The 72089-nt window shown below is 40.2% G+C and overlaps 2 protein-coding genes and 1 long non-coding RNA gene across 3 annotated transcripts; all 3 read left to right on the plus strand.

The window, feature by feature from the left end:
* Nucleotides 1-5039: 5039 nt before the first annotated feature.
* Nucleotides 5040-24822, plus strand: LOC113428369 (E3 ubiquitin-protein ligase TRIM39-like). The gene is given in 8 exon segments (XM_087953979.1): nt 5040-5295; nt 5297-5471; nt 6704-6799; nt 7355-7585; nt 9991-10013; nt 21973-22091; nt 23377-23487; nt 24344-24822. Coding segments are annotated over 8 exon segments (1473 nt in total). The 5' UTR covers nt 5040-5056.
* A 23989-nt stretch (nt 24823-48811) lies between these two features.
* On the plus strand, nt 48812-49474 carry LOC113431895 (zinc finger protein RFP-like). The gene is given in 6 exon segments (XM_026694151.2): nt 48812-49135; nt 49138-49161; nt 49164-49346; nt 49349-49393; nt 49396-49431; nt 49434-49474. Coding segments are annotated over 6 exon segments (465 nt in total). The 5' UTR covers nt 48812-48999.
* A 991-nt stretch (nt 49475-50465) lies between these two features.
* LOC148131630 (uncharacterized) lies at nt 50466-52548 on the plus strand. Its single transcript, XR_015747120.1, has 3 exons — nt 50466-50500; nt 51054-51281; nt 52356-52548. It is a non-coding gene; the product is annotated as an uncharacterized LOC148131630 (long non-coding RNA).
* Nucleotides 52549-72089: the final 19541 nt, after the last annotated feature.

A 72089-nucleotide genomic window follows, 5' to 3' on the forward strand; every position in this document is an offset into this window, starting at 1 on the left:
GTATTTTTTTTAACAAAAAGGACTTTAACCATACCTTTCTAATAATTTTTGATACTTGACTTTTTACATTTTTTTTTACATTGATATTAAAAAAAGGGGGGAGAAAGGAAGAAAAGGAATCTAGCAATGGAAACATGAAATGCAATATATACTATGTATTATTATCTGTAACAATCGTAACACTTGTAACACAAGCAACTGCGTTCCTGGAACCAAAGCTTATCCCAGAGAAAGGAAACATATGGTAATATTTAGCAAAGGAAATACTCAACACCACTAACTTTTGCTTAGCAGGAGGGAAATCAGTCAAGGACATCTTAACCACATGCCTAATGGGAGTGGCAACTAGGCCACATAACATCATTAACTACACCACATTTAGAAACCTTCCTGACTCCTACAAAAGCATTTTTAGCTGGGGCCACTCTACAAAAAACCAAGAACCACACCATGTACACCCTACACATCACTGCAGTAACCACCTCTGAGAAATGCTTTAATGTCACTGGGTGCAGCACACCTAGTGTCGCAGAATGCACCAGTTAGCAACACAGAACTAAAATGCAACTACACAGAGACCATATCATTCTCATATAGTTACCTCCTACCAGGGTTTTTCCTTTGTGGCTTAAAAGCCTACTCAAACCTTCCTGCAAATGCCACCAATGGCCCCTGCACCTTGGAAAGGTTAACCATGCTTATGCCATCCTTACAGAAACGACAGAGGAGAGCCCTCCAAACCTTAGACTCAGACTGTGACTCCAAAGTCTCCCTTCCCACCAAAACAGAATATGTCTCATTGGCAATATCCCTGGTAGGGGTACCTGGATTGGCAGTGCGAAATTCTAAAAATTTGAATAGACTAGCATGTACCCTGGCAAAAAAAAGAAGCTTGAATTCGACCTCCCATGCCCTGGATGCCCTTAACAGAGAACTGAGGGAGGTCAGAGAAGCCACCTTGGAGAATAGGGCAGCAATAGACTTCCTCCTCTTGAAGCATAATTATGGCTGCGAAACATTCCAAGGGATGTGTTGCTTTAATCTGGACTAAACCTCAGAACTCGTAGGGAGGGACATCCACCACCTGAAAGAGCTATCTCAGAATATTAGTCAGGAGCAATCATGCCTGGACTTTTCATGGCTCTTTTCGTGGATGCCAGATTTCCATTGGCTCAAAATCCTTATAACAACCACAGTCACCATTTGTGTCTTTGGAGCCCTCATGTGTTGCCTCTGTCGATGCATACCGCCCTGCCTTAGCTGCCTAAAGGCCTGTATTCCCTCTCAGAAGAGAAAATTAAAGGGGAGACAGGCGGCAATGATGATGATCCAGATTGATCACGAATACCAAGTATACCCAGACACTCAATCAGAGACCACCCTCTAGAAATAAAAATAAAAATGAAGGATTGTGGAAAGGGAACTTCACGAGGACAGTGGTGTCACCCAAGCAGGAAAACCCAAAGGGAACATCAAGCCAACCATAAAACAAACTTGCATAGGAAAAGGAATGAAATAAAAGGTATTAAAGAAACCCCTTAGACAAAAGCCCAAATAATTAAGAAAACTAGGGAAACAAGAAAAGAAACCCCTTACAAACACAAGACATGCCAAATCAGCAAAACAGACAAAAGTCACAAAATATATTGCAAAGGAGACAGACAGGAGATTGCCACAAAACAAATATAAGAAACCATTAAGCTAAAAGAGATTAGGACGAAACCGATAATCCAATCAAACCACCCCGCAAAGTTTGCCTTCCGCACCCCGTGGAGTTTACCCTCCGGCGGAAATGAAGACAACCCCTGACAGGATTTAAAACGTTAAGAAATACAAACACAAGCACTCACACACAAAAGGAGGAAAAAAGGGTATAAAAATCAGGGACTTACCATACAAAGGTAGCTAGCCCAGGAACGCAGACTTCTTGCTATCTCTCGCCTTCCTGAAAAATAAAAGATCCAGCTTTCAAGCAGTTGTCCGTATCCTTGCGCCGGAGCTCTCCCAGCAGGAAAATTGAATCCTCAGAAGAAAGGCATTTTGACAACATTTCAACACTTCCTTCCTTCCTTCCTTCCTTCCTTCCTTCCTTCCTTCCTTCCCTTCCTTCCTTCCTTCCTTCCTTCCTTCCTTCCTTCCTTCCTTCCTTCCTTCCTTCTTCAGAGAAGCCTTCACCTGGTGACAAAATAATGCCATTGTGGGTGCCAATTGAGGGACTCTGGGGAGGGCATTGTATAAAAGAGGGGCCACCACCCAAAAAATAGAAATAGAAATTACTGAATGGGTTGTAGAAGTAAAAAAAAAAAAAACTACCTCGCTGAGTTGAGTTTGAATCCTGGTGATATCCATTTAAAATCTCTTTTATTGATATCTACAGGTCCAAGAATGCTAGTCAAATATTTTTGTGAGCTAAATGGAAACAAAGAGGAGGAGATAAAAATAAACCACCAGGCTAAATTCAAACACAGTTTTGAATGGTGATCACAACTGAACAGAATTTAATTCCTTTTATGTAGATTGTGATGAATTGATCTGCTAATTTTTAAAAAAATCATCTTCATTTCAGCCCAGCTTGGACACTTAGTTGGGAAAAGAATCATTCATTCAGAGTGTCAATGAGTGTAAAAAAGGATGCTACAGCCAGTTATAGAGAAATGGGTTCAGTTATTTCACTAGCTAGAATACAGGCTTTAAAAAATTAGGTGATGGAATTTACTATACTGTATTTCCCTTTAATACACTAGATGATAAAATGTTAAATGTTCCCAGATTGAAGGTTTCCCTGCAACAGAAATATGGAATATTAAAAAGAGATTTAGATGTGAATGTTCTGTAAATTAGGTCTCTAAAGTATAACCCAAAGATGTTTACTAGTAGTAGTACAGTAACCACAGTCATATTAGTGGTGCTTTCTTCCTTTCCTAAGCCCCCACCCCACAAAATGAAATATTTTGGGGAACTAATAGAGGGAGAATATTATGTTTCCCAAAGGAGAAATGGAGAAACATGTCCTTGGAGGCAGAAAGCAGCCCCCAGTCTTTCTTAATAGACCACAGCAGTTGCTGGCACTTAAGATAACGAACTTAGTTAAAGAGGAAGCCAGCTATCTAGATGGCTCCATTCATAAGCAAAGCAAATACTGCCAGCAGAAGTCCATTCAAGACATGATATTTTGAAACCCCTTACAGCAATTTCGACAGCTAACAAAATCAGAGTGATAGGATTAGAGCAAGCAGCCCATCACCCAAAAATCTTAACAGGAAAAAGCCATCAGCCACAATAAGAATCACCCAACACCCTTTCAGAATACAAATCCCATATTGCACAAATCCCAAACTTCAGAGTTACAGATACTATAAAGATCCACCCACTAATTCAGCCATTTGGTCAGCTGTCCCAGAACCTCATGCTGTTTGTGGTTCTGCATCAATAGATGGACCCTCTTTCCAATCAGCCTCCATGTTATTTCCAGCATCTTTTTACCAGCTTGGAATGATCCAGAAGGATTTTTCTTCCAACCCTTCCTTCCTTCCTTCCTTCCTTCCTTCCTTCCTTCCTTCCTTCCTTCCTTCCTTCCTTCCTTCCTTCCTTCCTTCCTTCCTTCCTTCCTTCCTTCCAGAAAAACCTTCACCTGGTGCCAAAATAATGCCACTGTGGGTGCCAATTGAGGGACTCTGGGGAGGGCATTGTATAAAAGAGGGGCCACCACCCAAAAGGCAAAATAAAGTGGGGGGCTTGGGGCTGTCTATGTCCCCTCAGAGACCCTGTTCTGATTAAAGAAGCCCCTCAAAAAGCCCTTGAAGAAAGGGCAAAGGTGTATGAGATGTTCTCCACCCACCAGATTTCCCTCCTCCCCTCCTGTCCTAAGTTGGCCTGAGACTCCGAATGACTCTTTCTATCCCTCTTTTGCCTTCAGGCACCTCGAACTGGAAGATTTCTATTCACCAAATGATCTTATTGCACATTTCGTATATTCCATATTCTACATCTACAAGATAGCCTTCTGCGTCTCCCTTGTACGGACTGACCCAGGCTGCCTCTTCTCCGTGACTTTTGGCCAGTTTTAGAGCTTTTCCTGATCCAGTTCCTGATTGGCTGGCTGGGAAGGGGGCAGTCCAGGCAGTTCTTCCTCTGCCGGATATTCGTATTAAAAGTGACCGAAAAGAGTTTAATTTCTCCCCCTTGTTCCCCTTTATCTCTGAGACATCCCATCCGTTGCAGCATTAGATTTGGGCTTTTATCAAGGGCTTCTTACTGTCTCTCTCATTCCAAGTTTGCTCTCTCTGGTCCCATAACATCTTTCCTTCTTCCTAGTTATTTAAAAGCATTTCCCCCTTTAATAAGCTGGTTGGATCAAGAATAATTGATCGGGAATCCGTCCCATGGATGTTTCTTTCTCCCCCGGATTTTTCAATATCTTTTCCTTTAACGGGGAGGGGAGGGGAACGGTGGCCCTTTTATCATTTGCAGAGTTCAACTTCCAATATTTCTGAACCACCTGGCTCACGAAATCTGGGAGTTGAAGACAATCAATCAATCAATCAGTCAATCAATCAGACTAGAGCTGGAAGGGGCCTTGGAGGTCTTCTAGTCTAGCCCCCTGCTCAAACAGGAGACCCCACTTGAAATCCACAAGTCATATAAAGGGGCCACACTTCCCCACCTCTCCTTTTGCAGAATGTTTGGATCAATAATTGATGGGGTGGGGCATCTCTCCATTTTTTTTTTTTTCTCTTTAACAGGATGCTGGGGTCAATTGTAATAGATCGGGATTCGTCTGAAGGATTTGCTTCTCTCCAGTTTTTAAAACAATTTTCCCTTTAACGAGCTGGTTGGGCCAATAATAATGGATCGGGGTCCGTCCCGCGAATTTTTCCTCCTCTCCAATTTGTTCTTTTTAAAATACTGCAGTTCTTCTTTAAGAAGCCAGCGAAGACGACCGCAAGAGCAACAACCATTCACTTCGGTTTCCAGCCTGGGCGGAGTCCAAAGGGCGTCACCTGATTTGGAGGAAAAGAAGCGAAACTAAACTTTCTCTTCCCTTTTGGAGGCGGCGATGGCGGCCGGAGCCTCCTTGCAGGATTTGCTGGAAGAAGCCACCTGCTCCATTTGCCTGGACCTTTTCCAGGACCCCGTGCTCATCCCGGAGTGCGGCCACAACTTCTGCCGGGGCTGCCTGACCCGCAGTTGGGGGACGTCGGAATCGGAGGCTTCCTGTCCCCAGTGCAGACAGACCTTCGCGCCCCGCAGCGTCCTCCCCAACCGGCAGCTGGCGCGGGTGGCTGAAGTGGCCAGGGGATGCAGCCGCCATCCGGGCGAGGAAGGGGGGGAGCTTCTGCCCGAAGCACCGGGAGCCCCTCAAGCTCTTTTGTAAGGACCACGAGACCCTCATCTGCGTGGTCTGCGACCGATCCAAAGAGCACGAGGGCCACTCGGTGATCCCTGCGGAGGAGGCTTTCCAGGAATACCAGGTAGGAATCAGCCAGGAGGAATCGTTGCGGGGAGGCATCCAGATCCTTGGCTTTCCTGGCAATCCTTAGATCACTTTACTTGCTTCCTCTGTTGTCCGCAAAATGGGTTTAGCCTTGAGCAGATCCCAATCAGAACCAGACAGGAGGTTCAAAGAACTTTAATTGAACTACTTCAGCAAAAGGATCCCAGCAGCTAAAAAAAGCCGAGACCCCTAACCATTTACAAATACAAATTTTACACATTTAAGATTGGTTCCCTGACATGAGTTTCTTTTCTCCTCCTCCTTCATAAATTGCATATTTTATACTAATAAGCTTTCTTATCAAAAAGGGTGTGTGTTTTATTATAGTAAGTTGCAAAGTGTATGTCTATGTGCCTTAGCTAGCATCCTTCCCTAACTGGAGTCCTTCCTAACTACCTTGTTATTTTCTTGTTGCTAGGCAGCAGTGTCCCCCCATTCGTTCCTGGTCTTCTTACACTCACCTGCAGCTTTCTGCCTGGGCCAGATTCCTTTAACAAACTTCCCCTGATTCCAGCCTGAGACCTTCCCTCCTGCTTCGTCCTCTCATACTCTATTTGTTGAAGACAGATTTCCCATATTCCTTAATTTAGGACCATTCAATTTCTGACTGTTCAAAGTTGGAACACCATTGAAAAAGTGACTTACAACTGTTTTCACACTTATGACCATTGTAGCCTCTCTGTGGTCACTCATCAAAATTGGGGTGATTGGCAAATGGCAAGTATTAATGATGGTTGCAGTGTCCCTGTCTTGCTTAGCAAAGGAAATTGCCTGTAGGGAGAAATAGGCTCCCTTTGCCAGCTCCCTTTCCACATTTGCTCTTGAGCCAAATTGTCATGGAGTCCCCCAAAATCTTGAGTGCAGACCCTGAAAAACACTCCTGCTGGATCAGCCCAAACTTTCATTTCTCAGTGATGCTTCTGGGATGACTGCAAACAGGAGACTCGGGCAGCTCCATTTAATGTCATTGCAGGTAGTCCTTGGACTTAGAACCATTCGTTTAGTGATGATTTGAAGTTACAACAGCAATGGAAAAAGTGTCATAAGATTTTTCACCCTTGTGATCATTGCAAGCATCCCTGTGGTCACATGATCAAAATTCGGACGCTTGGCAACTGCCATGTATTTATGAGGATTGCATCTATCATCTAACTGGGTCTTCCTCCAATGTAATTCTTACGGAACTCAAAAGTTGTATTTTCTCTTCAGATCAAGGTGGAGGATTGTCTGAAGGCTCAGAAGGAGCAGAAAGAAAAAATAGATACTTACAAAAGAGACACAGAGCAAAGAGTGCAGGAGATGCTTGTAAGTATTGATCCAATGCTGAGGAGCTTCTGAGCTAATAGGAAGGAGAACCCCATCCGCCATCTTGGATAATAGGCAGCCTGTTTGCAAGTACAAGTTCTGACTTAAAGGAAATTCAAGCTAAAGACAGTATTAGGACACAGAACTTGTTCTTAACCTGGGGACTGAGATGTCACCATTGCCTGAATGAGTCACAGTTGGGTTAAATGCAGCTATCCCATGAGCCGTCTTTTCTACAACGGGTTTGGTTGGCATAGTAAATGCAAACTGTATTTCATCTTATTGAAAAAAATTGTGAACTCAAACATTTTTCTGTCTCCTTTTTTGGAATCTCTGATTGCCAAGAAAATTTTCATGAGAGATCATTTAAATCAAAACCTTTTTCTTTTTAGAAACCTTCCCCTCTGCCCTTTTTTATATCAAAAGGGTTATTTTTCTCCTTAGGAAAGTCTCCCACCTCAGTTCTGGAAGGGAATCCTTTTAATTGTTATAGCAGTTAAAATAAAAATAATTAAGTAAAATAGTTAAAATAAAAGTATGCCTTTCTTGTTCCAGGATCACATTGAAAAAGTAAAAAAAAATATAGTGGCTGAATTCAGAGAACTACAACTCTGGTTGGAAGGACAGAAGAAGCTTCTGCTGGCTAGAATGGAAGAGACGGAGGAGGATATTATGGCAAGAAAGGAGAAGGGTTTGGCCAAGCACATGGAGGAAGTGCGCTCTCTTGACCATCTCATCCAGGAGATAGAGGAGAAGCTTCAGCAGCCAGCCAGCCAACTCTTACAGGTCAGGACAGGAAGTGGAGATCATAGAATTCTTGGGCTGGAAGGGACCTTGGAGGTCGGCTAGTCCAATCCTCTGCCCAAGGCAGGAGTCCTTATTCCATCCTGAAAAAATGGTTGTCCAAACTGTTATTGAAAGCCTCCAGTGATGTATAACCCAGAACTCAGGGAGGCTTGCTTCTTGTTATTCCCTCCGGTGCTATGGAGAGTAAATCCATGCCCTTTTCCCTAGGAGAGCCCTTCAAGTATTGGAAGATGGCTGTCGTGTCTCCCCTAACCCTTCCCTTGGTTAGGCTAAGCATACCAAATTCATTGAACGGTTTGGCCTCCAGAGCCCTTATCGTCTTCATTGCTCCGCTCTGCATACTTTAGCTCCTCCACAGAATACTCTTTTTGACTCTTTCCTTTTTTTTCCATAAATTTAATCAAAAATATAATAGTGAAAAGTACAAATGAAGATAAAGAAATAAGTGAAATGGAGAAGGATAAGAATGGGATAGAAGTATAGGATAAAGGGATAGAAAACATCTCTTTTTCTGCACAGTAAAATGCAAAATAAAATTACAGCCTCAACTTTTTATTTTTGCATATCTAGTCATTATTAGCCATGTCTATAAAAACAAATTAGCCTAAGAAGCAAAATCAAGCATCGAGAGTTCATTTTTTCCTATCTCGAGCACAAAGTTTAGAAGCAGCTTCCAAGTACAAATAATGGGTCATATCTAATTAAAGCAGTCTTTTTTTTTTTCATTTTTCTAGCGCCATCACTTTTTCCATTCTTTCTTCTCTTGTGGAGATTGAGATATCTTTCCTTGTCTGCATTCTAGCTGCACTTGACAAGGTTCAAAATCTTTTTTTAACTCCTCATTTAGTAATCTTTTGGACTCTTTCTATGGAAAGGAACAGTCACTAAATGAACTACAGTATTTCATCAAGGACTAAATGGCTTAAATTAAGGATACATCATGTAATACAGAAAAAGCAGGCCATGCGAAATGTATGTATGTATGTATGTATGGATGGATGGATGTATGGTATTCAGCTTTGTTCAGGTATTTTCCCACGTCATTATAGTTGTGCAAAATCACCGGCTTGATCCACAAAAACACACTGAGACATAATGGAGACCTAGAAGATGAACAGACCTATGGAACAGCTGTCCTGCCCTACATAAGAGGTACTACAGACAAAATCAGTAAGATACTACACAGGCATCACATCAAGACTGCCTTCAAAAACAGACAGAAAAATAGCAGCCATCCTTAGAAACCCCAAAGATAAAATTGACCTGGAAAACCAAGGCATATACGAAGTCCCCTGTGCATCATGCCCGGCCACATACATTGGACAGACCAATAGAAGAATAAGCACCCGCCTGGATGAACACAAAAATGCAGTAAAAAAGCTGGAACACACTTCCTCACTAGTCCAACACATGAAAGGCACAGGTCATAGCATCAACCTCAATGGCACCAAAACCCTAGCCACAGAATCATCAGAGAAGCCATAGAGATTGAAAAAAGACCAGAAAGCATGAATACAAGAGATGATTCCACCAGACTGTCAATCATTTGGAAGCCTGCACTCACAAACAAAAAAACCTCCACACCACTAGCCAGGCAAACACCTGGGCACAAACAGATCCCCCCTGATACCTCCAGCTCAAGCACACCCCAACCAGGCACCCAGATGAAACCTAGCTTCCTAACAAATGATAACCGCCCATTTACTCGGAGCCAAGCTGCACTAAAAGCCTCGAATACAGGAACACAATGTTGCCAGCCAATCAAGACACAAAAAAGCCACAGAATAGACAGAAGATATTAGAAATACCAATCAAGCAGAACACAGCAAACTCCAAGACCAATAAACACAGACCAAGACTCCCAACCAATCAGGGTGAAGAAAAATCCATTCTGGCACAGCAATAGGCTAGCTCCAAATTTAAATCTGAACCACTGTAAAAGTCTGACTCACAGACGAACACAATACAGAAGCCTGATGATGGCAGATGAGATTCTGCCGAAACGTTGCTACAACTTTAAAAGCACAACTATACTGACGTGGGAAAATACCTGAACAAAGCTGAATTGTTTAACATATAATGATATATATATATATATATATATATATATATATATATATATATATATAACACACACACACATATATACATACATACATACATACATACATACATATATATGTAATTGTGTTGGATTCAACTGGGTTATAATTTTTCTTAGGCAAAAAGTAAAAACAATACCTCTAAAAGGTTGAACAGCTGGAGAAAAAGAGCAATGGGAGTTTTTTCATTAAAAAAATGGAAGTACTTTATATGTCTGTTAGTGTCTGCAGTTTTCAGCCTAGCAGAGGCTCCTTTCAATGCTTCGTCTCTTTGTTTTTTAGGACATTGGAAGCATCTTGAAGAAGTAAGTGAATCCACCCTTTTCTTTACAGTCTCAGAGATTTGCAGATCCTCCAGCAGTTTTCCAATTTTAGAAAGTTCTGGTTGTATTTAGCAGTATTGTAATATAAAGAGAATGTATTGTACTTCAGGGCTTTTTAGACATTTCCTCAGATAACTTCAACACAATATAATTAGAAATGTTTGATATGATCCAGTATTATGGTTGGTTTCAAAGTCAGCCTGATTTTTAGACTGAATTTGGCATTTTTATCCACCTACTGAGTCCTTCCCAAGAAGAGACAGATGTTTGATGGTTTTAAAGGTATCATTGTAGGATGTAAGCTGTTCAAAGTAATGCAACTATCATAAATACATGCTGGTTGGCAAGCACCCGAATTGGGATTACAGGGACACTGTGACAGATGTTAACTGTGATTTCATTGCATTACCTTTAAGTTTAAGTTTATTGTCATTGAACCTCGTACAATGAAATTAAATGCCATCTTCAGTGTACATCATACATAAGAAAACTATAAATAATAATAATAAAACAAATAGAAATAGAACAACTATGGCAAAGGCAAGCCAGGGTAGTCCCAAAAGAACTGGAGCACCACTTGAACACCATTGGCATTGACAAATTTGCCATCAGTCAATTGCAGAAGGCAGCTTTACTTGGAACAGCTTCGATCCTGCGGCGATATCTGTAGCACCATCAGACATCCAGATTTGCCCATCCCAGGTCATTGATAAGTGTTAGTGTTTGGGGATAAACCCCTAGCAGAGTATGCAGCAGCAGTCAAGCCAGGCAGCCAAATGAGAGAGGAAGGGTTTTAGAGTATACACACACTGAACACAAACACTGTTTGTAGTTTAAATAGTTTTTAATCCAGTTAGAGTTTAAGCATTGTCAATCAGTCCGTATGTCATTCACAATATATCCATTCAGTAAGACTCACTAACTCAGTCCAGATAATAGTCCTTACTATATCTTTATCAGCCGATAAAGATATCTTCTCCTCCTCCGATGCCTTTCTCCAGAGGATAACGCTGGATATTCAGTAGAACGATCAAACAGTAGACAGTCGCAGTAAAACAGTAGTAAACAGTTGTATCCAGCAGTAAACAGCAAACGGTAAACAGTAAAACAGTAGGCAGTAGGCAATAGGCAGCAGGCAATAAGCTTTCTCCTGCTTCCTCTTATTGCAGTTTCTAACCGCACCCTTAATTGGCTAATTACATGCAGTGTGGTGCTTAAAGTTACAAACACTTAAACTATGATACTTTTAGTTTATATATTTATCCACCCAAACCTTGTTGGGTATCAATGTTATACCTAACATTCTCCCCTTTTGGGTGATATAAATATATAATACCTTTACAATCTAACCCCATAGTTTTCACAACACTCCTGGTGCTTCCTGGCACCTTGGGCTTTTGTAAAATTATCAGCCACATTGTCCTCCGACATGCAGTACTCCAGCTGTATCATTTTACTTCTCACAGATTGTCTAACGTTTAGGTACCTTAAATCTGTATGTTTGCTCCTAGTTTTGACTGCAATATTTGTGGCCATTTGAATTGCTGCCTGATTATCTTCATGTATAATTATAGGATAATTCACAGTTATGCCTATATCATTCATCATTTGCTTATACATAATCAATTCTGTACATAATAGCGATAAACAGGAGAATTCTGCCTCCATAGTTGACAAACTTATATGCTGTTGTCTTATTGACTTCCAACCTATTAATGTCTTACCGAGCATTATGGCTGTTCCTGAAGTCGACTTTCTTGTGTCTCTTTCTGATGCAAAACTAGCATCAGCATAAGCACTCAGAATGAGATCACCTTTTGGCTCTAGATACAATGAATAATTCATTGTCTTTTTAAGATATCTTAATATTCTTTTAGCTGCAATCCAGTGTCTTTCACTTGGTGCAGAATTGAAACGAGCTAACTGATTCACACTGTACGATATGTCTGGTCTAGACCAATTGCTAATATAAGACAAACTACCAATTAATGATTGATAAATTACCTTATCAAACCCCGGGCTTTGTGCATCAGTGTTGCTAAACTCCTGACTCATTGGAGTCTTAGCCGACTTACAAAGCTCCATTTTATAATCTATTAGCAATTTGCATATCTTATCTTCCTGAGATATCTTAAAGCCTTTCTGTGTTTTCTGTATATTTAAACCGAGATATTTTTTTATCTCCCCTAATTGCTTAATCTTTATTTTCTTTCCTAATGATGCTATTATTTTATTGGCCTCATCATTAGTTTCAGTAATCAATGCAATATCATCAGTGAACAATAATAATAATGATATTTTGCCATTTGTCTCCCTCTTAAATAGACATGGATCGGCTAACCCAGCTCTGAATCCTATATTGTTTAGTTCCTTTACAATATACTGGTTCCATTCATAGGCTGATTGTTTAAGACCATAGAGGCTTTTTTTAAACAACCAACAATCATTATTATCTATTATTTCACCTTTAATTCCAACAGGTTTTTTCATATATATAGTGTGTCTTAATGGGGCGTGCAAGTAAGCGGTTTCCACATCTAGGTGGTTAATTATATATTTTTACTAGCTGCCCACACTAAAGCTGCCCTCAAGGTTGCTGCCTTAAGACTAGGTGCAAACACCTCATCATAGTCATTGGCATTCTGTCTAAAACCTTGGGCTACTAATCGTGCCTTATGGATTATATTTCCATCTTTATCAGATTTTACCTTAAAAATCCATTTGCAGCCAATGGACTTCATATCTACAGGTAATCTCGCATTCTCATATACTTTCATATTCTTTAATGAGTTCAGTTCCTTATTCATTGCTGCATACCAACTTTCTTTATCCTTAGTAGGATACATTTTTATTTCATCTACAGTACATGGAACTCTATTAATCTGGCACACTGTGTTAGCCTGGTACCTATCAGGCGGTCTAGATATTCGTGTAGTTCTTCTGGGAATTACAGGGCTTGCAGGAGGACTTTTTTGAACTACTACCTGTTCATCTTCCTCATCCTGCTCAGCTGTTGGATCTATTTCTTCCTTTATGGGCTCTATTTCTTCCTGTATTTCTCTCTTTACTTTATTCTTAAAGTTACAGGGATAACTAATGGGATTTCTATAGGATTCAATAATTACTTCTTTATTGGTATCCTGTTCTAACTTCTCCCATCCTACGTGCTCTAGAAATTGGGCACTAGCACTACATAACACCTTAGATGTGCCTTTCTCCCAAAATCTATATGCCCTATGGTTTGCCTGGTAACCAACGAAGAAAAATCGTTTAGCTCTGTGTTGCCCTTTATGCCTGAGTTGTTTAGGGATATGCACCCATGCTGGTGCACCAAATGTGTGCAGGTAACTTAGGTCAGGTTTCCTGCCATGCCACTTGGTGAATGGTATTTCACCAGTCGTTGTGTTAACAACGTTGTTCAATATGTTATTAGCACACATTGTAGCCTCCCCCACAAAGAATCAGGTAATCCAGAATCAGTTAACATTGTTCTAACCATTGCCTGTAGTGTTTGGCCTCTTCTCTCTATGAATGCGTTGTGTTGTGGCCTGTATGGTGCAGACTTTTGTGCTCTATTCCAGCTACCTTTAGTCTGTTCTGGAATTTGTTGTTAACAAATTCCGTACCATTATCTGTCACCAGGGTTATCAGTTGCCGTTTAGTCTTTCTTTCTGCAAATTTAAGCCAGTTGAAAAAATGTTTATATGTTTCAGTTTTGCTCTTCATTAAGTAGCAAAACCCATATCTAGAATGGTGGTCCATAATGCTCAGTATATATCGAGCACCCCCATACTGGGTTTCTTTGGACCTATGATGTCTGCAAATATCACTTCTAAAGGTTCTTTGGTTTTGAAACCATTTAACCTATTTGCAGGCAATACTTTGCTCTTATCTTCACAGCAAACATTACAACGTAAATATTTATCACAAGGTTTTAACCTTATTCCATCAGATAACTCTACTGTACGTTTTAGCATTTTAAAATTTACATGCCCCAAATGCCTATGCAATAAATGGATACATTCATTATGAGGCTTTATATTGTTAAATACAGTCTGTGCCTCCCCTTTCTTACTATCATCTAAGACAGTGATCCCCAACCTTTTTTATGCCGCGGCCCGGTACTGGCATCAGCTGGGCGCCGCGCCCGGCACCGCATCAGCTGGGCGCCGCCATCTTTTTGATGAAAAAGTGCTTCCGTGACCTCACCGGAAGCACTTTTCATCAAAAGATGGCGGCGTAGCGCTCGTTAGCTTTTCCGGGTAGAAATGGCTTTCTACCCGAAAAGCTCACCGAAGCGCTGGCGCAATCTTTGATGAAAAAGTGCTTCCGGTGAGCTTTCTACCCGAAAAGCTCACCGGAAGCACTTTTTCATCAAAAAGATGGCGGCGCCAGCAACCAGCGGCCCGGTAGGACTTGTTCAGCGGACCGGTACCGGTCCATGCGGACCGGTGGTTGGGGACCCCTGATCTAAGACGATAACGCTCCATTTAAAGCTGCAGTTACCCTTTTTTTTATCCTTCTCAATTATGCAATTATTATTTTTTAATGTAATTACATAACCTAGTTTGGCTAATACCCTTACAGAAAGCAAGTTGAACTTTAGTTGCGGTACATACAACATTTTTATATCCTGATTTATGTACGGACAATGTGCAGTACCTTCTTTCGCTTTCAGGTTCCAGCCATTAGCAAGTGATATATGTTGAGAGCTTGTAGACATTTTTACAAATTTTGTCTTATCTCTCGTGATGCAGTGGGATGCACCACTGTCCACCACCCATAAATCATTCTTCACATCACAGTTGCTAAACATGGTTAGTTTAAAGGCTTTCTTGGGCTTTTTTACATTCTGGCTTTTTCCCTTTTGCAAAAACTTGCCAAATGTCCTCTTCCTCCACAATTAAAACACTTTTTAATTGTGTATGCTGTCGAAGATAAATTCTCTTCTTCCGGTGCTTTCCTTTACTAAGCTGGTTTCTATCAAACTTTGAAGATAATTTCTCTTCTTTCTTAGATTTATCATCTCTCAGCTGGTCACGTTCACACCTTCTTCTGGCTTCTTCTAGTAGCCTGCCTGTAATCTCAGTTAATGAGAGGCTATCCTTAGGCAATAATTCCAACGAAGTCACATAGTCATCATAGCTTTGATCTAATGAAGATAATATAATGTATACTTGTTGCAGCTCATTAAAGATAAGCTCTTTTCTTGTAATTCTTGAAAAATGCTCTTCATACAGTTTAAATGAGCTAACATATCTCCATTCCTTTGAAGATGTGTTCGAAACAGCTTCCGTGTAAGATTTATATGTGCTCCTACACTGTCCCGAACATATATCTTCCTGAGGTTCTCCCAGCAGTTTGCAGCATTTTCTTCTCCACGAATATGGACAAGCTGCTGGTCACAGAGAGTCAGTCCTATGATGCATAAAGCCTGCTCATTCTTCCGTTTATAGTCTTGTAACTTTTGGTTATCCTCTTCATTATCAGGATCCCAGCTACTCACATCTGGTGGGTTTGTTATTATGTCCCACAAACCTTCTTTATGTAGAAGTAAACTACATTTCATTGACCATGAAACATAGTTTGTTCCATCCAGTCTGGATATCAGGGACAGATGTGGTAGATTTACTTGTGCCATTACTCTTCAGATATATGACTATTTTAAACTAATAAAACAGTTTGTTTTTACAGTAATGTGCAACTCACACCAACTCTCACTGCTATATTCTGGTTAGTTAGACTGTGCAGCTGGGCCCATAACCATTGTTAGTGTTTGGGGATAAACCCCTAGCAGAGTATGCAGCAGCAGTCAAGCCAGGCAGCCAAATGAGAGAGGAAGGGTTTTAGAGTATACACACACTGAACACAAACACTGTTTGTAGTTTAAATAGTTTTTAATCCAGTTAGAGTTTAAGCATTGTCAATCAGTCCGTATGTCATTCACAATATATCCATTCAGTAAGACTCACTAACTCAGTCCAGATAATAGTCCTTACTATATCTTTATCAGCCGATAAAGATATCTTCTCCTCCTCCGATGCCTTTCTCCAGAGGATAACGCTGGATATTCAGTAGAACGATCAAACAGTAGACAGTCGCAGTAAAACAGTAGTAAACAGTTGTATCCAGCAGTAAACAGCAAACGGTAAACAGTAAAACAGTAGGCAGTAGGCAATAGGCAGCAGGCAATAAGCTTTCTCCTGCTTCCTCTTATTGCAGTTTCTAACCGCACCCTTAATTGGCTAATTACATGCAGTGTGGTGCTTAAAGTTACAAACACTTAAACTATGATACCTTAGTTTATATATTTATCCACCCAAACCTTGTTGGGTATCAATGTTATACCTAACAGTAAGGACTCGATAGGTAGACAAAAATGCCAAACCCAGTCCGAACATCTGGCTAACTATGCAATAATAATAACAAAAAAATCCCAGACATCCTTCACATTCTACACAATTGAATTAAAAACTCTTGATGCTGCATTAGTATTGCGTTATACAGTAGAATTCAACATAGTTACTGCTCTGGGATAGAAGCTGATTTTCAGCCTATTTGTCCTTGTTTTTTTTTTTTTAAAAAAAGGTTTTTTTTATTGATTTTAACAACAAACAAAAACACAAACAACCTAAGACATGACATAAAAACATCATTATTCTTCATATATTTACAGACAGTGCATCGGTTGGTTTATCACTCCTTTTTGTGCATCTATTTCATATCCATCATAGTAGTTATATTACATAGTAACTCATATTATCAATCAACAATTGTATATCCTAATATTGTTATTAAACAATCATTTAACTGATTTTAGTAATTCATACTTAAACGAGATAACTATAATTTATTTAGCTTATCTTATTACGAATCATAAAATCATACCAAGTCTATCGTAGTGAAATATTCTAAAAATGTTATCAAAGCCAAGAGAAAAAAAAAAGAAAAAAAAAAAAGAAATATATATATTCATCATTTCCTAAGTTTCTAAGTATTCTATTATTATATTGCATTATCTAACCATTGGTAAAAAAGATCCCAAATTTCATAAAATTGTTTATCTTCTTGCTCTCTAATTTCAAATGTCAATCTACTCATTTCAGCACAGTTCAATATTTTCTTAATGATTTCTTCCTCTAATGGTATTTTCTCACTTTTCCAATTTTTAGCAAATACAATCCTAGCCGCTGTTAATACATTTACAATCAGGTACTTTAAATTTTTATTAAATGTATCAGGTAAGATTCCCAATAAAAAAATCTCTGGTTTCAAATCTATATGTTCCTTTGTCATTTTTTCCAACCACATGCGAATTTTAGTCCAATATTTTTTTACGTCCTCACAAGTCCACCACATGTGGTAATATGAGCCAGGAGTCTGATGACATTTCCAGCATTTTTCAGATTTGTTCTTGAACATTCTTGCTATTCTTGTCGGGGGAAAATGCCACCTGTAAAACATCTTATACAAGTTTTCTTTATATGCTGTTGACATTGTCATTTTATAATTTTGAGACCACAATTTTTGCCATTTCTCCAAATCAATCCCATATCCAAAGTTTTTCCCCAAGCAATCATTGTTTCTTTGACTTGTTCTTCCTCTAGTTTAATTTCCAACAAATGACTATATAGTTTTTTAATCACCTTTTCATCAGAACCTGTCAAAATCCTATCTAAGTCAGTCAATTTATCATAAAATCCTTCTGTTTTAGAATCTTTAAGATACCTTGAGTGTATTTAGCATATGAAAACCAACTCATCTTTATATCTTGTTCTTCTAACTTTTGCATCGCTTTAAGTTCACCCTTTTCATCCAATATTTCCCCATATCTGTTTGTTCCTTCTTATAAACTATAGGATAGGAAAAAGCTTCGATAGTTGATAACCAAACTGGTATTTTCAAATAACATTGTTTCTTAATTTTCTCCCAATTCAACCATAACGATTCCCGTATATAGTGCCTTCTAAAATAGCCCTGCGATTTAGTTCCTTTATACCACAAAAAGCGTGCCAACCCATCAATAAGTCATGTCCTTCCAATGTCAATAATCTAGTCTTTCTTAATGTTATCCATTCTTTAGCCCACATTAAGTTTGCAGCTTGATAATACAACTCCCAGTTAGGAAGGCCAAATCTTCCTCTAATTCTAGCATCCTGTAAAAGTTTTAATTTAATTCTCGCTTTCTTACCTTGCCATATGTATTTCAACACAATTTTATTTAATTCTTCAAAATAGTCCTTACTTAGCTTGATTGGTATTGTTTGAAACAAATATAAAATTCTAGGTAGAATATTCATTTTAATTGTTGAAATTCTACCTATCAAAGACAATTGTAGATTTTCCCACTTTTTCAAGTCGGATGCTATCTGCTGTTTAAGTTTGATATAGTTATTCTCTTTCAATGTAATACATCTTGAAGTCAAAATTATCCCCAAGTATTTAACTTTATTCGTAACTTGAATTTTCAATAGGTCTGCCAACTCTTCTCTTTGTCTCAATAACATGTTTTTTGTCAAAATCTTTGTTTTCTCTTTATTTATTTTCAAGCCCGCCATCTCACCATATGTCTCTATCTTTTCCAGTAATTTTAAAGCTGTCTCTAAAGGGTCTTCCAAAATAAAGACCAAGTCGTCCTGCAAAGGCTTGCAACTTAAATTCCTCCTTTTTAACTTTCATTCCTTTTATGCTTGTGTCCTCTCTAATATTTCTGTTTAGCACTTCCAAAGTCAATACAAATAGCAGAGGGGATAATGGACATCCTTGTCTTGTGCCTTTTTAATATTAATAGAATCTGTAAATTCTCCGTCTATCATCACTTTGGCTGTCTGCTTATAATATATAGTTTCTATTGCTTGAATAAATTTTCTAGCAAAACCCATCTGTTCCAGTAATAATAACATAAATTTCCAATTCACGTTATCAAATGCTTTTTGGGCATCTAAGAATATCAAAGCCATTTGTTTTTCAGGATGTGCTCATAGTATTCCAAAGTATCCAGAATTACTCTCATGTTGTCTTTAATTTGTCTCTTTGGTAAAAATCCATTTGATCAGGATGAATAAAATTATTTAAGTATTTTTTAAGCCTTTCTGCCAAAATTGAAGCAAAGATTTTATAATCTGCATTTAATAAAGAAATGGGTCTTAATTTATAATTAATAAATTTATAATTAATTTATAGTTCTTAATTTGTAGTGGGTCAGCCCCTTCTTTTGGGATGAGTGTAATATAAGCTTCGACCATGTTTTAGGCATTTTCTTGTTTATCATAACTTCATTCATAATTTCTAACAATGAGATACTCAACGATTCTTGTAGTGTTTTGTAAAATTCTGCCGGAAAGCCATCTGGTCCTGGTGCTTTCCCGTTATTCTGTCTATTAAGTGCTTCAGTTAATTCCATCATTGTTATAGGATTTTCTAACATTTTCCCAGTTTCGTCCGGTATCTTGGGTAGTTGGGCATTTTGTAGGTACTGTTTGATTTTCCCCTCATCAAGATCCTCCTGCTTATATAATTGTGCATAAAAGTCTCGAATAATTCTCTTTTTCTCCTTATTACCATAACAGACTTGGCCTTGTTCATCCATTAATTGTAGTATTTTCTTGGATTCTTTCTCTTTTCTCAATTTATATGCTAACCATCTACCTGACCTATTTGCATCTTCAAAGTAGTTCTGTTTAGCACTTCTAATTTTTTTGCGCCAATTCTTCTTTCTCTGTTTGGTCCATTTTATGTTTAATTATGTCCATTTTAAATTTAATATCTTTTTTCTGCGGTGTTCTCTGTAATTCTTTTTCCAATTTTTTATAATCCTCTTCTAAAATTTTAATCATTTGCCTCTTTCTAATATTCTTTTTCTTTGTATAATCCATTATCAATCCTCTTGCATAAGCCTTCATTGTGTCCCAGACATTCTGCATTGAAGTATCTTCTTTTCTGTTCTCATTAAAGAAGAAGGCCAGTTCTTTTCTATCCATTGTATAAAATCTTTTTCCTTTAAAATAGTATTATTTAATGTCCATCTAGATCTTCTTTTTTGTCCTTTCCATTTAATTGTCAATGGATTATGGTCTGCCCATGTACTTGTTTCGATGTTTATTTCTTGAATATTAGATAATAATTCTGTTGACGTCCAAATCATATCTATTCTGGACCATGATGAGTGTCTATTCGAATAAAAAGTGTATTGTTGAGTCTTAGTATTTCTTTCCTCCATATATCTTTTAAATTTAGTTCCTCTATCATTTCGAAAAAGATTTAGGGAGGGTCCTCCTATTTTGTCGTATTGTTTTTGCTGAATAGTCCAGTTCATTGTCTATAATTCCATTAAAATCTCCCATTATAAATAAATTAGCATAGTCCAATTCAATTATTTTCATATGTAATTTTTTATAAAATCCATTTTGTTTATCATTCGGGCATAGATTGCAACCAAGAGTATTTTTGTATTATTATCCACTATTTCAACCATTAGTACTCTTCCTTCTTCATCCTTATAGATCAGTTTTGCTGGAATGATTTCTTTAATATACAAAACCACGCCTCTTTTCTTACAATGTGTCAAAGAAGTAAACATTTTCCCTATCTTCGGTCGAACCAATAATTGTTGATGTTGTTCTTTAATATGTACTTCTTGTAGACAGATTATGTCAAATTTTAATTTCTCTATTTTATGAAAGATTTTCCTTCTTTTAGTAGCTGAATTCAGTCCATTTATATTCAAAGAAATCAATTTTTTTTCCTCCATGATTATGATTTATATTTAGGTCTAACCGCTCTCGTTGATCTTACTTCACGTTGTTCTTTAGTCTCCGCTTGTCCACCTACTGCACCTTCTTCTTTTCCCATTTCTTGAAATTCGGTTGGAGTAATCTCTTTTTCTATCTCTGTTTCTCTTCTTTTAAGAAATTCATTGTAAAACGCTTGAATGTTAAATCCATCATCTAATTATCTATGTCACCCCTATTAGTCATCGGTCATTTGGTAAGATACAATCCATTGTTTTGGCCAAGAGATCCACAAGAATGTTCAAGAGTAGGGAGCCCAAAACTGAAACTTAGTGGCCTCCACTAGATCTCTTGTTTAACTTGATGAAGGTGGATGAGTGAAGTTCTGGATCGGGGTCCACTGGGTCACCATGGTGCCCATATTTGAATAGCTGGCCAGAGAAATGACCGAAGCCTGGGAAACGGGGGCCCTTGTCAGTCCACAGGAGTGCTGATTTACCACCAGCTTACCAGGTACTTAGGAGCCAAGGACGGGGCCACACAAGAAAAAGGCATTCTGTGAATTAATAGGTGGCCATCAACACCCCACTTAACCAGTGAAAGCCACACACAACCAGGGACCACATAAACACAATGTGTAGAACAGCCCAGGGCACACATTCTGGCGAGGGAGAGAGAAGTTCCCTGAGGAGGGGCTCCAGCCTGGGTCCAAAAGCTCAGAAGACAAAACCTCTGGTAACCAACCCAGACCGGATCCTACAGCTATCCAATCCTCAAGCACCGTCTGATGCTTTAGGAAGCTGCTTCTATTGGCAGGTTGATAACGGTTACAGGAACTGGGCATGGCTAGTCCAGGGAAGAGAAGGGCCAGGGAGACACGATAGCCGTGTTCCAGTATGTGAGGGGCTGCCACAGAGAGGAAGGGGTCAAGCTGTTTTCCAAAGCACCTGTAGGCCAGACAAGGAGTAATGGATGGAAACTGATCAAAGAGAGGTTCGACCTAGAAATAAGGAGAAATTTTCTGACTGAGGAGAATGAACCCATGAAACAGCTTTGCCTTCAGACGTTGTGGGGGCTTCATCACGAGAAGCTTTCAAGAAGAGGCTGGACTGCCATCTGTCAGAAACGGTGTCGGGTCTCCTGCTTGGGCAGTTGGGGGGTTGGACTAGATGACCTTCCAACTCTGTTATTCTGTTCTTTTGTCTTGCCAGATTCCAGGCTAAGGAAACATATGAGAATCCGGTGGATTTACTTCTAGAGCCGAAGTGGACAATCTGGGATTGCAGTGATGTAATTCCGCTTCTGAAAAATGCCATGAAAAAATGGAGAGGTAAAAAAATAGCCACTGGGGTTTTACTGGATGACATTTTGAGCATCCAAGAGAGATTCTGGATCACTGTCTGGGGGATCAAAGAGGGATCAATTTCAGGATGAGTGGAAGAGAGATCCTCATTTCTCTGGGGGAAAATGCCTTGTGTCTTGGCACCAGGAGGGGAAGAGGAGCTTTCTGGTTGCTCCCATTACAGATGTGCTACCTAAAAATGGGAACCATTAGCTACTCATAGTTGACCCTTTACAAGCAATTCTCAACTTACAACAGTTCGCTTAGTGACTGTTCAGTTAGAATGGCACTGAAAAAGTGACTTATGACCATTTTTCACAGTTATGACCATTGTATCATCTCCACAACCCATGTGATTTACTTTTGGGTGCTTGAGGACGGGTTCATATTTATGACGGTTGTAGTTGGGAACACAGGCAGCAATCAGAAGGAAAAGAATTGGTCAGGAAAGCGTTTTTTCGAAGAAGGAGGTGGCCAAAGAGAGCAGAGTCCAAATATGAGGTGCAGGGAGACACTCTGTCACAGAAGAAATATGGATGGCACAGGAATGAGAAAAGCAGTTTAAAAACAAACAAACTGCGGACTGGATTACAAACTCCAGTTGCAAGGAAACCCCTCTTCCAGGGTCAGTTTCTTAAGGCAGTGAAATTGGGCAGGTGATATGATTCTTTGCACTGGAAGGTTCAAGGGGTTTCTGAATTGGGATATTTCCCCTCCCTCTCCTCTCTCCCCCCTTTTGCTTCTCTGACACTCGTTGGGAGGACTGGAAGACTTCTGGTTTGGTGGCAGAGAGGACAACAGAAGGGATCCTTGAGGCTATACAGACTCAACTTTAGGCAGCTTTAGTCTATCAGAATTTTGCCTACAACTAGTCAAGGCAAGATGATCTTCTCCTTACCTGCAATTCTTTCCTTTCTCTCCTTCAGCCTTTTTCTAACCCCAACTTTTCACTGCACTTTCTAGTTTGCACCCATTGTACTTTCTTCCTATAGCCAGAAGGGTTTCTCTCCTTGCTTGGGCCGTTCCCTTGGCTGCCTTTTCTGGGCTGAGTCTCCTTTTCTTTCTTCCTCTGGCGTTTCCCCTGCTGTGACTTTTGCTCAAGGAGCCCTTGCAATTTGCTTTGTTGTTCCACAGTCAACTTTCCTTGAGTTGCTTCTCAACTCACTTTTTCTTTTCTTTCTGAGTCTATTCAGAAAATCCTATCCCCACTCCCACCCCCTTTCTGGGTTACATTCCCCAGAGGGGTAATTAAACGTGTCCTTCTTTTCAACAGATTCTACTTGTCACAGAAAAGGGACTGGTGGCTTGGCTGAGGTTTCTTGGATTCTCACTTGGATCCTGCCCCCCCACTCTCTCTCTCATGCATTTGAGCATGCAAGAAGGGGCAGGAAAGGAGAAAGGGAAAGAGAAGGAGAAAGAAGAAAAGATGGGAAGAGAGGCAAGGAAGGAAAAATAAAGAAAGAGGGGAAGGAAGATGTTAGAATGAAGAGGGGAGGAAAAAGAAAAGGAAGGAAGGAAGGAGAGTATAATGAGAGAGGGAGAGTCTGAGGGAAGTCCTGCCTTACCCCTTGGTCACCACAGGAGCCCCCCCTACACAAGTCTCGTGTCACTCCCACCAAGCCACGCCCACATATGGCCACACCCACCCCAGCCCTCTGAAGTCAAACAAAACCCTGATGCGGCCCTCAATGAAATGGGGCTTGGCACCCCTGATATATAGCCACCAACGACATTTTAGCTTGTAGCTTTCCTTCTTCCTTATTTCCTGATTTGAGTCCAAGGAAAGCAAACCAGGGTATCTGAGGGAGGCCCTTCTGTTGCTCCAATTCCAGTGATGAGATGCTGAATCCCCCTCTTTTCTTCCCCAGATACCCTGGAAAGGGGACTTCAACTACAGGAAGGTAAATATGAATGATAGGAATTGCAACTGCTTGCTATTTTAAGCTGTGATGCCAGTAACCTTAAGAGAAACATAGATTAACAAAAAAGAAAAATATAGGATTAAATACCTTAATATACCTTAGATACCAGGAAACTTTAATGATTGTATGATTTGTGAACTATTCTTTTCCATTAATATGTACAATATGAGCTTATACAGCAGAGACAAATTCCTTGTGTGACTGATACACACTTGGCCAAATAAAGCTGTTGTTCTGTTCTGTTCTTTTCACACACCAGGCCTGCAGCTGAAGCTCTTGTCCTTTTCCTTCCTTCCTTCCTCCCCTTCCCCCTTACAGTGAATGTAACTCTGGATCCAGACACAGCCGATCCTGACTGCCTTAAGATCTCCGAAGATGGAAAAAGTATCACAGGACTTAATGGATTGTTCTGTAATCGTTCTGTCCTTGGCTGTCAGATGTTCTCATCAGGGCGACATTTCTGGGATGTTATTGTAGGCGGTACAAGAGGATGGAGTGTAGGGGTTACCAGCAAGCCAGTGAACTTTAAAGATGTTCATGTGAAGACCAGGCAGTGGCGGATTTGGGGATGGGAAGGGAAATACAAGGCCGTCTCTCCGTCAAAACGCTTTGAACTGGTCCTGTCTGAGAGGCCCACGAGAATCCGGATCTCTCTCAATTGCGAAGGGGGTCAAGTGAGCTTCTTTGATGCCAGGACCGCAGCTCTGCTCCATACATTCTCAGATGCTTCCTTGGTTGGAGAGACCCTCCTGCCCTGTTTCTATTTGTATGAAGGCACCTGCATGACATTCCCCTAACAGGTTAGGTGGCCTTGTAAATTGAAGGAGTGGATCAATCAATTGATCTAGAGAGAAATAACCTGACCATCATTTAAATTTCTCTGAATTAAAAAAAAGAAGAGATGTCTTAGAAACCTCATAGGTTTTAGCATCATGTCTTCAGGTGTATCAATATTAAAGATACCTTATCTTACAGCTAAACCCATAAATCATGGTTTTAGATGTCTGTCATAACTCTCTCATTTCTGTATCAGCCTTGTTTGTTTAATGTTTAGTTGCCATCAATGATTGTGGAAGTTCCCATTAACTCAGTGTATTCTGTAATCTTTCCCTGTTTTTTTCTTTCCTCCCCCATTTTTTTCTGTTTCCTTTTAAATATGCATATAATTGTCATCATCCCAACAAACCCTAGCAGGGCTTCAGCAGCTATTAGACTCAATATAAGCTTTACAGCCTTACAGGGGTGTTTTTTTTACAAATCCTACTGCTACTTCTGTCTTTTTATACTTCACTCACTAAGTTATCTACAACAGTCGGATTATTGATTGTAAAACTGATCTAATTCATAGGTGCTTCATGGGTTTTAATTCCTTTGCAATTTTACGTGAATAAATTTATTTTTACCTTACGTTATTCCGCCAATATGGGATTTTATTTCTATTTTAGAGTGATGTTATTAGTTTTATGATGTGTGAAAAAAATATCAGTGGATTGTTCAGTGTAACAACTGAAGTCTGACAAGCTGCTGTTGCCAAAGGAGCAAGTGAGGAATCCAAACATACCTAATACAGGGGGTCCTCGGCCTACAACCACAATTGAGCCCCCAACTTCTGTGGTTGAATGAGACAGTTGTTAAGTGAGTTTGACCCATTTTACAACCTTTCTTGCCCCTGTTGTTCAGTGAATCACTGCAGTTGTTAAGCTAGTCACATGGTTGCTAAGTGAATCTGGCTTCCCCATTGACTTTGCTTGTCAGGAGGTCACAAAAGGGGATCACCTGACTTGGGGACACGGCAACCGTCATAAATAAGAACCAATGGCCAAACGATGGAATGTGGATCATGTAGTCATGGGGATGCTGCCATGGCCATAAGCGGGGGGGGGGGCTGCTGGGGGCTCACGGGGGCTTGGGAGGGTCCCTTGCTAAGATTCTGCAGAGTTCGGAGAACCCTCAAATCCCGTTCCTGGCTGGCCCCGCCCACCCCGCCCCTCCCAGGAGTCCCCATGCGGCGCGTTTTGGATGCCAGGTAAGTGCAGGCTGTGCGCAGAGGCTCTGGGAGGGTGAAAAATGGGCCTTCCGGAAGTTTGGGAAGGCCAGAAACGGGCCCATTTCCGGCTTCCAGGGAGCCTCCAGAGTTCGGGGAGCACAAACTACCTCCCACCAGCTGTGGTGCAGGAGGCTGACTAGGCCACACCCACCATGGCCACGCCCACGCAGCAACCAGCAGAGAACCCCTTGCTAAAATTTTTGAAGCCCACCCCTGGTCATAAGTGTAAAAATCTGTCATAGGGCACTTTTTAATGTCTATATACTGTACATTAAAAACAAGACATGTTAAAATGCTGGATGGTGCTGGATTTCAGGAAGCAGAGAGAGGAACCTGCCCCACTGTATATCAAGGGGGGCTGTGTGGGGAGGGTTTCCTCTTTCAAATTCTTGGGAGTGCTTATTAGTCAAGACCTCACCTGGAAAAACAACACCTCCCTGGTGGTTAGGAAGGCTCAACTGGGACTCCATTTCCTTAGAGTCTTTGGAAAAAATCAGGTGGAAAAATGGCTGATGACCTCTTTCTATCGGTCTACAATAGAAAGTGTCCTCGCATGCTGCATAACAGTATGGTACAAACAGCGGCGGACAGGAAGGCACTTCAGAGAATGATTAATTGGGCCCAAGAAACCACTGGAAGACATCGCCAGGTCTCCCTGTTTCAGCAGAGTAAGGGAGATACTGAGGGACGATTCTCATCCTGGTTAGTGTCTTCCCTCACTTTTACCATCAGGCAGAAGACAGAAGCAGAGCCAGCCGGACAAACAGGTTTAAAAGCAGCTTTTATCCATGGGCTGTCAGACTCCTAAATACAACTAAAATTGCTCCATGCGTACATGGAAACATATGACTGTTTTCTCTCTTAATTACTTGTATAAGGACCATTTCCTACATTATTCATGTTGTCTTGTATTTTTGTTATGGATTGCACCAGTAGAGGCTAAATCAATTTTGTTGTATACTGTATATGCAGAATGACAATAAAATTTGTTATTATTATTGGACTTCTACAGACCCCAAATTGAGAGCCACTGATGTGGCCCAACAGAATCTCAAAGGGATGGAATTATAGTCAGGGTTTCCTAAGGCAGGTCAACAAAGTCAAGATGGCAGCCAGACCCACCTTCCACCCATATGTAAATAAGGGGCGGGGCTTCCATCCCTTAGGCCTTTGTTGACTTCCCTTAGGGTTTTTGCTTTGCAGCATCTCCCCACTTCTGGGGGAGCAGATAGGGCCTTCGAAAGGGGTCTCTGAGAATCCATGGGGAGATGGGATTGGCTAGCAATGGATAGCCCCACCCCTTTTTGTGGAGGGAGGAGGGAAAGAGAAATGTGGGTGGAGCTATGGAGAAGGAGAGGCCAAAAGTGAATTTTAGAGGCAGTCTGGCAGTAAGTTTGTCTTGGAAAATTAGGCCTGCAAAGTTGAAGGACTTGACACCCAGCCTTTGCCAACCCATAGCAGCTCTAAAGAAACCTAGTTTGCTTTGCCCACCGAAACTCAGTTCAGGTAAATTTACCTGAGCTTGTAAGCATGGTTGCGAGAGAGGAAAAGACCTGTGGAGTTGAATGGGAGGTATGAGCTCAGGGGTTTTATGCAATCAATTTCATCCTGCCTTCGACTGCAATGCACCCATTTATTTGGGTCATTTTTGTGCCAATAAAGGGCCACTTTTCTGGAAATTGTTATGGGCGTCAGGTGTAAAGGATTAGGATTGCATCGTTTGTGGGTTTTATTTATTGTATTACTATTCTCATCCTTCCTATTAACTATCTCTTCCCACTTATGACTATAACCGTGTTGCTTGTATCTTTACAATTTATATTGTTTTGTTTCCTAGTATGATTTGATTGCTTATTAATAAACTATGACTATCACTAAGTGTTGTACCTTATGATTCTTGATGAATGTATTTTATTTTTTCTTATGTACACTGAGAGCATATGCACCACAGAAAAATTCCTTGTGTGTCCAATCATACTTGGGCAATAATGAATTCTGTTCTATTTCTATTTCTATTTCTATTTCTATTTCTATTTCTATTTCTATTCTATTCTATTCTATTCTATTCTATTCTATTCTATTCTATTCTATTCTATATTCTATATTCTATATTCTATATTCTATATTCTATATTCTATATTCTATACTCTAGTCTAGTCTAGTCTTTATTCTGGCTGTAAATTTATGGATACTGTGTTGTCCAGACAGCATATAGGTAATGGTAATTGAGATAGTTAAGTTAGAATTGGGAGCTGCCCCTTAAGGGAATGCCTCATAGTAAATGTAGTTAATGCATCCTGGGAAATGTAGTTCATGTCACATGGTCACATCTGTAATCCTGATTGGTCACTGAATTGACCCTTAGTTGGGTTGGGGAAGGTTCCTTCACTCTTGCCTGGACCCCAGCAGTGTGCTGGTGTCTCACCCCCTTGCTCCTTCATTATGGGATGAAAGATCACTATTCTTTTACACTATGAAGTCAGCTGTGCAAAGAATTGGACATTAGATGGATCTCGACATAACCGTGAGTTACCTTGAGGATGCCTAATATAATTCAATAAAGAGACTTTGTATGGAAGACTTTGTAGAGTTTGCCTGTCTGTCTTTATACATTCAGCCAGTAATTATAAAAGACAGAACAGATACCATGGCTCTTATGGCAATAAAATAGTAACTAATTTTAACTATTGTAAGTTTTTGTTTGTACTTTTGATGGTGCTTAAATTGTTCCCTTGTTGGGGGGGGAGTGCATTTTAAATTACTTTTGTTTCTTTGTACTGAAAGGCATCTCTCTTTGCATGGATGTTTAATAGTAGTAATAATCTACTCTAATGATGATAATGCCTTGAAAATGAAATAAGCTTTCTCACAGACCCACTTAGAAATCACTGAATGGGGTTGCAGAAGTACAAAAAAAACCCCACCAACCTTCGCTGACTTGAGTTCAAATCCTGGTGATATCAAGAACATATCTGTGCAATTTTCTTGGCACCCTGAGGGTGGTTTGCCATGGTCTTTATCCATTTAAAATTTCTTTTATTGATACCTACAGGTCCAAGAATGCTAGTCAAATATTTTCGTCAGGTAAATGGAGACAAAGAGGAGGAAATAAAAATAAACCACCAGGCTAAATTCATACACAATGCTTTTGAATGGTGACCACAACTGAACAGAATTTAATTCCTTTTATGTAGATTGTGATGAATTGATCTGCTAATAAAAAAAATCATCCTAATTTCAACCCAGCCCGAACACTTAGTTAGGAAAAGAATTATTTGTTCACAGGGTCAATGAGTGTAAAAAGGATGCTTCAGCCAGTTATGGAGAAATGTTTCCAGTGATTTCACTAGCTAGAATACGGGCTTTAAAAAAATTAGATGATGGAATTTGCTATACAGTACTTCCCTTTAATACACTAGATGATCAAATGTTAAACGTTCCCAGATTGAAGGTTTCCCTGCAACAGAAATATGGAATATTAAAAACAAGATTTACATGTGAAAGTTCTGTAAATTTGGTCTCTAAAGTATAACCCAAAGCTGTTTAGTAGTAGTACAGTAATCACAGTCATATTAGAGGTGCTTTCCTTCCTTCCTTTCCTTCCTAAGCCCCACACCTCACAAAATGAAATGTTTTGAGAAACTAATAGAGGCAGAATATTATATTTCCCCAAAGGAAAAACGGAGAAACATGCTCTTGGAGGCAGAAAGCAGCCCCCAGTCTTTCTTAATAGCCCACAGCAGATGCCAGCACTTAACAAGAGAACAAGCTTAGTTAAATAGGAAGGCAACTATCTAGGTGGCTCCGTTTATAAGCAAAGCAAATACTGCTGGTAGAAGTCCATTCAAGACAGGATATTTCAAAATCCCTTAGAGCAATTTCGACAGCTAATAAAATCAGAGTGATAGGATTAAAGAAAGTAGCCTCTCACCAAAAAATCTTAACTGGAAAAAGCCATCAGCCACAATAAGAATCACCCAACAAGCTTTCAGAATACAAATCCCATATTGCACAAATCCCAAACTTCAGAGTTACAGATACTATAAAGATCCACCCACTCAGTCAGCCATTTGGTCAGCTGTCCCAGAACTGGTGGTTCTGCTTCATCAATAAATGGACCCTCTTTCCAATCAGCCTCCATGTTATTTCCAGCATCTTCCTACCAGCTTGGAATTGATCCAGAAGGGTTTTCCTTCCTTCCTTCCTTCCTTCCTTCCTTCCTTCCTTCCTTCCTTCCTTCCTTCCTTCCTTCCTTCCTTCCTTCCTTCCTTCCTTCCTTCCAACATAGAAAGGCCTTCACCAGGTGCCAAAATAATGACACTGTGGGTGCCATCTGAGGGTCCCTGGGGAGGGGATTTCATAAACAAGGTGCCACCTCCAAAATGGCAAGGTAAAGGGGCTTGGGAGTGTCCATTACCCCTCTGGGAAGCCACTGTGACTAAGAAAGCCCTTGAACAAGGGGCCTACGAGATGCTCTCCAGCCATTCAGTCCCCCTACCCCCCAGATAAGTCCCTCTGTCCGAGGTGGGCCTGAGGCTACTAATTACTCTTTCTTTCTTAAGAGTTAGAAGTTAAAGGATTCTTTTTTTTTTTTTACAAAAAGTTTATTATTATTTCTATTTAAGTACATCTTTGAGAGAACAGTGTGGTTCCAGGTGTTTTACATTTTAAATCAGTCATCTCCATAGTCACAGATACAGCTTTCTAACATCACATCATTATCTATTGCCAAATTTTCTTCTTTATATTCTCATAAATTACTTTATATGAGTCTCTTTATTTTTAATCCATCTCTATCTTCCTTGATCATACACTTATATTCAATATGTTTACAGTTTAAGCTATTCATATAATTTCATTGATCATTCAAAATTTCATCTTAATTTATATTATCCCCTATTAAATTCCCTTTCCAATATTACATTTGCCTCTATTACATATATTTTTATTTCCTATGCGCTTCCTTTCCTAGAAGTTATAGAAAGGATTTTAATTTCTACATTCCCCTTTATCTGTGAGACATTCTATCAATTGCAGCATTGGATTTCGGGTTTTATTCAAGAGTTTCTCCCAATTTCTTTCATGCCAACTTTACTCCATTTTGTCCCATAAATGTTTTCCTTCTTCCCAGTTTTTAAACAGCATTTTTAAGGCCTGTTGGAAGAATTATCCTTCTGGGTTCAGTTCCAAGTGGGGAAAAAGACATTGGAAAGATGGAGGCTGTTTGGAAAGATGGTTTAATGGTGGACAGGAGCACATGGCTTGGAGCTGCGAAGTGAAAAGGATGATCACATGTTTCAAGGTAAGGGAAAAGAGAGAATGGAGGGCCAAGATGCTGAAAGACCCTTAAATTTATTTTATTTATTTATTTATTTATTTGATTTGCCAATTGTTTACAAGATAATAAGTATAAATGTATACATAGTTGTGAATACATGAAATGGGTACATATAAGAAAAATAAAAGAATAAGAGAAACAATAGGACAGGGACGGTAGGCACGTTGGTGCGCTTATGCACGCCCCCTACAGGCCTCTTAGGAAAGGGGTGAGGTCAATAGTAGACAGTCTAAGGTTAAAGTTTTTGGGGTTTGGGGAAGAAACTACAGAGTCGGGTAGAGTATTCCAGACATTGACCACTCTATTGCTGAAGTCGTATTTCCTGCAATCAAGTTTGGTGCGGTTTACTTTGAGTTTGTATCTATTGTGTGCTCTTGTGTTGTTATGGTTGAAGCTGAAGTATTCATTGACAGGTAGGACATTGCAATGTATGATTTTATATACCATGCTTAAGTCAGACCGAAGACGGCGTAATTCAAGGTTTTCTAGTTCTAGAATTTCAAGTCTGGTGGCATAAGGTATTCTACAACGAGTAGAGGAGTGGAGAACTCTTCTTGTGAAATATTTCTGGACTTTCTCAATTGTGCTAATATCAGATACGTAATGTGGGTTCCAGACTGATGAACTGTATTCGAGTATTGGTCTAGCAAATGTTTTGTATGCTCTGGTTAGTAGTGTGATATTACCAGAGAAAAAGCTACGTAGGATTAGGTTAACAACTCTTAATGCCTTTTTGGCTATGTAGTTGCAGTGGGTTCTAGCACTTAGATCATTAGAGGTGAGTATTCCAAGGTCCTTTACAGATCTTGGGTCATCAACAAGATCTTGACTATTCAGCTTGTATTTTATTTTCTGATTTTTTTTGCCAATATGTAAGACAGAGCATTTATTTGTTGAGATTTGAAGTTGCCATTTGTTTGACCATTCTGATACATAGTCAAGATCTTTTTGTAGGGTAGCAGTATTGTCTGTGGTATTGAACAGCTTTACATCATCAGCGAAGAGAATGCAATTGCTCTTAATATGATCACAGAGGTCGTTTATGTAGAGTATGAAGAGAGTTGGTCCTAGAACACTGCCTTGGGGAACACCACTATTGACAGGTACTGGATTTGATAGGACGCTCCCGATTTTGACCATTTGTTGTCTGTTTGACAGGAATGCTTCTATCCAGTTATTCAGTTGTCCAGAGATACCATAGGATTTTATTTTTAGGAGTAGTTTGTCGTGTACCACTGAATCAAAGGCTTTACAGAAGTCTATGTAGATTGCGTCTATTGCTTTGCCCTGGTCGAGTTGTGTCGTCCATATGTTTTTGCAGTGTAAGAGTTGCAGATTACAGGATAGTTTTTTTCTGAAACCAAATTGTTTATTGGAGAGTAGGTTATTTGTCTCTAAGTGGAGGATGATGGATTGGTTAATAATTGATTCCATGACTTTACAGGTGACGCAGCATAAGGAGATTGGCCTGTAAATACCCTCTGTAGGGTCCCATCTTAGTGTTTCCTGTTCCTGTGTAAGAAATATATCCCATTGGCTGTCAAGACTCCCAGGGGCAGGGTCTTAGCTAACTTTGTAGGCTTTGTCTGGACCACATGGCTTCACCTGAGTGTTGGCTGATACAATCTTCCCAGGCCAGGTGGTGAGATGGGCAGAGGCCTCTGTTATGTAGGCCTAGGCCTTAATGGCCCATTAGCACAGATGTGAGGGGGTGAGTTTCTACCTCTCTGAGTTTCTACTTTATTCTTTTTAGGGGAAATATTCTGCCTTTTTAAATATTTCCTAGGATATTTCATTTTTCTAGGAGAAGGGTAGGTGATAACTTCCTACACCCCTTTAATAAGCTGGTTGGATCAATAATAATTGATCGGTAATCCGTCCCATAGATGTTTCTTTCTCCCCGGGATTCTTCAATATCCTTCCTTTTAGCACAGGGTTGGGGAACAGTATCCCTTTTATGATTTGTCGATTTCAACTACTGAAATTCCTTGGCCAGCTGGCTCAGGGATTCTGGGAGTTGAAGTCAATCAATCATTCAAAATACAGCTGGGTGGGACCTTGGAGGTCTTCTAGCCCAGCCCCATGCTCAAGCAGGAGACCCTGGCCTATACCATTTCAAGTCTACAAGTCATAAAGGGGCCATGGTCCCCCACCACTCTTTTAGCAGAATGTTTGGGTCAGTACTTGATTTGGGGGGGCACCCCATGAATATTGGCTTCTCCCCAATTTTTTTTTCATGTTTCTTTTACAGGATGCTAGGATCAATTATAATTGATCAGGGTTCGTCCCAGGGATGTTTGCTTCTCTCCAGTTTTTAGAACAATTTTCCCTTTTAACCAGCTGGTTGGGCTAATAATAATGGATTGGGGGTCCGTCCCGTGAATTTTTGCTCCTTTCCAATTTGTTCCTGTTAAAATAGTGCAGTTCTTCTTTAAGAAGCCAGCGAAACTGGGGAACAACATCAACAATTCACCTCAATTTCCCGTCTGGGCAGAGTGCAAAGGGCTTCCCCTGATTCGCCGGGAAAGGCGCGAAAACAGTTTTCTCTTTCCTTTTGGAGGCGGCGATGGCGGCTGGAACGTCTTGGCAGAATTTGCTGGAAGAAGCCACCTGCTCCATTTGCCTGGACCTTTCCCAGAACCCTGTGCTCATCCCGGAGTGCGGCCACAACTTCTGCCGGGGCTGCCTGACCCGCTGCCTGACCCGCATTTTTTTTTTAGAGGGTGGTCTCTGATTGAGTGTCTGGGTATACTTGGTATTCGTGATCAATCTGGATCATCATCATGGCCGCCTGTCTCCCCTTCGATTATCTCTTCTGAGACAGAATACAGGCCTTTAGGCAGCTAAGGCAGGGCGGTATGCATCGACAGAGGCAACACATGAGGGCTCCAAAGACACAAATGGTGACTATGGTTGTTGTAAGGATTTTGAGCCAATGGAAATCTGGCATCCATGAGAAGAGCCATGAAAAGTCCAGGCATGATTGCTCCTGACCAATATTCTGAGATAGCTCTTTCAGGTGGTGGATGTCTCTCCCTAGGAGTCCTGAGGTTTCGTCTAGATTGAAGCAACACATCCCTTGGAATGTTTCGCAGCCATAATTATGCTTCAAGAGGAGGAAGTCTATTGCTGCTCTATTCTCCAGGGTGGCTTCTCCGACCTCCCTCAGTTCTCTGTTAAGGGCATACAGGGCATGGGAGGTCGAATTCAAGCCTTTTGCAAGGGTACATGCTAGGCTATTCAAATTTTTAGAATTTTGCACTGCCAATCCAGGTACCCCTACCAAGGATATTGCCAATGAGACATACTCTATTTTGGTGAGAAGGGAGACTTTGGAGTCACAGTCTGAGTCTAAGGTTTGGAAGGCTCTCCTGTGTCGTCTCTGTAAGGATGGCATAAGCATGGTTAACCTTCTCAAGGTGCAGGGGCCATTGGTGGCATTTGCAGGAAGGTATGAGTAGGCTTTTAAGCCACAAAGGAAAAACCACCCTGGTGGGAGCTTCAGGTAACTATATGAGAATGATATGGTCTCTGTGTAGTTGCATTTTAGAAACTTTATAGGTTTTAGCATCATGTGTTCGGGTGTATGAATATGAAAAAATATCTTATCTTACAGCTAAACCCATAAATCATGGTTTTAGATGTCCATCATAACTCTCTCATTTATGTATCAGGCTTGTTTGTTTAATGTTTAGTTGCCATCAATGATTGTGGAAGTTCCCATTAACTCAGTGTATTCTGTAATTTTTCCCTCTTTTTTTCTTTCCTCCCCTGTTTTTTTTCTGTTTTCTTTTAAATATGCATATAATTGTCATCATTCCAACAAACCCTAGCAGGGCTTCAGCTGCTATTAGACTCAATATAAGCTTTACAGCCTTACAGGGGTGTTTTTTTTTACAAATCCTACTGCTACTTCTGTCTTTTTATACTTCACTCACTCAGTTATCTACAACAATCGGATTATTGATTATAAGACTGATCTAATTTTATAGGTGCTTCATGCATTTTAATTCCTCCCTTTGCAATTTTACGTACAGAAATTTATTTTTTCCTTATGTTATTCTGCCAATAGGATATTTTATTTCTATTTTAGAGTGATGTTATTAGTTTTACGGTGTGTGAAAAAAATAGCAGTGGATTGTTCAGTGTAACAACTGAAGTCTGACAAGCTGCTGTTGCCAAAGGAGCAAGTGAGGAATCCAAACATACTTAATACAGGGGGTCCTCAGCCTACAACCACAATTGAGCCCCAATTTCTGTTGCTGAATGAGACAGTTATTAAGTGAGCTTTGTCCCATTTTACGACCTTTCTTGCCCCTGTTGTTCAGTGAATCACTGCAGTTGTTAAGTTAGTCACATGGTTGCTAAGTGAATCTGGCTTCCCCATTGACTTTGCTTGTCAGGAGGTCACAAAAGGGGATCACCTGACTCGGGGACACGGCAACCATCATAAATAGGAACCAATGGCCAAACGATGGAATGTTGATCATGTAATCATGGGGATGCTGCCATGGCCATAAGCAGGAGGAGCTGCTGGGGGCTCACGGGGGCTTGGGAGGGCCCCTCGCTAAGATTCTGCAGAGTTCAGAGAACCCTCAAATCCCGTTCCTGGCTGGCCCCGCCCACCCCGCCCCTCCCAGGAGTCCCCATGCAGCCCGTTTTGGATGCCAGCTAAGTGCAGGCTGTGCGCTGAGGCTCCAGGAGGGTGAAAAACAGGATTCCCAGAAGTTCGGGAAGGCCAGAAACGGGCTCGTTTCCGGCTTCCAGAGAGCCTCCGGAGCCTTGGGAGGCCACTTTTGCCCTCCCGGAGGCACAAAGAAATGCTCGAGAACCCGGGGAGTGCAAATACATCCTACCAACTGTGGTGCAGGAGGCCAACTAGGCCACATCCACCCAGCAACCGGGCAGAGAACCCCTTGCTAAAATTTTGGAAGCCCACCCCTGGTCATAAGTGTGAAAATCTCTCATAGGGCCCGTTTTAATGTCTATATACTGTACATTCAAAATGAGAAATGTTAAAATGCTGCATGGTGCTGGATTTCCGGAAGCAGAGAGAGGAACCTGCCCCACTGTATATCAAGGGGGGGGGCTGTGTGGGGAGGGTTTCCTCTTTTAAAATCTTGGGATGCTTGTTAGTCAAGACCTCACCTGGAAAAACAACACCTCCCTGGTGGTTAGGAAGGCCCAACAGAGACTTCATTTCCTTAGAGCAGGGGTCTCAAACTCGCGGCCCGCGGGCCAATTGCGGCCCGCAGGGCGATATCCTGTGGCCCCCACCGTGATATGAAAGTATAATATTAGTGCGGCCCACAGGGGGAATGGACCTCTGAAGGAAGTCCCACCTGCCGTTCCTCCTCATGGCTTCTTCTCCACCCTGAACTTTAACAAGTCCAAGTACAGGTCCAGACTTACTGATGATCATCTTCAAGCCATTCTGAGGGTCTCAAGTGCCTCCTCTCTCAAGCCAAATGTGGCTCAGATATGTGAGAGGAAGCGTTGTCAAGTCTCTGGCAGCAAGGAGTAAGCTGGAGAAGCCATGTTCTGAGGAACTGTTCATGATCTTCATTCAATGTTCCATTCATGTGTTCAGGACAGTTCATGTATTGGAGAAATCATTAACTGTTGATGGCATTTGAGGATATTTTTTTAACAACCTTTTTTGTGAAATCCCTTATGCGGCCCAGCCTCACCCAGAGTCTGCCTCCAGCGGCCCCCAGGTAAATTGACTTTGAGCCCCCTGCCTTAGAGTCTTTGGAAAAAATAAGGTGGAACAATGGCTGATGATCTCTTTCTATCAGTCCATGATAGAAAGTGTCCTCGCATGCTGTGTAACAGTGTGGTACGCTGGTTCAACTGCCGTGGACAGGAAGGCACTTCAGAGAATGATTAATTGGGCCCAAGAAACCACTGGAAGACATTGCCAGGTCTCGCTGTTTCAGCAGAGTAAGGGAGATACTGAGGGACGATTCTCATCCTGGTCAGTGTCTTTTCTCACTTTTACCGTCAGGCAGAAGACACAAAAGTAGAGCCAGCCACACAAACAGGTTTAAAAGCAGCTTTTATCCATGGGCTGTCAGACTCCTAAATACAACTACAATAGCTCCATGCGTACATGGAAACGTATGACTGTTTTCTCTCTAATTACGTGTATAAGGACAATTTCCTACATTATTCATGTTGTCTTGTATTTGAGTTATGGATTGCACCAGTAGAGGCTGAATCAATTTCGTTTTATATATGTACAATGAAAATAAAGTTTGTTATTATTATTTGACTTCTACAGACCCCCAATATGAGAGCCACTGATCTAGCCCAACAGAATCTCAAAAGCGAGGGGGATTATAGCCAGGATCTCCCAAGGCAAGTCAACAAAGTCAAGATGGCAGCCAGACCTGCCTTTTACCCATATGTAAATAAGGGGTGGGGCTTCCATCCTTTAAGCCTTTGTTGACTCCTCCTAAGGTTGTTCCTGCTCTGCAGCATCTCCCCACTTCTGAGGAAGCAGGCAGGGCCTTCGAAATGGTCTGTGAGAATCCATGGGGAGATGGGATTTTGTTGAGGTAATTCCCCGTTTGGAGAATGAGCACATACAGGGAGACGTATTTGAGAGAAGTGTTTGAAAAATACACACACACAGCACACAGATACACTGTAGACTTACATCAAATCCATGAATATCAGTCAATTAGGAAGAAACGGCAAAACTTTCCAACAGAAGGAAACAGACTCACTGAGACTTTTTCTGAGACTAAGACTTAAAGAGACTAAAACAACCCAGGTTTCTGGCCCCATCTTATGGCCGTTTGAAAAACCACACCCAATTGCAGTTTTTGCAATCTCTTAAAGACATAGTACGAAAATGTCTATCCTGGTTTATATATTTCCAACCCATATAGCTGTTAGGTGACTTACATTCCTAACATTCTCCCCTTTTGGGTAGGACAATATATACAAAAAAATATACAATATATACAAATTCTAAGTCCATAATCTTCACAGCTAGCCTTATGCTTTATAGAGCCTTGGGCCTTTGTAAAATGATCTGCTATATTATTTCCTGACATACAGTATTCTAACTTAATCATTTTACTTTGCACACATTGTCTCACATTTAAATATCTTAAATCTGTGTGTTTCGTTCTTGTCTTATCAGCAATATTTGAAGCCATCTGTATTGCTAATTGTTTGTCTTCATAAACAACAATAGAATCTGTTACATTAATTCCCATGTCAATTAATAATTGCTTATACAAAACTAAATCTGTACATAATAAAGACAAACATGAGAATTCAGCCTCCATTGTTGACAAACTTAGATGTTTCTTTCTAATAGACCTCCATCCAATCAATGCCTTTCCCAATAATACTACAGTACAGATGTAGATTTTCGTGTATTTATGCCGGTAGCAAAACTTGCATCAGCATATGCAGTTAAATTCAGTTCATTTTTTGGCTCCAAATACAATGCATAATGCATTGTTTGTTTCAGATATTTTAACACACGTTTAGCAGTTTGCCAGTTCCTTTCAGTTGGCTCAGCATTAAATCTCGCTAATAGATTAGCAATGTATGCAATATCTGGCCTCGACCAAATACTGAGATAAGATAAACTACCAATCAAGGACTGATATATGTTCTTATCAAAAATAGGACTTTGAACATCACTATGGCTAAACTCCTGGCTCATCGGTGTCTTTGCCGGTTTACAAAGTTCCATTTAAAAACTTTTTAGTAATTGGTTAATTTTATCTGCCTGTGAGATTTTGTATCCTCCCCTAGTTCTATCTATCTTTAAACCAAGATATTGTTTGATTTCTCCTAATGTTTTATTTTAAATTTCCTCTCTTAACAGTGAGATTATTTTAGTAGCTTCTTGTTCAGTTTTGGTGATTAATGTTATGTCATCAGTAAACAATAGCAACAATGAAATTACACCATTACTTTCTCTTTTAAACCATCAGCCATGCCAGCTACAAAACCTATCTTAGTTAATTCTTTAACTATACATTGGTTCCACTCATATCCTGATTCCTTTAAACCATAAAGACTCTTTCTCAATCTCCAGCAATCAGTTGTATTATCATTTTTGATACCTAAAATTTTCTTTAAATAAATAGTGTGTTGCAAAGGTGCATGCAGTTATGCTGTCTGTACATCCAAATGATTTATAATATATTTCTCCTTAGCTGCCCACAATAATGCTGCTCTTAATGTAGTAGCCTTCAGACTAGGTGCAAACACCTCACCATAGTCATTTGCTGTCTGATTGAACCCTTGTGCTACTAACCTGGCTTTATGGGTAACAGTCCCATCTATACCTGTCTTTAGCTTATATATCCATTTCCATCCTATGGCATGTTTACCTGGTGGTAATTTAACATTTTCATATACCTCCAGTCCTTTTAATGATTCCAGTTCCTTATCCATTGCTTTCTGCCAAGCAGCCTGATCCTTAGCAGCATACAGTTTCAGTTCATTATAATTACTTGGAACTGTATTCACTTGGCATACAACACTAGCCTGATATCTATCAGGTGGTCCTGTTACTCGGGTTGAACATCTTGGTAATACAGGGCTAACTGGTGGACTTTCCTGTGCCACCTGCTCCTGTTCTTCTATCTCCTCCTGTGCCTGTTCTACTACTTCCTCCTGTTCTTCCTCTTTAATGGCTATTTGTGGTTTACTGATTTTATCTTTAGGGACTATTTGGGTGTCAATAATAATATCATTGCTGGATTCCTGTTCCAGTTTATCCCACCCAAAGTGCTCAAGAAATTTTGCATTAGCACTACAATAAACATGAGCTGTGCCTTGATCCCAAAATCTAAATGATCTATGATTGGCCTCAAGTTACAAAAAATAACTTCTTAGCTCTATGTTGCCCTTTCAGTCTTACTTGTGAGGGAATATGCACCCATGCTGGAACTCCAAATGTGTGTAGGTAACTTAAATTTGGCTTTCTGCCATGCCAACGAGTGAATGGCAATTCTCCAGTTGTTGTATTTACTACATTGTTTAACACATGATTACTACACATTATGGCCTCACCCCACAGTGTTTCAGGCAAACCTGAATCAGATAACATAGTGCGAGCCATGGCTTGTAATGTTTGCCCTCTTCGTTCTACAAACGAGTTATGTTGTGGTCTGTAAGGTGCAGAACATTTATGCTCGACACCAGCCAATTTCAGCATAGTTTGGAATCTTTTGTTAACAAATTCAGTCCCATTTTCAGTAACTAAAGTAATTACTTTACTCCTCATTTTTCTTTCTGCAAATCTTAGCCAGTTAAAGAAATGTTGGAATGTTTCTGTTTTGTTTTTCATAAGATAGCAGAAACCTTATTGTGAGTAATGGTCCATAATACTCAAAATATAGCAGGCACCTCCTAAACTTGTTTTTTTAGGACCAATTATGTCAGCAAAAACAACCTCTAAAGGTTCTTTGGTCTTAAACCCATTTAGTCTGTTTGCAGGAGTAACCTTGCTCTTCTCTTGGCTACATGCATTACAGTTTAAATACTTGCTGCAGGGTTTCAATTTTACTCCCTCTGACAATTCAACAGTTGTTTGAGCATTTTGAAATTAATGTGCCCTAGACGTCTATGTAGTAAATGTATACATTCATCATGTGGCTTAACATTGTTATAAACTGAGTTAGCCATCTGCAACTGGTCAACATGTATCGCATATAAATCATTCTCTAATGTAGCAGTAACACTTTTACCCTCTTTCTCTATTATACAGTTATCTCCCTTAAAGGTTACTACATAACCAAGATTAACTAAAGCCCTTACTGATAACAAATTAAATTTCAGTTTAGGTACATATAACATAGTTAAATGTTCGTTTATACAAGAACAATATGCAGTACCTTCACCAGATGCGTTAATCTTCCATCCATTTGCCAATAATACATGTTGTTTACTTGTGAACATCTTTACAAACTTCTTTCTAAGTAATGCACTGTGATGCTCCACTATCAACAATCCACAAATCATGGTTTATAGTTGCATTGCTAGACATAGCTAAATTAACATTCTTCTTGGCCTTCTGGTGTTTGCCAGTATTCTGTTGTTTTCCCTTCTTTCAGAATTTAGCTATATGTTTCCTAGCCCCACAAGAAAAACATTTCCTAACAGTATAGGCAGTTGAAGATAAATCCTCTTCTTGTGGTTGTTCCTTCCTCAGTTGGTCCCTATCCAGCCGTCTTCTTGCTTCTTCTAACAACCTTCTGGTTATGTCAGTCAATGTCAGTTTATCTCTGAGCAGGACTTCCAGTGAAGATACATAATCATCATAACTTTCATCCAATGAGGAAAGAATGATGTAAACTTGATGCAGCTCTGAAAATATCAGTTCCTTTTCATGTAGCTCTTGAAAAGTTCTTTTCATGAAGTTTAAATGAGCTAACATATCTCCACCTTTCAGAAGACGTGCTCTAAACAGTTTACGTGTAAGATGTATGTGTGCACCTACACTGTCACGAACATAAATCCTCTTCAAATTCTCCCAACTCCTAGCAGCAGGCTCTTCTTCACGAATATGGACTAGCTGCTGGTCACTCAGTGTTAGTCCAATTATACAAAGAGCTCGTTCGTTGTTCTGTTTAAAGTCAGCAAGCTTTTTGGCATCATCCCCATTTTCTGGATCCCAAGCATTTATATCCGGTGGGTCATGAACTACATTCCATCACCCTTCCCTACGCAGAAGTAGACTGCACTTCATAGACCAGGAAACATAGTTTGTTCCATCCAACCGGGTTATCAGTGATAGACTTGTTGAAGTGACTTGTGCCATCCCTACTAGGACAGTAAACCACAATTAAACAGTAAACAGCTGTCTGTATACAGTACTGTGTAGTCACACTAACTCTCAGTTATCTGAGCCTGGTATGGCTTGGGCCCATAACCAGTGTTGAGATAATTCCCCGTTAGGAGAATGAGCGCATACAGGGGGACGTATTTGAGAGTCTCTTCTTCTTCTTTTTCTTCAGCGTTTATCTCGCGCTCTGGCGATGTCCGCTAATGTCCTTGAGTACTGCTTCCACGCTTCTCTGTCTGCCACGTATGTCGGGTCTGCCTTCGCGATCTCTAGATCGGCCTTGATCGTGTCCATCCAACGTTGCTTAGGTCTACCGCGCGGTCTTGCTCCTCCGGTAATCACCTTCATCGCGGATTTGATGATGGATTCTTCCTTGGCGCGACTCACATGGCCAAACCATCGTAGCCGGGACTGCCTCATGACCGTGGGGATGGGCACGGCGTTGAACCGTCTACGCACTTCTTCGTTTCTGATGCGATTGAGTAGGGTGAGGCCTACCGACCATCGGAGCATTCGCATCTCCATTGTCTGGAGTCTGCTTTCGACTTCTTTGGTCGTCGGCCAGCACTCTGCGCCATATATGGCCACGGGGCGCACCACAGAGTTATAGATTTTCGCCTTCAGGCGCATCGGCATCTTCTTGTCACAGAGGACGCCCGTGACAGACTTCCATTTGCCCCACGCTGCGTTGATCCTGGCTGCCACCTCAGTTTGTAGTAGGCCTTCTTCCCCAAGAGTAGTTCCCAGGTACTTGAAGGTGGAGGCACGCGGTAGCTCCTGCCCGTTCACGTGGATGGAGCCTGTCGTTTCGTTGTCAGTGGTCAGGTATTCGGACTTCTTTAGGTTCAACCGGAGCCCGAACTGCTCGAGGCGGTCGTGCCACTGTTGGACTAGGTGCTCGAGTTCAGCCTTGCGCAGGTTGGCCAGGAACACATCATCGGCGTAGAGCAGCGTCCATGGGGCGGGCGTGTACAGGTCGTGTGTAATTGTGTCCATCACCAGAATGAACAGCAGTGGTGAGAGAGCAGAGCCCTGGTGTACGCCGACGGTGATATTGAACTCCTCTGATATCCCAGCTGCCGCTTTTACACGGCTTTTGTGACCTCTGTATAGGAGTTGGACCCATTGTACGAGCAGCTCGGGCACGCCGTGATCTCGCAATGCGTACCAGATGAGATCGTGCGGGACTCGGTCGAAGGCCTTTTCCAAGTCCAAGAAGGCGGTGTGGAGCGGGATTTTCTTCTCTCTGTGAGCCTCCATCAGCATCCGCACGCCGAAGATGGCATCGGTGGTGCCGCAGTTCTTGATGAATCCGGCCTGGTTGACGCTGATGTCGACGATGTCCCGAATGCGCTTATCGAGGGCCGCGTCGAAGATCTTCATAGTGTGTGACAGTAACCTGACCGGTCTGTAGTTGGAGCAGTCCGCTGGGCTGCCCTTTCCCTTCCAGATTGGAACAGTGGTGCTGCGGTACCAGTCGTGTGGCACTATTCCCGTGGAGACAATGTTGTTGAACAGCTCGCACAGCCACAATGCCGAGCCCGGTAGTGCCTTTTTCCAGAAGTCGGCAGGGATGTTGTCTGGTCCTGTTGCCTTACCGTTTTCATGGCCTTGATGGCGTCGGTGACCTCGCTGGCGTGAATGCCTGAGACTGGGCCTTCGACGGGGTCACCACGCGGGGTTCGTGGGTGTGGGAACTCCTCGGTGGAGATCTTCTCGAAGTATTGCCGCCACCTCTCAGCAGCGTCTCTGGGGTTGACGATCAAATTTCCCCTTTCGTCGTTGATCCCATGGAACTGGTCAATATCCAGGGTCTTCCTGTGTTTGCTTTTGGCTAGGCGGTAGATCTCATTCTCGCCTTCTCGCGTGTTCAGCTTCTCGTAGATGTCGTCGTAGTGGGAGCTTTTGGCTGTCGCTACTGCTTTCTTGGCTGCCTTTTTGGCCGCCTTGTACTCGCAGAGCTTCTCGCTGGTCTTGTCCTGAAGAAAGATTTGAGAGTAGTGTTTGAATAATACACACACACAGCACACAGATAGACTGTACAGTAAATGTAGGTTTTTACTTCCAGAAAGGTTTAAGCAAAGTTCAAAACAAGCAATCCAAAGTCATTCACAGGTAAGATGTCGTTTTTCAGTCCAGGGATAATCCAATAACAAAGTCCAGTGTCAAAAACACTTCAGTATTAGACTTACATCAAATCCATTAATATCAGTCAATTAGGAAGAAACGGCAAAACTCTCCAACAGAAGGAAACAGAGACTCACTGAGACTTCTTCTGAGATTAAGACTTAAAGAGACTAAAACAACCCAGGTTTCTGGCTCCATCTTATGGTCGTTTGAGAAACCACACCCAATTGCAGTTTTTGCAATCTTTTAAAGACATACTACTAAAATGTCTATCCTGGTTTATATATTTCCAACCCAAATAGCAATGGATAGGCCTCACCCCTTTTTGAGGGGGGGGAAGGAGGAAATGTGGGTGGAGCTATGGAGAAGGAGAGGCCAAAAGTGAATTTTAGAGGCAGTCTGCCAGTAAGTTTGTCTTGGAAAATTAGGCCTGCAAAGTTGAAGGACTTGACACCCAGCCTTTGCCAACCCATAGCAGCTCTAAAGAAACCTAGTTTGCTTTGCCCACCGAAACTCAGTTCAGGTAAATTTACCTGAGCTTGTAAACATGGTTGCGAGAGAGGAAAAGACCTGTGGAGTTGAATGGGAGGTATGAGTTCAGGGGTTTTCTGCCAATAAGGGCCACTTTTCTATTGTTATGGGCGTCAGGTGTAAAGGATTAGGATTGCTTTTATTGTATTACTATTCTCATCCTTCTATTAACTATCTCTTCCCACTTATGACTATAACTGTGTTGCTTGTATCTTTACAATTTATATTGTTTTGTTTGTTTCCTAATATGATTTGATTGCTTATTATTAAACTATAACTATCACTAAGTGTTGTACCTTATGATTCTTGTTGAATGTATTTTATTTTTTCTTATGTGCACTGAGAGCATATGCACCAAAGACAATCACACTTGGCCAATAAAGAATTCTATTCTATTCTATTCTATTCCTATTCCTATTCCTATTCCTATTCCTATTCCTATTCTATTCTATTCTATTCTATTCTATTCTATTCTATTCTATTCTATTCACTCTGGTTGTAAATTTATGGATACTAGGGTTCTTATGACAATAAAACAATAAGTAATTTTAACTGTTGTAAGTTTTCATTTGTACTTTCGATGGTGCTTAAATTGTGCCCTTGTGGGTGGGAGGGAGCGCATTTTGAATTGCTTTTGTTTATTTGTACCGAAAAGCCATCTCTTTTTGCATGGATTTTAATAGTAGTAATAATCTAATCTAATGATGATAATGCCTTGAAAATGAAATAAGCTTTCTCACAGGCCCACTTAGAAATTACTGAATGGGTTGTAGAAGTAAAAAAAAAAAAAACCTACCTCGCTGAGTTGAGTTTGAATCCTGGTGATATCTATTTAAAATCTTTTTATTGATATCTACAGGTCCAAGAATGCTAGTCAAATATTTTTGTGAGCTAAATGGAAACAAAGAGGAGGAGATAAAAATAAACCACCAGGCTAAATTCAAACACAGTTTTGAATGGTGATCTCAACTGAACAGAATTTAATTCCTTTTATGTAGATTGTGATGAATTGATCTGCTCATTTAAGAAAAAATCATCTTCATTTCAGCCCAGCTTGGACACTTCGTTGGGAAAAGAATCATTCATTCAGAGTGTCAATGAGTGTAAAAAAGGATGCTACAGCCAGTTATAGAGAAATGGGTTCAGTTATTTCACTAGCTAGAATACAGGCTTTAAAAAATTAGGTGATGGAATTTGCTATACAGTATTTCCCTTTAATACACTAGATGATAAAATGTTAAACGTTCCCAGATTGAAGGTTTCCCTGCAACAGAAATATGGAATATTAAAAAGAGATTTAGATGTGAATGTTCTGTAAATTTGGTCTCTAAAGTATAACCCAAAGATGTTTACTAGTAGTAGTACAGTAACCACAGTCATATTAGTGGTGCTTTCTGTTAGGGATAACATTGTTTTACCCTAACTGTTTTGGGTAAAGATAATAAAATGATGAATCATGGTTTGTCACATAAAGTGTACGTGACTTTAAGCTAAAGGAATGTAATTAAGGGTGCAGCTGTAAAAGTACTATATAAGCAGCAAGGCACTCTCTGGCTCTTACTGGCTGGCTTATTGAGTACTGCGTTTTTGCTTGATCGGGGAGGAGAAGAAGTGTTGGATTACTTTGAAGATATTTCTCAACGGAGAGAAGATAAGTTTTGGACAGATTTATTATATGTGTACTGACACTGGCTATTCGACACGGACTTTGCAATTAGAGTATCCTCGACAAGACTTGACTGAATTTGGTATTTGACTAATGGACTGTTTATAATGACTATGCTATAATTCTTAAATGGAATAAATTATAATTTTTGATAGCACAAGCGTATCTGTATTTTTACTGCGTGTTAACTAGAAAACTTATCTCACACATTTACCTGTCTTCCTATCTGACTTCGCTGCACATTCTGTTTAGTTTGTTTTCCTTAACACCCGTTGGGGAATCCAGGCTTAACACTTTCCTTCATTCCTAAGCCCCCCACCCCACAAAATGAAATATTTTGGGGAACTAATAGAGGGAGAATATTATGTTTTCCCAAAGGAGAAATGGAGAAACATGTCCTTGGAGGCAGAAAGCAGCCCCCAGTCTTTCTTAATAGACCTCAGCAGTTGCTGGCACTTAAGATAACGAACTTAGTTAACAAGGAAGCCAACTATCTAGATGGCTCCATTCATAAGCAAAGCAAATACTGCCAGCAGAAGTCCATTCAACACATGATATTTTGAAACCCCTTACAGCAATTTCGACAGCTAACAATATCAGAGTGATAGGATTAGAGCAAGCAGCCCATCACCCAAAAATCTTAACATAAAAACGCCATCAGCCACAATAAGAATCACCCAACACCCTTTCAGAATACAAATCCCATATTGCACAAATCCCAAACTTCAAAGTTACAGATACTATAAAGATCCACCCACTAATTCAGTCATTTGATCAGCTGTCCCAGAACCTCATGCTGTTTGTGGTTCTGCATCAATAGATGGACCCTCTTTCCAATCAGCCTCCATGTTATTTCCAGCATCTTTTTTACCAGCTTGGAATAGATCCAGAAGGATTTTTCTTCCTTCCTTCCTTCCTTCCTTCCTTCCTTCCTTCCTTCCTTCCTTCCTTCCTTCCTTCCTTCCTTCCTTCCTTCCTTCCTTCCTTCCTTCCTTCCACAGAAAAACCTTCACCTGGTGCCAAAATAATGCCACTGTGGGTGCCAATTGAGGGACTCTGGGGAGGGCATTGTATAAAAGAGGGGCCACCACCCAAAAGGCAAAATAAAGGGGGGGGGCTTGGGGCTGTCTATGTCCCCTCAGAGACCCTGTTCTGATTAAAGAAGCCCCTCAAAAAGCCCTTGAAGAAAGGGCAAAGGTGTATGAGATGTTCTCCACCCACCAGATTTCCCTCCTCCCCTCATGTCCTAAGTTGGCCTGAGACTCCGAATGACTCTTTCTATCCGTCTTTTGCCTTCAGGCACCTCGAACTGGAAGATTTATATTCACCAAATGATCTTATTGCACATTTCGTATATTCCATATTCTACATCTACAAGATAGCCTTCTGCGTCTCCCTTGTACGGACTGACCCAGGCTGCCTCTTCTCGGTGACTTTTGGCCAGTTTTAAGAGATTTTCCTGATCCATTTCCCGATTGGCTGGCTGGGAAGGGGGCAGTCCAGGCAGTTCTTCCTCTGCCGGATATTCGTATTAAAAGTGACCGAAAAGGATTTAATTTCTCCCCCTTGTTCCCCTTTATCTCTGAGACATCCCATCCGTTGCACCATTAGATTTGGGCTTTTATCAAGGGCTTCTTACTGTCTCTCTCATTCCAAGTTTGCTCTCTCTGGTCCATTAACATCTTTCCTTCTTCCTAGTTATTTAAAAGCATTTCCCCCTTTAATAAGCTGGTTGGATCCAGAATAATTGATCAGGAATCCGTCCCATGGATGTTTCTTTCTCCCCCGGATTTTTCAAACTTTTCCTTTAACGGGGAGGGGAGGGGAACGGTGGCCCTTTTATAATTTGCAGAGTTCAACTTCCAATATTTCTGAAACACCTGGCTCACGAAATCTGGGAGTTGAAGACAATCAGTCAATCAATCAGTCAATCAATCAGACTAGAGCTGGAAGGGGCCCTGGAGGTCTTCTAGTCTAGCCCCCTGCTCAAACAGGAGACCCCACTTGAAATCCACAAGTCATATAAAGGGGCCACACTTCCCCACCTCTCCTTTTGCAGAATGTTTGGATCAATAATTGACGGGGTGGGGCATCTCTCCATGTTTTAAAGTTTTTTTTCTCTTTAACAGGATGCTGGGATCAATTGTAATAGATCGGGATTCCTCTGGAGGATTTGCTTCTCTCCAGTTTTTAAAACAATTTTCCCTTTAACGAGCTGGTTGGGCCAATAATAATGGATCGGAGTCCGTCCCGGGAATTTTTCCTCCTCTCCAATTTGTTCTTTTTAAAATACTGCACTTCTTCTTTAAGAAGCCAGCGAAGACGACAGCAAGAGCAACAACCATTCACTTCGGTTTCCCGCCTGGGCGGAGTCCAAAGGGCGTCACCTGATTTGGAGGAAAAGAAGCGAAACTAAACTTTCTCTTCCCTTTTGGAGGCGGCGATGGCGGCCGGAGCGTCTTTGCAGGGTTTCCTGGAAGAAGCCACCTGCTCCATTTGCCTGGACTATTTCCAGGACCCCGTGCTCATCCCGGAGTGCGGCCACAACTTCTGCCGGGGCTGCCTGACCCGCAGTTGGGGACGTCGGAATCGGAGGCTTCCTGTCCCGGTGCAGACAGACCTTCGCGCCCCGCAGCCTCCTCCCCAACCGGCAGCTGGCGCGGGTGGCTGAAGGGCCAGGGGATGCAGCCGCCATCCGGGCGAAGAAGGGGAGCTTCTGCCCGAAGCACCAGGAGCCCCTCAAGCTCTTTTGTAAGGACCACGAGACCCTCATCTGCGTGGTCTGCGACCGATCAAAGAGCACGAGGGCCACTCGGTGATCCCTGCGGAGGAGGCTTTCGGGAATACCAGGTAGGAATCAGCCAGGAGGAATCGTTGCGGGAGGCATCCAGATCCTTGGCTTTCCTGGCAACCCTTAGATCACTTTACTTGCTTCCTCTGTTGATGGCAAAATGGGTTTAGCCTTGAGCAGATCCCAATCAGAACCAGACAGGAGGTTCAAGGAACTTTAATTGAACTTCTTCGGCAAAAGGATCCCAGCAGCTAAAAAAAGCCGAGACCCCTAACCATCTACAAATACAAATTTTACACATTTAAGATGAAGGAAGTTAACAAGGAAAAAGTCACTCATTGGTTCCCTGACATGAGTTTCTTTTCTCCTCCTCCTTGATAAATTGCATATTATCAAAAAGGGTGTGTGTTTTATTATAGTAAGTTTTTTATTACAGGTGACTCAGGCAGCTCCATTTAATGTCATTGCAGGTAGGCCTTGGACTTAGAACCATTGGTTTAGTGATGATTCCAAGTTACAACGGCAATGGAAAAAGTGTCATAAGATTTTCACCCTTGTGATCATTGCAAGCATCCTGTGGTCACATGATCAAAATTCGGAAGCTTGGCAACTGTTTCACACTTATGACCATTGTAGCCTCTCTGTGGTCACTCATCAAAATTGGGGTGATTGGCAAATGGCAAAGTATTAATGATGGTTGCAGTGTCCCTGTCTTGTAGCAAAGGAAATTACCTGTAGGGAGAAATGGCTCCTTTGCGGCTCCCTTTCCACATTTGCTCTTGAGCCAAATTGTCATGGAGTCCCCCAAAATCTTGAGTGCAGACCCTGAAAAACACTCCTGCTGGATCAGCCCAAACTTTCATTTCTCAGTCATGCTTCTGGGATGACTGCAAACAGGAAGACTCAGGCAGCTCCATTTAATGTCATTGCAGGTAGTCCTTGGACTTAGAACCATTAAGTTTAGTGATGATTTGAAAGTTACAACAGCAATGGAAAAAGTGTCCTTAAGATTTTCACCTTGTGATCATTGTGGAACTCAAAGTTGTATTTTCTCTTCAGATCAAGGTGGAGGATTGTCTGAAGGCTCAGAAGGAGCAGAAAGAAAAATAGATACTTACAAAGAGACACAGAGCAAAGAGTGCAGGAGATGCTTGTAAGTATTGATCCAATGCTGAGGAGCTTCTGAGCTCATAGGAAGGAGAACCCCATCCGCCATCTTGGATAATAGGCAGCCTGTTTGCAAAGTACAAGTTCTGACTTAAAGGAAATTCAAGCTAAAGACAGTATTAGGACACAGAACTTGTTCTTAACCTGGGGACTGAGATGTCACCATTGCCTGAATGAGTCACAGTTGGGTTAAATGCAGCTATCCCATGAGCCGTCTTTTCTACAACGGGTTTGGTTGGCATAGTAAATGCAAACTGTATTTCATCTTATTGAAAAAATTGTGAACTCAAACATTTTTCTGTCTCCTTTTTGGAATCTCTGATTGCCAAGAAAATTTTCATGAGAGATCATTTAAATCAAAACCTTTTTCTTTTTAGAAACCTTCCCCTCTGCCCTTTTTATATCAAAAGGGTTATTTTCTCCTTAGGAAGAGTCTCCCCTCTCAGTTCTGGAAGGAATCCTTTTAATTGTTATAGCAGTTAAAATAAAAATAATTAAGTAAAATAGTTAAAATAAAAAGTATGCCTTTCTTGTTCCAGGATCACATTGAAAAAGTAAAAAAATATATAGTGGCTGAATTCAGAGAACTACAACTCTGGTTGGAAGGACAGAAGAAGCTTCTGCTGGCTAGAATGGAAGAGACGGAGGAGGATATTATGGCAAGAAAGGAGAAGGTTTGGCCAAGCACATGGAGGAAGTGCGCTCTCTTGACCATCTCATCCAGGAGATAGAGGAAGCTTCAGCAGCCAGCCAGCCAACTCTTACAGGTCAGGACAGGAAGTGGAGATCATAGAATTCTTGGGCTGGAAGGGACCTTGGAGGTCGGCTAGTCCAATCCTCTGCCCAAAGGCAGGAGTCCTTATTCCATCCTGAAAAAATGGTTGTCCAAACTGTTATTGAAAGCCTCCAGTGATGTATAACCCAGAACTCAGGGAGGCTTGCTTCTTGATTATTCCCTCCGGTGCTATGGAGAGTAAATCCATGCCCATTTTCCCTAGGAGAGCCCTTCAAGTATTGGAAGATGGCTGTCGTGTCTCCCCTAACCCTTCCCTTGGTTAGGCTAAGCATACCAAATTCATTGAGCAGGTTTGGCCTCCAGAGCCCTTATACGTCTTCATTGCTCCGCTCTGCATACTTTAGCTCCTCCACAGAATACTCTTTTTGACTCTTTCCTTTTTTTTCCATAAATTTAATCAAAAATATAATAGTGAAAAGTACAAATGAAGATAAAGAAATAGAGTGAAATGGAGAAGGATAAGAATGGGATAGAAGTATAGGATAAAGGGATAGAAAACATCTCTTTTTCTGCACAGTAAAATGCAAAAATAAAATTACAGCCTCAACTTTTTATTTTTGCATATCTAGTCATTATTAGCCATGTCTATAAAAACAAATTAGCCTAAGAAGCAAAATCAAGCATCGAGTTCATTTTTTCCTATCTCGAGCACAAAGTTTAGAAGCAGCTTCCAAGTACAAATAATGGGTCATATCTAATTAAAGCAGTCTTTTTTTTTTCATATTTTCTAGCACCATCACTTTTTCCATTCTTTCTTCTCTTGTGGAGATTGAGATATCTTTCCTTGTCTGCATTCTAGCTGCACTTGACAAGGTTCAAAATCTTTTAACTCCTCATTTAGTAATCTTTTGGACTCTTTCTATGAAGAAAGGAACAGTCACTAAATGAACTACAGTATTTCATCAAGGACTAAATGGCTTAAATTAAGGATACATCATGTAATACAGAAAAAGCAGGCCATGCGAAATGTATGTATGTATGTATGTATGGATGGATGGATGTATGGTATTCAGCTTTGTTCAGGTATTTTCCCACGTCATTATAGTTGTGCAAAATCACCGGCTTAATCACAAAAACACACTGAGACATAATGGAGACCTAGAAGATGAACAGACCTATGGAACAGCTGTCCTGCCCTACATAAGAGGTACTACAGACAAAATCAGTAAGATACTACACAGGCATCACATCAAGACTGCCTTCAAAAACAGACAGAAAAATAGCAGCCATCCTTAGAAACCCCAAAGATAAAATTGACCTGGAAAACCAAGGCATATCGAAGTCCCCTGTGCATCATGCCCGGCCACATACATTGGACAGACCAATAGAAGAATAAGCACCCGCCTGGATGAACACAAAAATGCAGTAAAAGCTGGAACACACTTCCTCACTAGTCCAACACATGAAAGGCACAGGTCATAGCATCAACCTCAATGGCACCCAAACCCTAGCCACAGAATCATCAGAGAAGCCATGAGATTGAAAAAGACCAGAAAGCATGAATACAAGAGATGATTCCACCAGACTGTCAATCATTTGGAAGCCTGCACTCACAAACAAAAAACCTCCACACCACTAGCCAGGCAAACACCTGGGCACAAACAGATCCCCCTGATACCTCCAGCTCAAGCACACCCAACCAGGCACCCAGATGAAACCTAGCTTCCTAACAAATGATAGCCGATCCCATTTACTCGGAGCAAGCTGCACTAAAAGCCTCCAATACAGGAACACAATGTTGCCAGCCAATCAAGACACAAAAAGCCACAAAACAGACAGAAGATATTAGAAACACCAATCAAGCAGAACACAGCAAACTCCAAGACCAATAAACACAGACCAAGACTCCCAACCAATCAGGATGAAGAAAAAATCCATTCTGGCACAGCAATAGGCTAGCTCCAAATTTAAAACTGAAAACACTGTAAAAGTCTGACTCACAGACGAGACACAATACAGCAAAGCCTGATGATGGCAGATGAGATTCTGCCGAAACGTTGCTACAACTTTAAAAGCACAACTATACTGACATGGAAAATACCTGAACAAAGCTGAATGCCATGTGTGTGTGTATATATATATATATATATATATATATATATATATATATATATATATATATATATATATATATATATATATACACACACACACATATATATATATATATATATATATATATATATATATATATATATATATATATATATATATATATATATATATATATATATATATACCTTTCTTAGGCAAAAGTAAAAACAATACCTCTAAAAGGTTGAACAGCTGGAGAAAAAAGAGCAATGGGAGTTTTTTTCATTAACAAAATGGAAGTACTTTATATGTCTGTTAGTGTCTGCAGTTTTCAGCCTAGCAGAGCTCCTTTCAATGTTCGATCTCTTTGTTTTTAGGACATTGGAAGCATCTTGAAAGGTAAGTGAATCCACCCTTTTCTTTACAGTCTCAGAGATTTTGCAGATCCTCCAGCAGTTTTCCAATTTTAGAAAGTTCTGGTTGTATTTAGCAGTATTGTAATATAAAGAGAATGTATTGTACTTCAGGGCTTTTTAGACATTTCCTCAGATAACTTCAACACAATATAATTAGAAATGTTTGATATGATCCAGTATTATGGTTGGTTTCAAAGTCAGCCTGATTTTTAGACTGAATTTGGCATTTTTATCCACCTGCAGAGTCCTTCCCAAGAAGAGACAGATGTTTGATGGTTTTAAAGGTATCATTGTAGGATGTAAGCTGTTCAAAGTAATGCAACTATCATAAATACATGCTGGTTGGCAAGCACCCGAATTGGGATTACAGGGACACTGTGACAGATGTTAACTGTGAGTTCCATTTGCATTACCTTTAAGTTTAAGTTTATTGTCATTCATTGAACCTCGTACAATGAAATTAAATGCCATCTTCAGTGTACATCATACATAAGAAAACTATAAATAATAATAATAAAACAAATAGAAATAGAACAACTATGGCAAAAGGCAAGCCAGGGTAGTCCCAAAAGAACTGGAGCACCACTTGAACACCATTGGCATTGACAAATTTGCCATCAGTCAATTGCAGAAGGCAGCTTTACTTGGAACAGCTTCGATCCTGCGGCGATATCTGTAGCACCATCAGACATCAGATTTGCCCATCCCCAGGTCATTGATAAGTGTTAGTGTTTGGGGATAAACCCTAGCAGAGGTATGCAGCAGCAGTCAAGCCAGGCAGCTAGATGAGAGAGAGGAAGGTTTTGAGAGTATACACACACTGAACACAAACACTGTTTGTAGTTTAAATAGTTTTTAATCAGTTAGAGTTTAAGCATTGTCAATCAGTCCGTATGTCATTCACAATATATCCATTCAGTAAGACTCACTAACTCAGTCCAGATAATAGTCCTTACTATATCTTTATCAGCCGATGAGAATCTTCTCCTCCTCCGATGCCTTTCCAGAGGATAGCGCTGGATATTCAGTAAGCGATCAAACGGTAGAAGCGGTGCGCGGTAAAACAGTAGATGACAGTTGTATCCAGCAGTAAACAGCAAAGCGGTAAACAGTAAAACAGTAGACAGTAGGCAATAGGCAGCGGGCAATAAGCTTTCTCCTGCTTCCTCTTATTGCAGTTTCTAACCGCACTCCTTAATTGGCTAATTACATGCAGTGTGGTGCTTGAAGTTACAAACACTTAAACTATGATACCTTAGGTTTATATATTTATCACCCAAACCTTGTTGGGTATCAATGTATATACCTAACATTCTCACTTTTGGGTGATATAAATATATAATACCTTTACAATCTAACCCCATAGTTTTCACAACCTCCTGGTGCTTCCTGGCACCTTGGGCTTTCGTAAAATTATCAGCTACATTGTCCTCCGACATGCAGTACTCCAGCTGTATCATTTTACTTCTCACAATTGTCTAACGTTTAGGTACCTTAAATCTGTATGTTTGCTCCTAGTTTTGACTGCAATATTTGTGGCCATTTGAATTGCTGCCTGATTATCTTCATGTATAATTATAGGATAATTCACAGTTATGCCTATATCATTCATCATTTGCTTATACATAATCAATTCTGTACATAATAGCGATAAACAGGAGAATTCTGCCTCCATAGTTGACAAACTTATATGCTGTTGTCTTATTGACTTCCAACCTATTAATGTCTTACCGAGCATTATGGCTTTGTTCCTGAAGTCGACTTTCTTGTGTCTCTTTCTGATGCAAAACTAGCATCAGCATAAGCACTCAGAATGAGATCACCTTTTGGCTCTAGATACAATGAATAATTCATTGTCTTTTTAAGATATCTTAATATTCTTTTAGCTGCAATCCAGTGTCTTTCACTTGGTGCAGATTGAAGCGAGCTAACTGATTCACACTGTACGATATGTCTGGTCTAGACCAATTGCTAATATAAGACAAACTACCAATTAATGATTGATAAATTACCTTATCAAACCCGGGCTTTGTGCATCAGTGTTGCTAAACTCCTGACTCATTGGAGTCTTAGCCAGACTTACAAAGCTCCATTTTTATAATCTATTAGCAATTTGCATATCTTATCTTCCTGAGATATCTTAAAGCCTTTCTGTGTTTTCTGTATATTTAAACCGTGAGATATTTTTATCTCCCCTAATTGCTTAATCTTTATTTTCTTTCCTAATGATGCTATTATTTTATTGGCCTCATCATTAGTTTCAGTAATCAATGCAATATCATCAGTGAACAATAATAATAATGATATTTTGCCATTTGTCTCCCTCTTAAATAGACATGGATCGGCTAACCCAGCTCTGAATCCTATATTGTTTAGTTCCTTTACAATATACTGGTTCCATTCATAGGCTGATTGTTTAAGACCATAGAGGCTTTTTTTAAACAACCAACAATCATTATTATCTATTATTTCACCTTTAATTCCAACAGGTTTTTCATATATATAGTGTGTCTTAATGGCGGGCGTGCAAGTAAGCGGTTTCCACATCTAGGTGGTTAATTATATATTTTTTACTAGCTGCCCACACTAAAGCTGCCCTCAAGGTTGCTGCCTTAAGACTAGGTGCAAACACCTCATCATAGTCATTGGCATTCTGTCTAAAACCTTGGGCTACTAATGTACTGCCTTATGGATTATATTTCCATCTTTATCAGATTTTACCTTAAAAGATCCATTTGCAGCCAATGGACTTCATATCTACAGGTAATCTCGCATTCTCATATACTTTCATATTCTTTAATGAGTTCAGTTCCTTATTCATTGCTGCATACCAACTTTTCTTTATCCTTAGTAGGATACATTTTATTTCATCTACAGTACATGGAACTCTATTAATCTGGCACACTGTGTTAGCCTGGTACCTATCAGGCGGTCTAGATAATCGTGTAGTTCTTCTGGGAATTACAGGGCTTGCAGGAGGACTTTTTTTGAACTACTACCTGTTCATCTTCCTCATCCTGCTCAGCTGTTGGATCTATTTCTTCCTTTATGGGCTCTATTTCTTCCTGTATTTCTCTCTTTACTTTATTCTTAAGGTTACAGGGATAACTAATGGGATTTCTATAGGATTCAATAATTACTTCTTTATTGGTATCCTGTTCTAACTTCTCCCATCCTCGTGCTCTAGAAATTGGGCACTAGCACTACATAACACCTTAGATGTTGCCTTTCTCCCAAAATCTATATGCCCTATGGTTTGCCTGGTAACCAACGAAGAAAAATCGTTTAGCTCTGTGTTGCCCTTTATGCCTGAGTTGTTTAGGGATATGCACCCATGCTGGTGCACCAAATGTGTGCAGGTAACTTAGGTCAGGTTTCCTGCCATGCCACTTGGTGAATGGTATTTCACCAGTCGTTGTGTTAACAACGTTGTTCAATATGTTATTAGCACATTTGTAGCCTCCCCACAAAGAATCAGGTAATCCAGAATCAGTTAACATTGTTCTAACCATTGCCTGTAGTGTTTGGCCTCTTCTCTCTATGAATGCGTTGTGTTGTGGCCTGTATGGTGCAGACTTTTTGTGCTCTATTCCAGCTACCTTTAGTCTGTTCTGGAATTTGTTGTTAACAAATTCCGACCTACCATTATCTGTCACCAGGGTTATCAGTTGCCGTTTAGTCTTTCTTTCTGCAAATTTAAGCCAGTTGAAAAATGTTTATATGTTTCAGTTTTGCTCTTCATTAAGTAGCAAAACCCATATCTAGAATGGTGGTCCATAATGCTCAGTATATGTCGAGCACCCCCATACTGGGTTTCTTTGGACCTATGATGTCTGCAAATATCACTTCTAAAGGTTCTTTGGTTTTGAAACCAATTTAACCTATTTGCAGGCAATACTTTGCTCTTATCTTCACAGCAAACATTACAACGTAAATATTTATCACGAGGTTTTAACCTTATTCCATCGAGATAACTCTACTGTACGTTTTAGCATTTTTAAAATTTACATGCCCCAAATGCCTATGCAATAAATGGATACATTGTGCATTATGAGGCTTTATATTGTTAAATACAGTCTGTGCCTCCCTTTTCTTCCACCTATCATCTAAGACAGTGATCCCCAACCTTTTTTTATGCCGCGGCCCGGTGCTGGCATCAGCTGGGCGCCCGTGACCCGGTTTACCGGCATCGCTGGGCGCCGCCATCTTTTTGATGAAGAAGTGCTACCGGTGACCTCACGGAAGCACTTTCATCAAAGATAGAGCGCTAACGCATAACGATAGCTTTCCGGGTAAATGGCTTTCTACCGGAAAAGCTCTGAGCAGCTGAGCGCTAATCTTTTTGATGAAAAGTGCTTCGGTGAGCTTTCTGCCGGAAAAGCTCACCGAAGCACTTTTCATCAAAAGATGGCGGCGCCAAGCAACCAGCGACCAGTGGACTTGTTCATGGGGACGTTGCCGGTCCGCGGACCCGATGGTTGGGACCCCTGATCTAAGGCGATATAACGTTCCATTTAAAGCTGCAGTTACCCTTTTTTTTATCCTTCTCAGTTATGCAATTATTATTTTTTAATGTAATTACATAACCTAGTTTGGCTAATACCCTTACAGAAAGCAAGTTGAACTTTAGTTGCGGTACATACAACATTTTTATATCCTGATTTATGTACGGACAATGTGCAGTACCTTCTTTCGCTTTCAGGTTCCAGCCATTAGCAAGTGATATATGTTGAGAGCTTGTAGACATTTTTACAAATTTTGTCTTATCTCTCGTGATGCAGTGGGATGCACCACTGTCCACCACCCATAAATCATTCTTCACATCACAGTTGCTAAACATGGTTAGTTTAAAGGCTTTCTTGGGCTTTTTTACATTCTGGCTTTTTCCCTTTTTGCAAAAACTTGCCAAATGTCCTCTTCCTCCACAATTAAAACACTTTTTAATTGTGTATGCTGTCGAAGATAAATTCTCTTCTTCCGGGTGCTTTCCTTTACTAAGCTGGTTTCTATCAAACTTTGAAGATAATTTCTCTTCTTTCTTAGATTTATCATCTCTCAGCTGGTCACGTTCACACCTTCTTCTGGCTTCTTCTAGTAGCCTGCCTGTAATCTCAGTTAATGAGAGGCTATCCTTAGGCAATAATTCCAACGAAGTCACATAGTCATCATAGCTTTGATCTAATGAAGATAATATAATGTATACTTGTTGCAGCTCATTAAAGATAGCTCTTTTCTTGTAATTCTTGAAAAATGCTCTTCATACAGTTTAAATGAGCTAACATATCTCCATTCCTTTGAAGATGTGTTCGAAACAGCTTCCGTGTAAGATTTATATGTGCTCCTACACTGTCCCGAACATATATCTTCCTGAGGTTCTCCCAGCAGTTTGCAGCATTTTCTTCTCCACGAATATGGACAAGCTGCTGGTCACAGAGGTCAGTCCTATGATGCATAAAAGCCTGCTCATTCTTCCGTTTATAGTCTTGTAACTTTTGGTTATCCTCTTCATTATCAGGATCCCAGCTACTCACATCTGGTGGGTTTGTTATTATGTCCCACAAACCTTCTTTATGTAGAAGTAAACTACATTTCATTGACCATGAAACATAGTTTGTTCCATCCAGTCTGGATATCAGGGACAGATGTGGTAGATTTACTTGTGCCATTACTCTTCAGATATATGACTATTTTAAACTTATAAAAACAGTTTGTTTTTACAGTAATGTGCAACTCACACCAACTCTCACTGCTATATTCTGGTTAGTTAGACTGTGCAGCTGGGCCCATAACCATTGTTAGTGTTTGGGGATAAACCCCTAGCAGAGTATGCAGCAGCAGTCAAGCCAGGCAGCCAAATGAGAGGAAGGGTTTTAGAGTATACACACTGAACACAAACACTGTTTGTAGTTTAAATAGTTTTTAATCAGTTAGAGTTTAAGCATTGTCAATCAGTCCATTATGTCATTCACAATATATCCATTCAGTAAGACTCACTAACTCGGTCCAGATAATAGTCCTTACTATGTCTTTATCAGCCGATAAAGATATCTTCTCCTCCTCGATGCCTTTTCTCCAGAGGATAACGCTGGATATTCAGTAGAACGATCAAACAGTAGACAGTCGCAGTAAAACAGTAGTAAACAGTTGTATCCAGCAGTAAACAGCAAAGCGGTAAACAATGATAAAACAGTAGGCAGTAGGCAATAGGCAGCAGGCAATAAGCTTTCTCCTGCTTCTTCCCTCTTATTGCAGTTTCTAACGCACCCTTAATTGGCTAATTACATGCAGTGTGGTGCTTAAAGTTACAAACACTTAAACTATGATACCTTGGTTTATATATTTATCCACCCAAACCTTGTTGGGTATCAATGTTATACCTAACAGTAAGGACTTCGATAGGTAGACAAAATGCCAAACCAGTCAGACATCTGGCTAACTATGCAATAATAATAACAAAATCCCAGACATCCTTCACATTCTACACAATTGAATTAAAACTCTTGATGCTGCATTAGTATTGCGTTATACAGTAGAATTCAACATAGTTACTGCTCTGGGATAGAAGCTGATTTTCAACCTATTTGTCCCTTGTTTTTTTTTTTTAAAAAGGTTTTTTTTTATTGATTTTAACAACAAACAAAAACACAAACAACCTAAGACATGACATAAAAACATCATTATTCTTCATATATTTACAGACAGTGCATCGGTTGGTTTATCACTCCCTTTTTGTGCATCTATTTCATATCCATCATAGTAGTTATATTACATAGTAACTCATATTATCAATCAACAATTGTATATCCTAATATTGTTATTAAACAATCATTTAACTGATTTTAGTAATTCATACTTAAGCGAGATAACTATAATTTATTTAGCTTATCTTATTACGAATCATAAAATCATACCAAGTCTATCGTGAGTGAAATATTCTAAAAATGTTATCAAAGCCAAGAAAAAAAAAAAAAAAAAAAAAAGAAATATATATATTCATCATTTCCTAAGTTTCTAAGTATTCTATTATTATATTGCATTATCTAACCATTGGTAAAAAAGATCCCAAATTTCACATCAAATTGTTTATCTTCTTGCTCTCTAATTTCAAATGTCAATCTACTCATTTCAGCACAGTTCAATATTTTCTTAATGATTTCTTCCTCTAATGGTATTTTCTCACTTTTCCAATTTTTAGCAAATACAATCATAGCTTAGCTGTTAATACATTTACAATCAGGTACTTTAAATTTTTTATTAAATGTATCAGGTAAGATTCCCAGTAAAAAATCTCTGGTTTCAAATCTATATGTTCCTTTGTCATTTTTCCCAACCACATGCGAATTTTAGTCCAATATTTTTTTCGTCCTCACAAGTCCACCACATGTGGTAATATGAGCCAGGGAGTCTGATGACATTTCCAGCATTTTTCAGATTTGTTCTTGAACATTCTTGCTATTCTTGTCGGGAAAATGCCACCTGTAAAACATCTTATACAAGTTTTCTTTATATGCTACTGACATTGTCATTTTATATTTTGAGACCACAATTTTTGCCATTTCTCCAAATCAATCCCATATCCAAAGTTTTTCCCCCAAGCAATCATTGTTTCTTTGACTTGTTCTTCCTCTAGTTTAATTTCCAACAAATGACTATATAGTTTTTAATCACCTTTTCATCAGAACCTGTCAAAATCCTATCTAAGTCAGTCAATTTATCATAAAATCCTTCTGTTTTAGAATCTTTAAGATACCTTGAGTGTATTTGCGCATATGAAAACCAACTCATCTTTATATCTTGTTCTTCTAACTTTTGCATCGTTTTAAGTTCACCCTTTTCATCCAATATTTCCCACATATCTGTTTGTTCCTTCTTATAAACTATAGGATAGGAAAAAGCTTGATAGTTGATAACCAAACTGGTATTTTCAAATAACATTGTTTCTTAATTTTCTCCCAATTCAACCATAACTTGATTCCATTATATAGTGCCCTTCTAAAATAGCCCTGCGATTTAGTTCCTTTATACCACAAAAAAGCGTGCCAACCCATCAATAAGTCATGTCCTTCCAATGTCAATAATCTAGTCTTTCTTAATGTTATCCATTCTTTAGCCCACATTAAGTTTGCAGCTTGATAATACAACTCCCAGTTAGGAAGGCCAAATCTTCCTCTAATTCTAGCATCCTGTAAAAGTTTTAATTTAATTCTCGCTTTCTTACCTTGCCATATGTATTTCAACACAATTTTATTTAATTCTTCAAAATAGTCCTTACTTAGCTTGATTGGTATTGTTTGAAACAAATATAAAATTCTAGGTAGAATATTCATTTTAATTGTTGAAATTCTACCTATCAAAGACAATTGTAGATTTTCCCACTTTTTCAAGTCGGATGCTATCTGCTGTTTAAGTTTGATATAGTTATTCTCTTTCAATGTAATACATCTTGAAGTCAAAATTATCCCCAAGTATTTAACTTTATTCGTAACTTGAATTTTCAATAGGTCTGCCAACTCTTCTCTTTGTCTCAATAACATGTTTTTGTCAAAATCTTTGTTTTCTCTTTATTTATTTTCAAGCCCGCCATCTCACCATATGTCTCTATCTTTCCAGTAATTTTAAAGCTGTCTCTAAAAGGGTCTTCCAAAATAAAGACCAAGTCGTCTGCAAAGGCTTGCAACTTAAATTCCTCCTTTTAACTTTCATTCCTTTTATGCTTGTGTCCTCTCTAATATTTCTGTTTAGCACTTCCAAAGTCAATACAAATAGCAGAGGGGATAATGGACATCCTTGTCTTGTGCCTTTTTAATATTAATAGAATCTGTAAATTCTCCGTCTATCATCACTTTGGCTGTCTGCTTATAATATATAGTTTCTATTGCTTGAATAAATTTTCTAGCAAAACCCATCTGTTCCAGTAATAATAACATAAATTTCAATTCACGTTATCAAATGCTTTTTGGGCATCTAAGAATATCAAAAGCCATTTGTTTTTCAGGATGTGCCTCATAGTATTCCAAAAGTATCCAGAATTACTCTCATGTTGTCTTTAATTTGTCTCTTTGGTAAAAAATCCATTTGATCAGGATGAATAAAATTATTTAAGTATTTTTAAGCCTTTCTGCCAAAATTGAAGCAAAGATTTTATAATCTGCATTTAATAAAGAAATGGGTCTTAATTTATAATTAATAAATTTATAATTAATTTATAGTTCTTAATTTGTAGTGGGTCAGCCCCTTCTTTTGGGATGAGTGTAATATAAGCTTCGACCATGTTTTAGGCATTTTCTTGTTTATCATAACTTCATTCATAATTTCTAACAATGAGATACTCAACGATTCTTGTAGTGTTTTGTAAAATTCTGCCGAAAGCCATCTGGTCCTGGTGCTTTCCCGTTATTCTGTCTATTAAGTGCTTCAGTTAATTCCATCATTGTTATAGGATTTTCTAACATTTCCCAGTTTCAGTCCGGTATCTTGGGTAGTTGGGCATTTTGTAGGTACTGTTTGATTTTCCCCTCATCAAGATCCTCCTGCTTATATAATTGTGCATAAAAAGTCTCGAATAATTCTCTTTTCTCCTTATTACCATAACAGACTTGGCCTTGTTCATCCATTAATTGTAGTATTTTCTTGGATTCTTTCTCTTTTCTCAATTTATATGCATAACCATCTACCTGACCTATTTGCATCTTCAAAGTAGTTCTGTTTAGCACTTCTAATTTTTTGCGCCAATTCTTCTTTCTCTGTTTGGTCCATTTTATGTTTAATTATGTCCATTTTAAATTTAATATCTTTTTCTCTTTACGGTGTTCTCTGTAATTCTTTTTCCAATTTTTTTATAATCCTCTTCTAAAATTTTAATCATTGCCTCTTTCTAATATTCTTTTTCTTTGTATAATCCATTATCAATCCTCTTGCATAAGCCTTCATTGTGTCCCAGACATTCTGCATTGAAGTATCTTCTTTTCTGTTCTCATTAAAGAAGAAGGCGAGTTCTTTTTCTATCCATTGTATAAATCTTTTTCCTTTAAAATAGTATTATTTAATGTCCATCTAGATCTTCTTTTTTGTCCTTTCCATTTAATTGTCAATGGATTATGGTCTGCCCATGTACTTGTTTGATGTTTATTTCTTGAATATTAGATAATAATTCTGTTGACGTCCAATCATATCTATTCTGGACCATGATGAGTGTCTATTCGAATAAAAGTGTATTGTTGAGTCTTAGTATTTCTTTCCTCCATATATCTTTTTAAATTTAGTTCCTCTATCATTTCGAAAAAGATTTAGGAGGGGTCCTCCTGTTCCAGCCGTATTGTTTTTGCTGAATAGTCCAGTTCATTGTCTATAATTCATTAAAATCTCCCATTATAAATAAATTAGCATAGTCCAATTCAATTATTTTCATATGTAATTTTTATATAAAATCCATTTTGTTTATCATTCGGGCATAGATTGCAACCAAGAGTATTTTTGTATTATTATCCACTATTTCAACCATTAGTACTCTTCCTTCTTCATCCTTATAGATCAGTTTTGCTGGAATGATTTCTTTAATATACAAAACCACGCCTCTTTTCTTACAATGTGTCAAAGTAAACATTTTCCCTATCTTGGATCGAACCAATAATTGTTGATGTTGTTCTTTAATATGTACTTCTTGTAGACAGATTATGTCAAATTTTAATTTCTCTATTTTATGAAAGATTTTCCTTCTTTTAGTAGCTGAATTCAGTCCATTTATATTCAAAGAAATCAATTTTTTTCCTCCATGATTATGATTTATATTTAGGTCTAACCGCTCTCTGATTGATCTTACTTCACGTTGTTCTTTAGTCTCCGGCTTGTCCACCTACTGCACCTTCTTCTTTTCCCATTTCTTGAAATTCGGTTGGAGTAATCTCTTTTTCTATCTCTGTTTCTCTTCTTTTAAGAAATTCATTGTAAAACGCTTGAATGTTAAATCCATCATCTAATTATCTATGTCACCCTATTAGTCATCGGTCATTTGGTAAGATACAATCCATTGTTTTTGGCCAAGAGATCCACAAGAATATTCAAGAGTAGAGCCCAAAACTGAAACTTAGTGGCCTCCACTAGATCTCTTGTTTAACTTGCAGTGAAGGTGGATGGTGAAGTTCTGGATCGGGGTCCACTGGGTCACCATGGTGCCCATATTTGAATAGCTGGCCAGAGAAATGACCGAAGCCTGGGAAACGGGGGCCCTTGTCAGTCAATAGGACTGCTAATTTACCACCAGCTTACCAGGTACTTAGGAGCCAAGGGCGGGGCCACACAAGAAAAAAAGGCATTCTGTGAATTAATAGGTGGCCATCAACACCCCACTTAACCAGTAAAGCCACACACAACCAGGGACCACATAAACACAATGTGTAGAACAGCCCAGGGCACACATTCTGGCGAGGAGAAGAGAAGTTCCCTGAGGAGGGAGGCTCCAGCCTGGGTCAAAAGCTCAGAAGACAAAACCTCTGGTAACCAACCCAGCCGGATCCTACAGCTATCAATCCTCAAGCACCGTCTGATGCTTTAGGAAGCTGCTTCTATTGGCAGGTTGATAGCGGTTACAGGAACTGGGCATGACTGAGTCCAGGAAGAGAAGGGCCAGGAGGGACACGATAGCCGTGTTCCAGTATGTGAGGGCTGCCACAGAGAGGAAGGGGGTCAAGCTGTTTTCCAAAGCACCTGTAGGCCAGACAAGGAGTAATGGATGGAAACTGATCAAGAGGTTCAACCTAGAAATAAGGAGAAATTTTCTGACTGAGGAGAATGAACCCATGAAACAGCTTTGCCTTCAGACGTTGTGGGGGCTTCATCACGAAGCTTTCAAGAAAGAGGCTGGACTGCCATCTGTCAGAAAGCGGTGTCGGGTCTCCTGCTTGGGCAGTTGGGGGTTGGACTAGATGACCTTCCCAACTCTATTATTCTGTTCTTTCGTCTTGCCAGATTCCAGGCTAAGGAAACATATGAAGAATCCGATTGGATTTTACTTCTAGAGCAGTGGACAATCTGGGATTGCAGTGATGTAATTCTAAAGCTTCTGAAAAATGCCATGAAAAATGGAGAGGTAAAAAAATAGCCACTGGGGTTTTACTGGATGACATTTTGAGCATCAAGAGAGAGATTCTGGATCACTGTCTGGGGGATCAAAGAGGGATCAATTTCAGGATGAGTGGAAGAGAGATCCTCCTTTCTCTGAGGGAAAATGCCTTGTGTCTTGGCACCAGGAGGGAAGAGAGCTTTCTGGTTGCTCCCATTACAGATGTGCTACCTAAAAAAGGAACCATTAGCTACTCATAGTTGACCCTTTACAAGCAATTCTCAACTTACAACAGTTAAGCTTAGTGATTGTTCAGTTAGAATGGCACTGAAAAAGTGACTTATGACCATTTTCACAGTTATGACCATTGTATCATCTCACAACCATGTGATTTACTTTTGGGTGCTTGAGGACGGGTTCATATTTATGCCAGCGGTTGTAGTTGGGAACACAGGCAGCAATCAGAAGGAAAAAATTGGTCAGGAAAAGCGTTTTTTCGAAGAAGGAGGTGGCCAAAAGGCAGAAGTCCAAATATGAGGTGCAGGGAGACACTCTGTCCACAGAAGAAATATGGATGGCACAGGAATGAGAAAAGCAGTTTAAAAACAAACAAACTGCGGACTGGATAACAAACTCCAGTTGCAAAGAAACCCCTCTTCCAGGGTCAGTTTCTTAAGGCAGTGAAATTGGGCAGGTGATATGATTCTTTGCACTGGAAGGTTCAAGGGGTTTCTGAATTGGGATATTTCCTCCTCTCCTCTCTCCCCCTTTTGCTTCTCTGACACTCGTTGGGAGGACTGGAAGACTTCTGGTTTGGTGGCAGAGAGGACAGCAGAAGGATCCTTGAGGCTATACAGACTCAACTTTAGGCAGCTTTAGTCTATCAAATTTTGCCTACAACTAGTCAAGGCAAGATGATCTTCTCCTTACCTGCAATTCTTTCCTTTCTCTCCTTCAGCCTTTTCTAACCCCAACTTTCACTGCACTTTCTAGTTTGCACCCATTGTACTTTCTTCCTATAGCCAGAAGGGTTTCTCTCCTTGCTTGGGCCGTTCCTTGGCTGCCTTTTCTGGGCTGAGTCTCCTTTTCTTTCTTCCTCTGGCGTTTCCCCTGCTGTGACTTTTGCTCAAGGAGCCCTTTTGCAATTTGCTGTTGTTCCCACAGTCAACTTTCCTTGAGTTGCTTCTCAACTCACTTTTTTGCTTTCTTTCTAGAGTCTATTCAGAAAATCCTATCCCCCACTCCACCCCTTTCTGGGTTGCATTCCCCAGAGGGAGTAATTAAACGTGTCCTTCTTTTCAACAGATTCTACTTGTCACAGAAAAGGGACTGGTGGCTTAGCTGAGGTTTCTTGGATTCTCACTTGGATCCTGCCCCCACTCTCTCTCTCATGCATTTGAGCATGCAAGAAGGGGCAGGAAAGGAGAAAGGGAAAGAAGAAGGAGAAGAAGAAAGATGGGAGAGAGAGCAAGGAAGGAAAAATAAAGAAAGAGGGAAGGAAGATGTTAGAATGAAGGGAGGAAGAAAAAGAAAGAGGAGAGGAAAGGAAGGAGAACATAATGAGAGAAGGAGAGTCTGAAGGTACCTACCTTACCCATGGTCACCACAGGAGCCCCCCTACACAAGTCCTCGTGTCACTCCCACCAAGCCACGCCACGTATGGCCACCCCACCCCAGCCCTCTGAAGTCAAGCAAAACCCTGATGCGGCCCTCAATGAAAGGGAACTGGCACCCCTGATATAGACCACCAACGACATTTTGCTTGTAGCTTTCCTTCTTCCTTATTTCCTGATTTGAGTCAAGGAAAGCAAACCAGGATATCTGAGGGAGGCCCTTCTGTTGCTCAATTCCAGTGATGAGATGCTGAATCCCCCTCTTTTCTTCCCCAGATACCCTGGAAGGGACTTCAACTACGAGGTAAATGAATTATGAGATACAACTGCTTGCTATATAAGCACTGATGATGCCGTAACTAAGAAAATATAGATTAACCAAAAAAGAAAAATATAGGATTAAATACAGAATCGCCTGCGAGTACAAGGAGACTGAATGGTGTAGATTTGTGAACTATTCTTTTCCATTAATATGTGCAATATGAGCTTATACAGCGAGACAAATTCCTTGTGTGACTGATACACACTTGGCCAAATAAAACTGTTGTTCTGTTCTGTTCTTTTCACACACCCAGGCCTGCAACTGAAGCTCTTGTCCTTTTTCCTTCCTTCCTTCCTCCCCTTCCCCAGCCACGGTGGATCTAACTCCCTGGGTCGGGCACAGCCGATCCTGACTACCTTAAGATCTCGAAAGATGGAAAAAAGTATCACAGGACTTAATGGATTGTTCTGTCATGATTCTGTCCTTGGCTGTCCAGATATTCTCTATCAGGGCGACATTTCTGGGATGTTATTATGAAGCGGTACAAGACTATGGAGGTAGGGGGTTACCAATAAGCCAGTGAACTTTAGAAGATGTTCATGTACCCAGACCAGAGCAGCTGGAGATTTGGGAATGGGAAGGAAATACAAACCGTCTCTGTCAAAACCTTTGAACTGGTCCTGTCTAGAGAGGCCACGAGAGTCCGCATCTCTCTCAACTGCGAAGGGGGACAAGAGTGAGCTTCTTTGATGCCAGGACTGCAGCTCTGCTCCATACATTCTCAGATGCTTCCTTGGTTGGAGACCCTCCTGCCCTGTTTCTATTTGTAGAAAACCTGCATGACATTTCCCCTAACAGGTTAGGTGGCCTTGTAAATTGAAGGTGGATCAATCAATGATCTAGGGAGAAATAACAGACCATCATTTAAAATTTCTCTGAATTAAAAAGAGAGATGTCTTAGAAACTTATGGTTTTAGCATCATGTCTTCAGGTGTATCAATATTAAAGATTTCTTATCTTATAGCTAAACCCATAAATCATGGTTTAGATGTCTGTCACTCTCTCATTTCTTATCCAGCCTTGTTTGTTTAATGTTGAATTTGCCATCAATGATTGTGGAAGTTCCCATTAACTCATTGTATTCTGTAATCTTTCCCTGTTTTTTCTTTCCTCCCCATTTTTCTGCTTCCTTTTAAATATGCATATAATTGTCATCATCAACAAACTCTAGCAGGGCTTCAGCAGCTATTAGACTCAATATAAACCACCACAGCCTTACAGGAATTGTTTTTCGACTCCTACTGCTCTTCTGTCTTTTATGATCCTCACTCCAGTTATCCCCAACAGTCGGATTATTGATTGTAAAACTGATCTAATTTTATGGAGTGCTTCATGGATTTTTAATTTCTCCTTTGCAATTTCGTGAATAAATTTATTTTTTTTTACCTTACGTTATTCCGTAATAGGTTTTATTTTCTATTTTAGGTGATGTTGTAGTATTTTTATGATGTGTGAAAAAATGTCAGTGGATTCATTCAGTGTAACAACTGAAGTCTGACAAGCTGCTGTTGCCAAAAGGAAGCAAGTGAGGGCCAGAAACCGATACCTAATACAGGGGGTCCTCAGGCCTACAACCACAATTGAGCTAACTTCTGTGGTTGAATGAGATTGTTAAGTGAGTTTGACCCATTTTACAACCTTTCTTGCCCTGTTGTTCAGTGAATCACTGGGTTGATAAGCTAGTCCCATGGTTGCTAAGTGAATCTGACTTCCCCATTGACTTTGCTTGTCAGGAGGTCACAAAGGGGATCACCTGACTTGGGGACCACCGACAACCGTCATAAACTAAGAACCAATGACCCAAGCTTGATGGAATGTGGATCATGTAGTCATGGGGATGCTGCCATGGCCATAGCGGGGGCTGCTGGGGGCTCCACGGGGGCTTGGGAGGGTCCCTTGCTAAGATTCTGCAGAGTTCGGAGAACCCTCAAATCCCGTTCCTGGCTGTACACGCCCACCCGCCCCTCCCAGGAGTCCCCATGCCCCGCGTTTTGGATGCCAGGTGAAAGGTACGGGCTGTTAACATGAGGCTCTGGGAGGAGGTGAAAAATGGGCCTTCGGAGTTTGGGAAAATGAAGCAGACCCATTTCCGGCTTCCAGGGCCTCCAGGTTCGAGAACACAAACTACCTCCCACCAGCTGTGGTGCAGGGAAATGACAGAGAGCCACACCCACCATGGCCCCGCCCACGCAGCAACCAACGAAGACCCCTTGCTAAAATTTTGAAGCCCACCCCTGGTCCTAGATGTAAAATCTGTCATAGGGCACTTTTTTGTGTCTATACTGTACATTAAAAACAAGACATGTTAAAATGCTGGATGGTGCTGGATTTCAGAGGAAGCAGAGAACCTTACTGTATATATCAAGGGGGACTGTGTGGGAAGGTTTCCTCTTTTAAATTCTTGGGTGATATTAGTCAGAACCTCACCTGGAAAACAAGACCCCCTGGTGGTTGGAAGGCTCAACAGGGACTCCCATTTCATAGGTCTTTGGAAAAATCAGGTGGAAAAATGGCTGATGACCTCTTTCTATCGGTCTGCAATAAGTGTCCTCGCATGCTGCATAACAGTATGAGTACAAACAGCGGACAGAGCACTTCAGAGAGAGAATGATTAATTGGGCCCAAGAAACCACTGGAGAGAACATCCCCATGAGTCTCGCTGTTTCCTTGAAGTAAAGGGAGATACTGATTGAAGTCTCATCCTGATTCAGTGTCTTCTCTCACGCCTACCATCAGGCAGAAGACAGAAGCAAGAGCCCAGCGGACAAACAGGTTTAAAAAGCAGCTTTTATCCATAAGGCTGTCAGACTCCTAAATACAATTAATTGCTCCCTCGTGGCATGAAACATGACTGTTTTTCTCTTAATTACTTAATATAGGACCATTTCTACATTATTCATGTTGTCTTGTATTTTTGTTATGGATTGCACCAGTAGAGGCTAAATCCAATTTTGTTGTATGTATGTGGCCACCACAATAATATTATTATTTGACTTCTACAGACCCCAAACTGAGAACCACCTAATGTGTCCCAACAGAATCTCAAGGGATGGAATTATAGTCAGGGTTTCCCTGGGCAGAGTCAACAAAGTCAAGATGGCAGCCAGACCATATTCCACCCATATGTAAATAAAATTGTGGCTTCCATCCTGAGACCTTTTGATGACTTCCTTTAGGGTTATTCCTGCTACATCTCTACTTCTGGGGGACAGGCAGGAGACCTTCAAAGGAATCTGTGGTCATGGGAGATGGGATTGGCTAGCAATGGATAAACCCCACCTTTGAGGGGAAGGAAGAAATAATGGTGGAGCTATGAAGGAGGCCAAAATTTGAATTTTAGGCGGTCTGGCAGTAAGTTTGTCTTGGAAAATTAGGCCTGTAAAGTTGAGGACTTAACACCAGCCTTGCCAGCCCTGGCAGCTCTAAAGAAACCTAGTTTGCTTTGCCCAAGCGAAACTCAGTTCAGGTAGGATTTACCTGAGCTTGTAACTTGTGGTTACAAAGAGGAAAAGACCTGTGAAGTGAATAGGAGGTATGAGCTCAGGTTTTTTGCAATCAATTTCCTCATACTTCCACTGCAATCACCCATTTCTTTGGGTCATTCTTGTGCCAATAAAAAGACCACTATAAAATTATTATGGGCATCAGGTGTAGAAGATTAGGGTTGCATCATTTGTGGGTTATTTATTTTTTTATTCTACTATTATTTAGCCTTCTATTACCTATCTCTTCCCACTTATGAATACCTCTTACGTGCTTGTATCTTTACAATTTATATTGTTTTGTTTCCTAGTATGATTTGATTTACTTATTAATAACCTCCCGACTATCACTAAGTGTTGTACCTTATGATTCTTGATGAATGTATTTTATTTTTTCTTATGTACACTGAGAGCACTCACACCACAGAAAAATTCCTTGTGTGTCCAATCATACTTAGGCAATAATGAATTCTGTTCTATTTCTATTTCTATTTCTCTTCTATTTCTGTTTCTATTTTATTCTATTCTATTCTATTCTATTCTATTCTATTCTATTTCTAGTCTGTATTCTATATTCTATATTTATATAGTATATATTCTATATTCTATATTCTAGCTCCTAGTCTAGTCTAGTCTTTGTCTGGCTGTAAATTTATGGATACTGTGTTGTCCAGACAGCATATAGGTAATGGTAATTGAGATGGTTAAGTTGGGGTGGGAGCTGCCCTTAAGGGAATACCTCATAGTAAATAATTAATGCATCCTGGAAATGGTTTCATGTCACATGAATACATCTGTAATCCTGATTGGTCACTGAAATTGACCCTTAGTTGGAGTTAGGAGGTTCCTTCACT

This window comes from Notechis scutatus, chromosome 2 (genome assembly GCF_049901735.1).
Source record: "Notechis scutatus isolate UNSWTSFEM ecotype Mainland chromosome 2, rNotScu1.2, whole genome shotgun sequence".
In the NCBI taxonomy this organism is placed as follows: Eukaryota; Metazoa; Chordata; class Lepidosauria; order Squamata; family Elapidae; genus Notechis; species Notechis scutatus.